Source organism: Nothoprocta perdicaria, unplaced genomic scaffold (genome assembly GCF_003342845.1).
Source record: "Nothoprocta perdicaria isolate Ctin4 unplaced genomic scaffold, notPer1 scaffold_20, whole genome shotgun sequence".
In the NCBI taxonomy this organism is placed as follows: domain Eukaryota; kingdom Metazoa; phylum Chordata; class Aves; order Tinamiformes; family Tinamidae; genus Nothoprocta; species Nothoprocta perdicaria.
In genome coordinates this window covers 2,335,704-2,401,760 of record NW_020455205.1, presented here as the reverse complement: position 1 = coordinate 2,401,760, position 66,057 = coordinate 2,335,704, and the positions used below count along the sequence as shown (strand labels likewise).

General features: G+C 39.9%; 3 protein-coding genes across 3 annotated transcripts in view; all 3 read left to right on the top strand.

The window, feature by feature from the left end:
• Positions 1-12,858: 12,858 nt before the first annotated feature.
• Positions 12,859-34,002, top strand: SSX2IP (SSX family member 2 interacting protein). Its single transcript, XM_026038052.1, has 15 exons — positions 12,859-12,896; positions 17,769-17,807; positions 19,303-19,436; positions 20,167-20,333; positions 20,581-20,781; positions 20,977-21,087; positions 22,031-22,166; positions 23,422-23,497; positions 23,579-23,750; positions 27,123-27,273; positions 28,859-28,995; positions 29,412-29,585; positions 31,609-31,720; positions 33,303-33,423; positions 33,679-34,002. Exons 3-15 carry the CDS (start codon positions 19,394-19,396, stop codon positions 33,761-33,763), a joined length of 1,686 nt encoding a protein of 561 aa, XP_025893837.1. The 5' UTR covers positions 12,859-12,896; positions 17,769-17,807; positions 19,303-19,393; the 3' UTR covers positions 33,764-34,002.
• A 4,694-nt stretch (positions 34,003-38,696) lies between these two features.
• Positions 38,697-60,904, top strand: LOC112946171 (vitellogenin-2-like). Its single transcript, XM_026037950.1, has 35 exons — positions 38,697-38,736; positions 38,848-38,868; positions 38,965-39,116; positions 40,644-40,895; positions 41,433-41,594; positions 41,682-41,830; positions 42,427-42,577; positions 42,697-42,854; positions 42,949-43,114; positions 43,977-44,102; positions 44,399-44,617; positions 45,368-45,585; positions 45,746-45,843; positions 46,420-46,544; positions 46,656-46,757; positions 47,215-47,334; positions 47,423-47,612; positions 49,158-49,251; positions 49,410-49,595; positions 50,019-50,163; positions 50,275-50,497; positions 50,582-50,757; positions 51,152-51,784; positions 52,264-52,314; positions 53,168-53,257; positions 53,841-54,053; positions 54,146-54,288; positions 54,852-54,990; positions 55,531-55,666; positions 56,098-56,284; positions 56,651-56,745; positions 57,545-57,642; positions 58,354-58,513; positions 59,733-59,894; positions 60,699-60,904. Exons 1-35 carry the CDS (start codon positions 38,697-38,699, stop codon positions 60,815-60,817), a joined length of 5,499 nt encoding a protein of 1,832 aa, XP_025893735.1. The 3' UTR covers positions 60,818-60,904.
• Positions 60,905-65,111: 4,207 nt separating this feature from the next.
• LOC112946218 (vitellogenin-2-like) overlaps positions 65,112-66,057 on the top strand; it is a 21,934-nt gene continuing 20,988 nt past the window's right edge. The window contains exons 1-3 of the mRNA XM_026038013.1: positions 65,112-65,151; positions 65,329-65,349; positions 65,489-65,640. Coding sequence (XP_025893798.1) covers positions 65,112-65,151; positions 65,329-65,349; positions 65,489-65,640 — 213 coding nt within the window. The remainder of the gene's footprint in view (positions 65,152-65,328; positions 65,350-65,488; positions 65,641-66,057) is intronic.

The following is a 66,057-nucleotide window of genomic DNA, read 5'->3' as shown; positions in this document are numbered from 1 at the left end:
AGAGAGAGAGAGAACCATGAAGGTAATGGAGGCTACATTAGGTAAATATAATAGTAATGATAATAATGTCAGTGCTGATGTGATTCAGTACCCAATCTTTGTTGGTTTTATTTTATAGCTGTGTTGTTTCATGTCCACATTTGTCTTCCAGTTTTCTAGCCAAATGCAACAATCCCATTTGTCCTGCACTTCCAACCATGGCGTTGCTGGGGAGGGCAGAGGGTTCCGCGGTGCCCTAACCCAGCTATAGAGAGAACATCACTAAAATAACAGGTTTTGACTAAGAGGATTGTTTGCTGTAACTAACCAAGCATGTGGATGCATCGGGCCATTGCTTTTAGCTCAGCTGTTCTGTTGCACAACCACTTTCCATTAGTCCAAAAGGTTTTTTTTCCTTAATCTGGTACCGTTACAATAGACAGTAAAATCAAATATAATTATGTTCCATGTTAATGTCCTATTTTTTTGCTGTGTTCAGCAATGTCCTGCTCTTCCCTAGGTTCACAGGATCTTCTTTAATCTAAGTATACTAAGGTATTTGTGGAAATACCTCCTAGACTTTCATGGAGATTTCTGGAAAGCAAAGTCTTTGTATGCCAGTGCTAACTTTGGGGTATTTTAATGGTTTGCTTTTTAAATTTGTCAATTTAGCAGAAGAGCTTTATCAATTTAGCAGAAGAGCATTTTCCAACTCAGAGATTTTGATTTTTACATTAAACTCAACTCTTATGCAACAGTATTATACATCAGAAATGCCTTATTTATTACTGCAACATATATTAAGATATAGTCTTGAAATGCTTTGAAATATAAACTGTGTGGATTGACATGGAGCAAAATGATGTATGTTCTTTAATTCTTGGAAAAAACCTATTCATCTTAAAGGATTTGCAAATGTCTTAACCTGAAATAACGCTGAACTTAACAACATGTCGATACTCCCCAGCTTCATTTTTGTACCCACTGAAAGTTCCCTTGCCTTTGTGGCTGAGCTGTTTTATGAGTAGATAAATGTTTTTTGAGGCTATTTACTTTCAGCGCATCTTTTATGGATCCTCTGTACAGTTAATGACCTAATTCTATAATCATTTATATCTTTTTTCCACAAATCTGACTTGTCTCCTTATGGTGCCTAGCAGCACTGTTCAGAATTATTCCCAGGTATACACAGATTTCCTTTAAATTTGCTTAAGAAGGTGCCCAAAATTTGCCTGCCAGACTGAGAAGTAGCTCTGCCATGGAGACTGGATTTTTGTATTCAGAGGAGATATTGGGAGTGAAGGAAATTATAGCTTTTGTGCTGAAAGCCAATAGGCATGTAGCCAAATCCAGATTTTGTAGTCTTTCTCTGGGCCATGCTTGCAAGACTCAAGGTTATTTTAATTATGTTATTTCTTTCACGTAGATTTTTACAGTAACAGAATTATACTGTTTTCATTCAGTGAATAATTCTTCCATTCTTATGTGCCCAGTTAAAAAAAAAAAAATCAGAGAGATTAATAACAGGTGGTTAATTAACTTCTGCATAGCCTTCTCATACTTCTTTCCTATGGCTTTTGTATGTACTCATTTTCAAGACAATTTCAGTATCAAGAGCTGAGCTGGTACAGATTGCCAAATAGGGTTCAAATTCTCAAACTAATAAAATCATTTTAGGTATTATTTACAGATATTACCAAAATAATGCATTTTGTTTCTGATCAAGAAACACTGAGAGTGAGAATATTTTCAGGGGCGAAAGTCAGTCTTAAAGCTCTGGGAAGAGCCTTTCACTGCATTTGTTTGTGAAAGTCTGTATGAAAACTCTAGGAAGAGTCTTTCACAACATTTGCCTGTATTTGGAAGGATCTGAAACCTGTCTTACCTGCTACTTACTTTCAGAAGTCCCAAGTTAGCTCCTAATTGATCAGAGTCAAATAAAGTCAATGATAAATCTCCCATCGACTTCAAAGGAGCAAAGGTTTGGCATTTAGAGGAAAAATACTGTTAAGAATCATGATGCAATATAAACATTTGTGTTACAAATGTGGAATGTAAGTAAAACTCTTTAATAGCACTTATTTAAATCCTCAGGCACTGGGGGAAAATAGATCTCCAAATAACCTAAATAGTTTGGCACATTAAACTCTCAGCCTTTACAAATATTGGTAGCGTTTAAAAGAATGCATTTTTTAAGTGAGCAGTAAAAAGCAATTAGGCATGTAATTGTTGTTTTAGAGACTCAATCCATTTCCCACAGCAGTCAGTGGGAGTCTTTACATTTGCTTCAATAGGGACTCACTGGGGACCTTTCACATTTACAGCTCTATCCTTTGAAGAGACAGAGGGGAAAAAAAAAGGGGGGGGGGGAAGATGTGCAAAATCAGAATTCAGACTTTCCTCAGTCCACAGAAATATAGTGAAATCCTAGATCTTTATAAAATATACATACAACATTTGAGATAGCAGATATTGTTTATTAGGCAGAAAGCACCTACTAATCACAGTAGAAGAAGATTTTTTTCCCCTGTTATGTCTGTTTTATCACTTGACAGCCATATAATTAAATTCAGGGGCAGTAAAGTTTTCTGAACTTCTAAAAGAAGTTCACACAGTTTCTCTAAATGTCATGACATATAATTTTAATCCATTTGTATATTTGCTGCTGACAAGCAGCTGACACGGGCTTTTTCTTAAAAGCAATGTATAAACCTTTAACTAGTTAAACTCTACAGAAACTTGCATTAGATTCAGTCCAGACACAAACTTAATCAYACGAGGCAGATGGAAAGCTTTGATATGTATTTTTTTCTGATCTTTCTTTGACTAAAAAGAATGTCTGGATTTAGTTTTTAAGGTGAGAATTGGAAAACTAAAACCTTTCAGGACATTCACAATTACTTGTGAGACTCATAGATGGTGAGTTATCTACACTGCAGAGATTTGGGTYGAATACTAAATTTTAAGTATTTAGTTTTTCCCTTGGATTGACCTGCAAAAATAATGTAATGAATGTGAAGATGTACAGTGTAAAACTAAGTGTCCCCCATGAATATTTAAACTTTGAAGTGGATTTGAGAAGTGTACCTGAGTGCAAAATAATTTATGCTTCATACTAGGTCTGCTTAGTGCAATTTTATTGCATTTTTCCTAAGGTACAGCAGTGTCTAGTTTATGGCATGGTTTTCTGCAGAGATAAGACTGTAATAGAGGCCTCTGTCATTACCAAGTTGAGGATAGGTTTGTCATTTTAGGTAGAAATCTAAAATAGAGTGTCAGAAGATAAATTAAAGCGAGCCATTCGGACGCCATTCAGAGGCCTGGAGATTTAAGTATACCTCTTCTTTCCCCTTGCTTTTTACTGTGTTCTTCAGTTCAGTAGGGGCTGATGAGCTAGGAAAAGGAGGCAGCCCATTCTTCCATGGGGAATGCATGCTGCCCTGGCAGTGGGGAAGAGGAGAGGATGGATGTTCAGCTCATCAGCCTGTGGCGAATAGAAGCTCTCTGTGTGCAAGGCAGAGGTAAGAATCTAAATCCAGATGTGAAACACCATATTCTCCCCTTAAAAGTTACATTTAGACTAAAAGGAAATAGTGTAACACATGATATGTCCATATCACAAGTGGTGGATATTAAGGAGCCAGGATACAACTAGGTGACTCAGCAAAAATAAGTTTCCACGTGTTTATAGGAGCCTAAATAGTAATTCTGCTGGCCAACAAAACAGCCCGTGGATCCTTTGCTAGACAGGCAGAGAAACAAATGCTGCCTAGCTGTAAAGTTGCAGCACAGTTTGTCTAACCTCATCACAAGAACAGGGCCCTTTGCACCGGGGCTGACTCTGCCCTTCCTGCGATTACTTTTGGCCAGCTSAAATAAGGCCTCAGAGAATGAGCCTTTTCATTATTGGACCTTAGAAAATGTAGTTTATTCTTTTCACTGAGCTACACACAAACACCATTTTCAAGGAGAGGTATTATTTCCCATCCCACCAACGCGATAAAGCACAGAGTCAGTGCCAAGAACAGGAGGTGCAGAGCTGACCACAGCATTTATGTGAAACTCTGGGGAATGGGTGCTTCGGATTTTGCTAACTGACCACTGGATGCCACTATTGTTCCACTAGAATAAAGCTCTGTGTTATCTTTGGGCTGCTTAGTCCTAAAGAGAGAAGTTTAAATAGAACCAGTATGTGCAATTTTCTGCAGAAAGAGCTTAGATTGAAAATTACTAAAGTCGTTCACAGTGCTTGGACATTTGACAGCCTGATCACAGCCTCTGTCCCCAAGTACCACAGCGCCAGTCCCTCCCTTAGAGGGCCCTGGGAGGCTGCTCCCTTCTTTTGACTGCAGAGAAGCAGTTTCAAACGCACTTTATGGTCCTGCAGGGTGTCTCGGTGATGTTTGGGACTGGAGGAAGCGCCCTATTTGAAGAGATCAAAAACTAACATGAGACCCCAAGAAACCCAGGGTGCAAAGTGGGAACCCTGGCTGAGAGCTGAGGCCAAGCAGATATCGGCACCTCTTTTGGTGGTTAGCTTTGAGTTGCCTGTAAGAGAGACCTTGATCCTGACAGAAAACAATATTGGAAAAATGCAGAATGTTCTTTAAGTGCATAGGTTTTATTTTTTCAGCTATATTGCTTTTTAAAGCCTTGCTGTTTTTAACATTCAAAAGAGACATATGTGTTTGAAATCAGGTTAATTCTCCCTGTCACTGCAGGATCTTTCCGTTACGGGACACGGATGGTTGTACTTCTCCCCAGCCACAGGGCTGTATGACTTCTCCAGAGCCATGACGTCTCCAAGCCYGCAGGAAAACGCTGCAGCTCCCTGGACATGGTTGAGTGCGGGGATATTTCTAGGGCCGCACTTTGCCTCTGCAGTCCCCTGCCTGGAAGGGAAGGGCTTTGCTTCCATCTTCACGATAAATCACCGGGCGCAGCGCAGCCCTGCAAGCCTCTGCTCGCTCGCACTCACACTGGGTCTGTGTACATACAGCTGCATACTGGTGCTTTCTGCAGTCCAATTCCCACTTGCAGCTGGTGCAGAGTCCTGCTCCCTGTGTAAAAAGCACTAGCAAAGAAGCTGCTTCCAGATCAACCTCAGGAATTCTCCCAAGTGAGCTCTCCCCGCAGCAACAGCCTTTTCACTCTGAGCTGCCTGTGCTGTGCTGCCATGCYGTTTTCCTCCCTTTCCTAGAGACACTTGTGCTGCCAGAAAGGGATAAATGTTCCCTTCGTAGCTTCTCTAGCTGATATTCCAAGGGCAGTTACCTCTGGCAAGGGATGAAAATGACAACTGTGAGTGGTAATATCTTAAATCCCTACTCTAAAACTTTGTGCAAAATCAGATTATTATGCACTAACATCAAACTGTAGCACTCTAAAAATAAGTTTTTCCCTCTTTATTGAGAGCATAAAAGGGACATACAAGGTTTTATTCATTTCTGCATTTCAATCTAATWATTTTTTCTTGCTTCTTCTACTGGCAATTTCACATACACACAAAAAGCTCTAGCTGTTTGAAATTAAAATCATGATTGCTTTAACCAAGCTTGAGGGGTCTTTAACCTCATTTTAAATCTGCTTTTGAAAATCCAGGAAGGGCACCTTAGTCATRGAGGAAARGTGGCTCTGTCATTTGTGAGAACACAGAGACAAAAATGACAGTACAATTTTTTGATAGCAGCTAAGAGACTCTTCTCCAGTGGCTCAGATTTTCAGTAGTATCAGTGACTTCACTTTGACAACAAACCTTTCACAGCATGTTTGCTGATAGAATTTCTTTGAAAAAAAATCTTTTCTTTTTTTTACCATAGGTTCCTTTTGTACTCAACCAAAGACCTTTGGTAAGAATCACTTGGCTTCTTTTTTAAAATAAATCTCTTAGTCATCTTCTCCAGCTTCTTATATACCAAAGCTTACAGTGTAGAATATCAGTTTTCATTTAAAAAATACCTGATATAATAATCAAAGTGTCCTAGTGGCATGTTGCAGCAGTTGTGGACAGTGTCTGATAGGTGTGTGTAACACATTTATTACTACACCATGGCAAATGTTAGATATGGCTTATACAGACATTCAAAGACATACCCATATTTAAAAGGAGGTCATCCAGGTATTTGTTAGAATGCATAACAATTTAAAAAATAATAATTTTGCTTAAGGCTGACTTTATGGGTGTTTTTAAAGGTCTATTTGTTTGTCTCACTATCTTTAAAGCACTTCAATTTCAATCTTCAGAAACAGAAAACCTTTCTTAAGTGGTTACCCAAGAGGCCTATGATAATATTACTCACATATGTCTTTTTAAGTACAGACAGAGCACTATTATCCTAGAAATATCTGTGGTGCTGAAAATGTGGGGGTATGAGTGACTAAGGAATTCCTCTGAGCAGGCTTCACAATTGTTCTGTAGAGAGCATACGAGTTGGCAGGGCTGAGAAGTTGCTCGTTTCCATATTGTTTCACTTAAGGGATATTTAAAATAGTAAATTATTTTAAGATATTAATTTGAATATGACTTTTTCCAGAATGTCTTCTTTTCACCTGGTGATTTGTTTTGGCATTTATTTTTCTTTTAACAGCAAAACAGTATGTGTGCATGTGAAGTTTAAGTTGTAGGTTGGCATTTATGTCCACCACCACTTGCCAGACTGAGGGATAATGCAGAATCATAGATACAAGTGTGTGCTCATGGTCTTGCTGAACTAACCCTAAAATGAAAAAAAGGATTCTTATTTAAGTGACTTTAAGCCATAATCTCACATCAGCTCAGGCTRTTGTTGAGTGCTCTGACATAAAGCACCTCTCTTGGGAGAGGCACCATTTGAAACCARTTGCAGCTGAGAACGCTTTAAGAAGAAGAGTATCAGCTGTGTTCATAGTGGATCAYTGCAGTTTAATTGCTTTGTGAGCTAGTCACAGATCAGCTAAGCAGRCACTGCATTGAAATCACTATGTTATGGTGTTTTTCTGACACTGTGTTGCTTTGTGAATCTCACACTGTGTTGTAGTGGAATATGTTTCTAGAAATTTTGTTTTCTTAAAGCTTTTTCCTTTGTGGTTAAGAGTGGCGCTAGATAAAACCTTTTCCTTTTCTCTTCTGACACTGGTATAATTCTCTTAATATTCAAGAAATGATGCCGCAGTACATTTTTTTCATAGAAACAGAGTGTTCATGCTCATGTGCTGGTAGCTGGTAGCCTGGTGGTAGCTTTTTTCCTGATAATTACTAGCTCTATATATACTAGTTCACCAGAGAAGTGAAAACGCGTGGTAAACTCATGTGAAAGAGTCTGGGTATATTTCTATTGACATTTATCTTTTTAAAATACGTAGGCTTCATAATCTGAAATTGAAGCCAAGGAAATGAATTTCAGCTGTTGGCTGTAGAATGAACTCCATGGAAAACACCATTAATACTCTGGTGCCCAAATTCCAATATGCTTAAAATTATCTCAACACTCTTGCTCCTTCTTTATCAGAGATTGGGGTTATTTGAGAGCTGGACAAGGAGGAGAAAGTAAATATCTAGCAGAGTGTTAGAACAGAATATCTATTTCTTTGACACAATTAATTTACTTGCTGACAATTCATGAAGTTTTGGTTTTGTGACTACAGGAAAATCCTCATTCCAAAATACAATATTTCTGAGCTGTCCTACAGTTAGCTAATGATATTTGCTTAATTATCTTAACAGCAATCCTCATGAAGAAGAACCATAAAACCTGGCAGATTCAGTGATACTTAGCCCAGCCTAGAGCAATATTTCATGAGTGTCGAGAGATTTAAAAAAATGTTTGTAAAGCTTTTTCAGATGTGAATTGAAGCAGCAGTGCAAAATGTGCATACATCCTCTGAGGATGTTGTATGTGTAGGACAGGAAAGGGTGGGAAGAACAACTRCACAAGTTGCTATAGCTACTAGGATCAAGATTTTTGATGAAGTATCTCTGCATCATTGAAAGCCTTCAGTACAGTTGAATTCGGTGGCATTGTGCTGCTCTCCACCCCATGGGAGAAGTCCCTTGAACTAGAAATAGCCTGAAAGATTTCTGAAGCGAGCCTGAGTGGCTGCCTGCACGGCAGGCAGGCAGCTGATGCTTTGTCCTCCTCTGGAGGACCCTGGGACAAATCCAATCAAGGATTTGTTTGGCCCCAAGGCAACCTTGGGGGCTGCCACCAAGGTGGCACCTCAGCTAATCTGGTGCTTCCTTCCCACAACGGAAAACAGAAGCCAGCTGCCCATGGTGCCAACACACAGGTATGCAGATAGCTAGATGAAGTGGGTATCTACTACATTTGTTTGTGTATTTACCTGAAGTGTCACTGAACAGAACCAGCAGTACTGTTGCAGAGACTGAAATTTRAGGATGTTGTTATATGGGAGGGCACAGCACCCACCTCATTCCACCAAAACTGCAAGGCCCTATTCCTCTCTCTTTCTTTCTCTCTCCTCCCCCTGGATTGTCTTGTACTGACTCTGTCATGTGTTGGACCCTCTGTCAGGCAAGTCCCTTGCTAAGCTGTTGGAAAACTCGACCCACTTCCCCCCAAACAGTATTTTTCTGCAGAATTAGTGAGCTGAACTGATTTAGTCTGGGATTTAATGAAACCCAGGGCTAGTGCAAAAGCAGAGCCGTGTAGGCAAGCCTGGGGAGTGGGTGTCTTGCCACGCACCCTGCTGTGCTCTTGTTCTGCACTGCAGGTTGTCATTTCCTTGCTGCAGAGTGAGTTTTGTGCATGTTGATATGTGGTAGGTCAGTCAAACCCCTGGGGAGGGAGGGCAGGCACCTCTTTGTCTATTTTTTATCATCTAACAGAGATTAGCCTGAAAYCTTGCAGTCCACGTGGAGGAGCTGAGGGAACTTTGAGACAAAATTTGACTTTCAGGTGCTGGGCCAAGCAGCCGTCACGCAGTGGGGCAGGAGGAGAGAGGATCACAGAGGTGGATATAAGTGTGTAAAACCCACCTACACCCTGCCATGGGTGTCTGCACCCTCGGAGAAGCCTGTGAGCGCTCAGCCTGCGCAGGCAGATGCATCTGCTACAGCCTATTGCAGGGCTGGTGCTTTTAATATGGAAGATGGCATCAAGGGCAGACTTGTCAGTGCATAGCATGACCCATAGGCTGCTTATGAGGTTATTTCTATCCATGTCCACAGAAAAAAAAGACATAAAAGCCCAATAGTTTGGCTTTGTTGAGATGTACAGCTCTTATATTAAGAGAGAGCGAGGGAGTTGCAGGCTGCTGCCCTCCTGCTGCCCAACAGGATCAGGCATTTTAATGAGCTTCTGCCAGGCAATGCCTCGTCAGTTCTGCTGATTCATAATGAAGCAGGACACTGCTATAGAAACCACCCTGCAAACAGCATTTTTGAATGTACTTAAGAAGATGAGTTTGAATTGAAATGCAAACCAACTGTGGATCAATCCATCTCTTTGTGTTTTGTAGGAGCCTCTTGGCCCCCTTGTCCGTGTTACAGTTTAATCCAGCTCGGATTTAGGTTTGTAAAGGTACGTTTTGTGTTCCACTTCCCAAAGCAACCCATTTCTCCTTGTTGAATTTTTCCCATTGTAATTCTTAATCCCACTTTTCAGCAAAGGATAGCAAGGAATAAAAGATAAACACRTTTTCTGAACTCCTCTAATAATTTACTGTATAAGCTATGGTTATAAAAGGATGGGACTAAAACGAATTTTAAGGAAAATGGTTTATATTTCCCCACACAGTGGGGAAAAGCTGTGCAATAAACAGGCCTTTTTAAACAACTAAATTACAAGGCAAAATAAATTGAGCCTGCAAATAATTCCACTTWTTTATTGTGTTTGTTCAGTCATAGGTAAATAAATTGCACTTATGAAAAAATCAGTTTAAGGAGTTGTACTCTCAAAATTTGTGTTGCTGTCAAAAGCCTGGCATTCACTATGGGACATGCATACTAAAGTTACTCAAGAGAGCACAATAAATATTTGATGTTGCCCTCTACTGTCTCCTGTGAAATCTAAAATTTCCAACAGGACCATTCTTCCTCCTCAGCAAACCCTTACATATATCCCATCTTGGTAAGAACCAGGTTTAAAAAACATGTTTTAATTGTTCTCTCTGTGGACAGAATTAGTGCATCCTGTATAAATGTGTTGAGCTACAATTTCTGATGAGGTAGAATTTGCTCTGACTCTTTTGTTTGAAAGCATCCTTCAAAGACTTCTTTTCTGGAGAGCCCTTAAAAAATAATTATAAAAAATTCAAGCCGTGATGCAGAGCACAGTGCTTGGGGAGTTCTCTTTTGAATAACATCAACTTCAGGAACAGCTGCTCGGATCAAATGGACAAAGGGAATTCAGCACCACCCATCCCATGAATTATCTTTTAAAGCTACAGAAGCTTAATCCTTCCCATGAACAAGGTCAGTTGTCCCACTTGCCATTACCATAAAATACATATAGTCTGTGTAAATCTGCTTCATCTTAAAAAACGCACCTGTAGCAAAGCTACTCTGCATTATAAAAGTTCAAAGTCCAGCCAACCCAGGTCATAAAGTCTCTGCAATTAACCCAGGTCATAAAATATTCCTTTTACATTGTTAAGAGTTATTTCCTTATTTCAAAAAGAATGTGTTATTAAAAACTGCAAAGGTAATAACAGTCAAAAACCAGGATTTCTGCATGTTTTGGGAGTGTGCTACCTGCACAGCAGACCCAGCTGGTTTACTAGCCCCATATGAATCTTTTTCATCTCCCTGGAGGAAGTAGCCTTGCCTCTAGTCCTGATGACAAATATATTTCATGCAGAGCAGTTAAATTTTGGTAAAAATTTTGTAATTTCACCATTATATATGGTGAAAATTTGTTTTTTATTTCTCAGTGTTTTTYCATTCTCAAGATCACCTTTGACAACAACAAAATGTGGAATGAGAAAAGCTCCAAAGGAAGAGCAGAGTGCGCAAGGGATGCGATGAGGTTTAATGCAGCGCTGTCTGTGGTGGGAGACGCGTTTCCCACTGGGATTCCAGCCCCCAGGCCGTGTCACAGAGCCCATTCCGGCACTTTGGGCACCCTCTCTGTGGAAAGTACAGCCAGCATGCTCCATTACCACCGCCTTCCACCGAGAGCAGCAAAAATAGTATTTGCCAGYGTGGGTGAGTAAATAGAACTTATAAAAATGTAGAGAGCCATATGATCCATTACAAAGCGTCATCTGTGCTCCAGTTTATGCTGTTTCTCTATGATGCCTTTCAGTCCTATCAGCCATATCTGACTACTATCAGTGTATTAAACTGCCTTTTTCTGTCAATAATCCATTTGTTTTTCTTGATCTGGGCTATAATGCCATTGCTTTCCATGCATTGATAAAAATAATTCTCAATCTCTTCATTTTGCCTTTTTATTTTTTTTTAACAGATATTCGCAATTACTTGCACTGACTTCACCAGTATAACAGCWAAGTGTAAAGAGAATACTGAACTAATAAAGGTGAGTTTATAGAAAATGGCATTATTCTTCAGACTCAGGAGTCAATAGAAATTAAAATATTTGCTGTCTTAAAAATATTAAAATAAGGTGATCTGTTCTGATCAAAACCAGGTCATAAAAATATGAATTAAGATCATAATTTYGCAAATTATTATTATTATAATTTGGAAAGAAATTAGGGTGAAAATTTCATGTTGCCCAGGGCAGAAGAGAAACCGAGTATTTCTCTCTGTACAAAGGTATGAGAACAAGGAGATGTGAGGATAAATGAGACATCAGCAAAGTTCTGCCAAGGCACAAGACTGAGACTTGAACCCTCTTCTCAAGAAGGTGTTCACAGGCTCGACTCGCTGAGCGTCTCGTATAGGGTTGGGAAGGTGGCAGGAACCTGTGGATGCAGCGGGGCTGTCACCGAGCCAGGGCAGGCCGCGGCCTTGCGTGCGTGGGTATCGGGGGTGATCCCACCTCCGCCGGTGTGAGCGCTCCCTTGGATCCAGGGAGATCTCGGGGTGACTATTACGGTTCCCCAGCGCTCAATGCCAGGTGGGATAYGTGTGTGGCACCTCCCAGGGAAAGGTTTCACAAGGAGGGACATRCATATGGCATCCGCCTGGGATTGGTCTTGGCATGCCTGGACAAACCTTGCTGCTGGCGAGTGCCAGGAATTCCTGGTGGAAGCAAATGGCAGGGGCGGGAATGCGGCTGCCCTAGCCAGCCTTAACAACAGGCGCGAGGGGCTAGGAAGTTTCCTGACTCGTCTAGCGGTGTGTTAGGGCARTCCCGCTACGTGGGGCTATACTGCACCGGGATACGCAGTGTGTTACAGGGATTATTCCAGACACCCGCGTTGGGAGCCGCGCAGCGCGGTGCGGGGCAGCGCCTCTGCGCAGCCGCTCCAGCGGCTCCGAGCGTCACCCGGCGGGCGAGACGAGCAGCTCCATGCTGCTGCCGCCGCAGGTCGCGCTTCGTTTCCACCACAGGTTCCTCCCAGGCGGGGCCCCGCGGCTACGCGAGGTGAGCGGCGGCAGGGCCCGCGCGGCCCCGGCCAACAGGTGCCTGCGTGGGGCGCGGGCGGGCCCCGCGGCCGCTCCCGCCGCCCCTCCGCCATGTCGCGGGTTGGGGGGGGACGGCGGGACCCTCTCCCGGCCCGCCAGGGCGGCGCGCTGCGGGGCAGGGTCTCCTAGCAACGGCGCGGCCAATGGGCGCGCGCTGCGCGGGGCGGGGGGAACCCCGCGGGGCCCGGCAGGGGTCGGCGGCGGCAGCTGCGGGGCGCGGAGAGGAGCGGCCGCCGCTCCCTGCCCGTCCCTCGGGCTGTCCCGCCCGCCCGTCCTCCCTCCCGCCGCGGCGGCAGCCGCAGCAGGTGCCGCTGGGCCGGGCTGAGCTGGGCTGGGCTGAGCTGGGCTGAGCGCGCGCGCGGTAACGGGCGCTCTGCGGACGTTGGTGAGCGGGGCGCGCGGGGCAGGGCGGGGGTGCCCGGCGCCGCGCTGGGGCCCGTCCGCAGCGCCGGTTTAGCCCGTGCCCCGGCCGGGCCGGGCCCTGCGGCTCCCCGCGGGGCTGCGGGCGCGGCATGGGGGCGCCCGGGGCTCGCGCCTGCCCGCGCCCGGGTTGACGTCAGGAGAGCGGCTCTGGCCGCGCTACCTTGGCCTTATTTTGGGTGAGAAACAAGATCCGCCCCGCACCCCTCCTCGCYGGCAGCCACGCACAAACCCCAGCGCCGTTTGGCGGTGTAACGTGGTGGTAGTAACGCGGTAACGTAACGTAAGCGCGGTGCGTAGCGTTGGTGCGCGGCCTGCACCGCGCTGGCCCCGCGTGGCTGGGAGAGCGGGGCCGCCCCCAGGCCGCCCCAGGCCCGCAGAGCTGCCAGGCGGCAGGCTGGGTTCCAGCAGCAAGCCTAGACACGGACAAGTGAGCTTGTCACACGCGGGTGCTGGGGATAAGCAGCTGGGCAGAAAAGCTTGTTTTTCTGTGTTTTTGGAGGGGGCAACGCAAGGTATTTGGGTGTCATTTGGACTCCGGGGTGTGTAGGAGAGGCCCGTCCCAGGGCAGCTGGATCCAGGCTCCCGCCCGGCGGTGGATGCTCGGGGAGAGCACACGCTGGCTGTGCCCGCGCGCCCTGTCCTCCCGCGCGGCCGTCTGCGCCCCTTCGCAGCACCGTTCACCCTCTCTTTCCTTTTTTCCCTTTTAACTTAGTAGCTGTTGATGAATGTTTTTTTCCCATGAATTTATCTCTGTTGGTTTTGGAGCCAGGTTATATTTTTAGCCACATCTCTTGGCAATTCGAGTCCATGATTTATGCTATCTGTAGGGGGGGAATCATGTTCGTATTTTCCAAATTTTTACCTTAATTGTTTAATTTGATTGAGCCTGGTTGTGTTAAGGGAAGCAGTGGATACCTGTTCCCTGTGCATATTTTTCATACATTTGTTTTGTTTCTTCTCCTGGTTGAAAAGTCACAGAGCTTATTAACTGCTTGGATGGAAGGACTGGCTGGCCACCCGTTTTCAGTTCTGTTCTCACTTGTTATAAGGAGAAACGTATAACTGCGTATGGTGTTTGTACTGGAGAGGCTTTATGTGGCRTGATGGTTTTCTTTTCTGTCCTCTGCTCTATTGACTGCCTAGGAGAATAAACACAGTGATCCTRAGATGTCTTGATTTTCCTTTCTTTGCACTTCTCTTATTTTCACTTATTGCCTCCTTTTTAACGTATTCCTACTGTTTCCCCTTRCCCCTCTATGATTGCTGATTAATAAATCCTCAGACATCTTAGTTTAAGAGCTGTTGGTCGGAAACATTGTGGAAAGCAGTTTGGAAATGCAGTTTCGCTCTCTTGCCTAGGTCAGGTTGGCGGGTTCCTTCTTGCGGTGCGCAGGGGTGAGCTTGTTCGCTCCTCCTGCTGCCGGAGTCCTGACCCTGGCACAGCCCCTGCCACTGCCATTTACTGGCATTTACCACGTTGGGCCTGTGGCACTCATCTTCTGTTTGCTGCTGTCTTGCTCAGTATAAACCTTACATTTGCAGGACATACATGCCTTGAATCTCCTGGCACTCTTTAAAAAATAACTTTTTTTTTTGTAATTCTTTTCCTCCCTTTTTATTTATTTTTTTCTTCTCATGATCAATTTAACTTACAGCTTACACTCTGCTGTTAACAACTTGTGAGTTTCTTCATCTCTGAGAGCTGGAATGCTTTCTAGTTCTGGCTTTGCCCTGTGAATATTGGATCCCTTTTAGACGTTATCTACATGTGGAGACAGAAGAGTTTGGCCAAAGTTGAGTTCAGGAAAAAGAAGGAGAAACTATGGAAGATTTTGAAGAGTTTACTTGGGGTTTGCTTCTTCAGTATCAGTGTGAGATCTGCTTTGATTATGAGGYCTGCCATTAAAACTATAGTATTAACTAACTAATAAATAGTATTATAATAATATATATTACTATTAGCATATAGTATATAACTAATAAGTAGCATAATAATATTAACTAATAAGCTAAATATAAATGTCACTAACACTGTAACGGATTATAAAAGAAGTTATTTTAAATACATGGTTCCTCTAAATAYAAGCTAGGTTTTAATGCAAGGTGTAGACAGTATTATTAAAATAGCTCTATATAGAGAATAAATACCAAAATTCCAGAGAGGAAATGCATGGACGTTCCTGGTGATTGCATGAAAAGGCAGCTATGTTTTATTATGTTATAATCGAGGATATGTTTTTAAACCTACAACATGCTGACTAGAACTTACCCTGAATTTCCATAGACTGATATGTCTTTGTTTCATCCGGATCAAAGCCATCTGTGTGGTGTCTGTGGATTTACTGAAGAAAAAAAAAAAAAAAGGCAGTAAAAGCCTAAAAGCTTTGAGCAGAATCGCAGCTTCCAGAATACTTCCAGAATAGAATCTTAACAGAAGAAAAATGCTGACCCTTAAGGAAATGTCTTTTAGGGGATTTTCTTTCTCAATTTTACAAGTTGGAACTTAACCAAATATTGCAACTTGTTATACCTAAAAGCGTATGAAGAAGGGCTRTTTCTCTTTGTGACTGCCAGTGTCAGACTGATGTTGACTTTTTTTTCCCTTCACATTTTCTTTCCAAACCATTGTGGCATTAGGAGAGGAAAAAAAAAAAACAACCCTTTCCAAATTGGAAATATTTGGAAAATACCATTTTTCCTCACCTTGGAAAAAAAAAATTACTGTATACTTCATTTCTCACTGTGCAGGGTAGAAATGGCCAGATGACACTATGCAATCCTGGTACAGTGCTATGGAGAGGTATTCTCTTCACTTACAAATTTGTCTGAACTAGTTTTTAAACTTCTCTTACAGCTCCTGCTTCTCCTCCTCAAGTTTACATTTAATATTTAGAATCTCTAATATGCTGTTGTTTGTAAAACTGGTGATCCTACTGCTGCTGCTCATGGTTTTTGAATTGCCTGAACTCTAGACTTACTTAATCAAATTTCCACTGTAAATTCTGGCATTCTCATTATCAATTCCACCCTCAAAACACAGAAACAAGGGTATAAATATGTTCTTGAAAAGGAAGATATATTTATCACTGAAGCATGTAGGAGTTGGTGGTCCTTCATGAGTTTCCATAAGAAAAGCAATTTCTCAGATCCCATTCTAAGAATCAAATTCTGATATTTCATTTCCACAATTGTTTTTTAAGCTCTTGAGTTTTTGTGCTTCGCTAGCTTGGACACTTAAAATCTTTGGTTTGATCGTCAGTCAAGCCCTCTGTGATATTAGSATAAAAACAGTTTATTGGGATGATTCCTTTTTTAGATTTTTAGCTGCAGTGAGGTTCATGCCATTGTGCCTCTGCCATCAGGTTCATGCATATGAAATTGGTCCCTACAGAGTGTTTTTTAATTTTACTTATTTTTTTGACAATCCACCTAGGTCTCRTTGACCCTGGGGCTCTCCTGATTGAAACGGGAGGTGGCCCTGCCAGTTGGCACGGCCGTGTCTGGCACGCTCGGTGTCACTACCGCCTTCTGGACAAGTCGTCAAACTTGTTGGTAAAATAACTGCAGCAAATCTCCGTGCACGGAACTGAGCCCGGAAAGAAAAGCGCTGTGTAGCTATAGCAGCTTTGGCTGCTCAGCGGCCTGTTCTCTCTCCTCACACCCCTGGTCAGCCAGATTTTTATTGTTAGGTGCTGAGAAAGAACAAACGTTGTTTTTTTTTTTTCCCCCTCTTCTTTTTTTTTTTCCTTTTCTTTTTTATTAGCACATATTTTCCCATCCAAAGTTTAAAAAAAAAAAAAAAATCATTTGGCACTCATGCATGCACAAACACACACATACTTCCTAGTACTTTTCCCTAGTTAAAACYTGTCTGTGTTAAGTAGGAAAGTCTCGAGGCAGGTCTCTAAAGCAATTTTAAACATTTTATAGTATTCTATTCTTATGGAATAGTAATAAATACTACTTTAGCAGTGCATGTTTTCCATTTCTTCTTTAGTGTGTTCCTTCATACATTACAGTTGGTTTAAAAAGAAAAAAATATATATTTTTTTGTARCGTGGTAACGGAGAAGAGTTCCTTCCAAATACAGTGCTTCTAAATTAATTTTGCATCCCTGCAGTCCTGATCAGTAATGCTTGTCTTTAACTCTCACATACTTCAGCTAGGCTATTTTGAGCTGTGTTGTTCCAGAGGAGCTGCCTAGATTGTGAGGAAGATTTATCTGATGGATCTTAATCAGCAGACAGCTTTAAAGGTCATGGCTGAAGCCCTGCACTGGCAGGGGCAGCCACATGGAGCTGATAGGATGATTTTAGCGTGGGATTAACAGATTTTTTGGCATTTCGTTTTGCAGCTGATGTGGACATTGTCTTCTTCCATGTATCTGAGCTAAATTCTAAAGACAGTAAGGGTGACTCGGGTATAAAACATTGACCAGTCTATTGACACTTAAAAGGTAGTGTGTTCTCCTCATGCCACAGAACAATTTAAGGTGCTTTTAGCCGTGGATTAARTTTGAGGTTTAGCACTCACAAAGACTGTGTTGGAAGTGTATTCTCAGTGCAGAAATCCTGTGGTTGGCAAACTCTTGCGTGATAACATCTCACAATGGGTATGTGGCCTCTTAAAGAATAAAAACCAGTTTATTTGGAAGTAACTGGATATCTGAAACATGAATACTCTTTTTGTGGAATTTCTTGCAGACCTTAATGGAGTTTGTGTGTCTTGAGTTTCTGGGGAACCTTTTGAAATTCCTTGTTAGAATGCAGATCGCAGTGGCAGTAATGGGAATATGCCTGTGGTTTAATTTGCATTTTTTCCGTTTTGTTTGCAGGACAATATCTGATGGATCCAGCAGAAGCCAAGCTAACATGTAAGTAGTGTGTCATCTTCATCCTTACTTTCAGTAACCATTTAAAAGTTATTTAGATGGGTGAATGAAAGGAGCAGTCACCGTATGGATTCTCACCCTGAAATGAGTAATTGTCTTCAGAAGCTCGGTCTTCACTGAATGCATTTCTGGCCATGTGATTTTACAGGAGAAAAAAGGAGAGAATAAAAAAAAAAAAAAAAAGGGTGAACAATTCAACATACGGAAAGAAGAACCCCCAAAATTCTTAAACAAAAAACACCACACACATTTAGTGTGTGTCCTGTTGTTCACATGTACTTCCTGGCATATAATCTAGTAGTTACCTCAAGCTTTCAAATCATCTGAGCAATAATTATTTACCTTTCTCCCAATTAAATGTGTGAACCTGGAGAAATATTCTTCCAGGATATTTTATCCTCCAGTGCTCAAACTTCTGTAATATGCCTGCGATCTCTTAACTTGGTTTGAGTGTTGTGTGGTTGTGCTCTGGCATTTCACTAAGGATTCTTTCTGCCTCCATTTGTATTCTCAGGAGACTTTTTGAATAACAGACCATCCACAATAGCCTAGTCTCTTAAATAGGCAGCAGATTGCTTTTCTAAGTGATATAGTTTTGTCATTGTGGGGGAAAAAAAGATTTTAGTATCAGTACTCCTTATTGAGGATGCATCTATCAGGGCATGAAGGGAAATGGGAAGGAATATCTCTGTGCTCTAGAAACCTACAGAGCGTATCTAAAACTGCTTCTAGAATTTGATCCAAGCTGTTAATTGAAAAAAGGGAGTCAGCTTTCCTGTCAGGTGAGAAGTTTATCTGTTTGCTCAAAGCCGCCCTGTTCATGTGACAGGGGAAGGATTATGCTGCCCAGATTTTACAAGTCTAGGCTGGCTTTCCCAGTGTGAATACTGTAATACTGTTATGTGCCATTTTACGGGAGGTGGAGACAGGTTGAAGGAATCAGTTTATTCTCTTACGAGCAAATCCTCTTCGGTTTTCAGAGGGCCAGTGCTGTACTGAGTGGCTGTACTAGTGGGGTAAGGCTTCTCCTCTTTGCTGCTTTGCCAAATCTCTAAAACTGCTGATGAAAACAAACAGCTTGCCAAGGGAAGGCAGTCTAGCTGAATGTACAGATTGAGTTAAATGTAAACAGTTACATGTTTGTTAGAGGGTGCTTTGCACTTTCTCTGCTAGTAAATTGTTTTTAGAGCCTAAATTGTCACTTTACTTAGATAATAAGCCCACTGAGATGGATTTATAATTTTTAAGACTAGTTTAATATATGATTTCACCTGCTTCCACAGGTGGAAAAATTCCACATAATTTTTTACAACATAGTAGTAACTGTACTTTGTTCTAAATGCTGTGTAAAAATTTCTATAGAGGAGGTAGGAAAAGTTCACATGGTTTAAATCCAGCAGTGTCTCTGTTATGCCTGCTTTAATCTTCTAGCTGTATTGGATGCTGCTGTTAATCTAAAATGCTGCTACTATTTCAGGATATGCCTACGTAACAGCTATAGCCAGCAATTGTATTAAATACTTCAGTGCTGAACGAGTTGCTCAGGTACCCTGCCTGTCTGTGTTGCTATGGGAGATTGGAAGACTATTACTGTGCCAGCGTTGTCATCAGGTAAAACACCAATATTTTGAATTAAAAGATTTAATAATTCTACCTGTGGAATTACAGCTGTTAGAGGGAGATTGGCTTTTTGTGCAGGACATTGTTGAGTATTTGAATGGAATGTTAAATAGTGAATAGTATGTACATTGCTTTGTTTTGGTTTGAGTCCTTACAAAATTTCAACTGTAAAATACTGCTCTTTCATATATATGAAGGTTCTAAGAATGCACACTTCTCAGGATATCTCTCCTTTACAGAGATGTGATTTAGCTCTGTATTATCTTGCCTAGTAAATTGATTATAAATGTATGAAATGAGCAAAAAATATTTTTAGCTGCTTCTACCGAATAGCGGTAGATTTTAGCACACTCGGTATGAATAAGAATATGCATACATTCTGTAAAAATTCTTACTAAATTCACAGATTTTTCACCTGTATAGGAAGTTGTGTCTCTTAGTAAACCAGTTGGGAAGGAAGGCTAGAGCTTTTTCTTGGAGGAGGAGTAAAATTTAAAAGATACAGTGTCTTAAAATTATGATGGATCTTCACTTTTCAGTGAAAGTTTACCTATCTAGTTTAATTGCTTAATATCTGAAATTCTGAATTCTAGATGAAGTTATTTCTAGATGAAGCAATCTTTTACCTTCTAAATTTCTGTAACTAATAATTCTAGTAGTTAGCAATTTGTGTATCTTAAACGTTTAGCCCTGACATATTTTTAACATTTTTAACTTGCAGATAGCAAAAATATTTTTCAGTATACCTCAGAAAAGAAGATGTCTCCCCCAAGCTTAACCACACAAGTGCTACGCTTGCCACTGCCTTCATCCAAGAGCATGCACACCTTTTTCAGTGCCTTCTGCACAGAGGAGAATATTGAACAGAGTATATCCTATCTCAATAGGGTAAGTCAGATCTTGTTTATCAGAGGTGATTTGTAGATAACATTATATCAGTTGTGGCATGAATATTCATTGGTTTAGGAAGAGTTGTTTCTTAATGCTCAGAAGCCAAAGTTGGTGGGGGATAATGGGTTGATGTGCACTCTGCCCCATGTCTAAGATTCCATCTGGTGTCTGGTTTCTCTCTCCTAGAAAACCATGAAGGATTGATCCACTTATTTACTCTCTTTCTCCCTTTGTCTTTTACCAGGAGTTGACAACACTGGGCTTTCCTTCTATTTATGCAGAGTCCAAAGGCAAAGAATTAAACTTAGTATCGGTCATAAATTGCATGAATGAATTACTCGTACTGCAGCACAAGAACCTTCGAGCTCAGGAAGAAGTAGAAATGCAACATCTGAAACTGGGTAGTGATATGGATCATTTACAGAACTGCTATGCTAAATTAAAGGTAGAGGGGAAACAATTTCTGCCAATATTTTGCAGAACTTTCTTTTAGCTATTATTGTACATTCTTAATGTGCCTATTTTCTTGTATTTCTCCTCAGGGCTGATTTTAATTTGTATATTTTATGTCCACTTTTTGTCTTTTTTTAATCTTTTAATATTTGTGTTATTGATACTGAATTATCAACACTTTTTCTAGGAGCAGTTGGAATTATCTAAAAGGGAAATAGTTGGACTTCAGGAAAGAGACAGACAACTGCAAAGCAAGAACAGAAATCTCCACCAATTACTTAAAAATGAAAAGGATGAAGTGAGTTACCTTGTACATTAATGCAGATCATTAAATAGATTTTCATCTATAGGATGCTTCTTCCAAGGCGTCTTGTAAATTTTCACTTTGATTGCTTTTTTTGTCTTTTTCTTTTAACACAGTTAGCAAATGTCTTTGATCAAACTGAAATTGGCATTTTACACACTTGAATTAAATAGGCTTTATAAGGAATGAGTTCAAGCTGCAGATATAGTAAGGAGTATTGAAGGAAAGCAAGGCTTCTGCAGAAGGTTTCTGCAATCATACCCATGTTCATACAGTTAGCAATCACTAGTATTAAATTTAATTAGTATTAAATCTATATAATAACCATCTTAATGTTTCTGCTGAAAATACTGAATGTGCTGTATGTTGGTAAGATTTAAACTGGTGCTTTAAGTAGCTTGGAATAGGTTTTGATAGCTGCATAGTATGCTTCTTTAAGACTAAATAATTAGTCTTAAAATATTCTCTTATTTTCTCCTGTTCTGCCCTCCAAAAGGAGCAAAGAGCCTATTACTGTTTTTAGTGCAAACCTTACCAGTGTACTTTGGAGTGAGAATGAAATTAGATCCTGAATATTAATTACTGACTTGAGCAGAAAAAATGTCTTTCTCAGCTCTGCTCAATAAAGGTGTCAAAGAAGCTTGTTGTGTGAGTCAGCAGATAATGAGTTTAGAACTACTTTAGAGGGACTATAGCATTGTAATATATTGCTAATGAGGTTGGTTTCTGCAGAAAAGCAACCAAAATCCCTGAATTAAATACACCTGAGGCTGGAATCTGTGGGTTGGAAAATTCTCTTGTTTCCTTTTGTCACTGGTTGACTAGAAATATAACTTATTAATATAGGCATTATTTCRCTTTTTTAAAAGAAATGTATATATTTATACTTTAGTTTAAGGTTGAAGGCAGATATTTTTCTTTTCATGTTTTTTTTTAGGTACAGAAGTTGCAGAACATAATTTCAAGCAGAGCTACACAGTACAATCATGATATGAAGAGAAAAGAGAGAGAATATAACAAACTAAAGGAGCGCTTACATCAGTTAGTCATGAACAAAAAGGACAAAAAGATAGGTAAGTAGACTGGTGAACTTGACTGCAGCAGAATAACAAACTCTGTGTGTTTACAAATGGTCAGTTTTGGTTTTACTATTTTCAAAGTGTATACCAACCCTTCTCTTGTAAATTGTTGTTTAGATCTTAAGAAAACGTAATCTAGGAGAAGTAAGATTTAATTTCAGCTGACTCTGTCAGGCTAGTGAACTTTTATGTTCTAACTAACATGGAAATCTTTAAAACAGACATTTTACTGGAGAGAATTACTTGAAATCAATTCCTAAACTACAGCTGTTTCTCTTCTGATTTCTTGCAATTGATACCATTAGAGAACTTTAGGTAGTGTCCTAAATGCTACAGAACACTCACCACTTAGGATCAACAGGCAGCACTGCATGAGATTTTGTTTTTTTCTTTGCAATTACGCAGTTCTAGTCAGGTTAATGATGGGAGAAATTTTAGAAAGRAAGTAAGATAATGCAGGAATAGCATGTGATATCAGGGGAAGAGGAATCTTGATCATGTTAGCACTGTGTAATTACGCTACACCACAAAAATTGTTCTCAAGACACCAGTGCTGTTTAGTGTGAGTGTAGCTTGGATTTGTTAGGTGGGCTGTTTTTTGTGGTTTGTTTTTGTTTGTTTGTTTGGTTGGTTGGTTGGTTTGGTTGTTTTTTTTTTTTTGTATTTTTTTGCTGAAAACTAGTATCACCAGTATGTAATTGTAAAAGTCTTCTTGGTCCTCTTGCACTTTGTGGTTCATGTAATGGCTTTGGAGTAGTCATACCATTATTCTGCAGTGTTTAATTATTGTGGGTCAGTCAATGTGACATGAAATCTCATTGTCAGATACAGTGTGGGGAGTTGCTGCTGTTGGAAGCSAAGTCCTGCTGCCTCCCTCCCCAGCCTGCTCCAGCAGCTCTCAGCTGTTTGCACATGTGACACTTCACTGAGCTGGCTTAGCTCTCTAAAGCAGAAGGCTGTTCATGTTGTTGCTGATACAGTTTTCTGCCAGTGTAGTTTCCTGAAGCTACGTCTGCACAAGCTGAGGTAGTTGAGGGCCCTGAAGCAGGAACACGTATTTTGGCAATAGCAAATCATTAGATCTAATGCTCATTAGATCATACTCATTAACTCTGTCTGAAGGCTGAGGGGATATTTAGATAATATGGTCACATGACAACAATTACATGCAAATGCATATAGGTAAATGAGGTGTAGTTTGAATATTTACATATTTTCATTAATACTTTGAAACAACTTTTGTTTGTAGCTATGGATGTTCTAAATTACGTTGGTAGAGCTGATGGGAAGAGAGGTGCATGGAGGACTGATAAGACAGAAGCCAGGTGAGCTTGTAGTTGTTTCAGTGATGTGAATTGAAACATGCTGTGGCTATCATGTTGCTAGTGTAGGATTTCTACTTCCAGAAATGAAGAGGAAATGTACAAARCTCTGTTAAATGATTATGAACAACGCCAAAAGCAGCTTTTAATGGAAAACGCTGAGCTGAAAAAAGTTCTTCAGCAAATGAAAAAAGAAATTATTTCACTTCTCCCACCGCAGAAGCAGAAACCTAAAGAAAGGTCTGAGGATGGACCGGTAAGTATTCTTTACTTAAAATGAAATCTGTGTGCTAGCTTGGTAAAGTGCTAGAGTCTTTTGATCATAGACGAGTGATTAAATACACTATTGCCTAGACTTGCAGTGGATTGCAGATCATGAGTAGTGCTTGACATTTATGCTTTATTAAGATGCCCTGCCTCTGCCTTTGGACAATTTCCGGTCTATTCTGCCCAGTCAGTCTATGGAAAGCTTGCAAGTACATTTTAAATAAATTTTAGATGTAATTGTTACCTATATTTAGTTCTATCATAAGAGTGCACTTTAAATATTGTCTGCTTTCTATATTAAGATATTGAAATCAGTTTAGAAAATAGGTGTCAGGAGGTATAATCAGGGTGGGTTTCTGCAGTCCACCGACTAGATGAGTTGTTAGCTCTTTTAATGGAAATGCTAATGTATTCTAGAAAAGTATTTGACTTCCAAGTAAAATGTCTTAGATTTCTTTTTTGTTTGGTTTTTTTTTTTGTTGTTGTTGTTTCCTGGCTGCAAGTATTACTTTGTTTACATAGGATGCTTCATTTATATGAAAACAGCGTGTTCATTGTTTAGCAGAGAGTTTATTTACTCTTTCTGCAAATTCTGTGTGAGAAGTCACAGTTCTGTTCTGGTGCCAGAGTTGAGGGGAACAATCTGGAAGCTGAGGTGAACTACCTCTCAGAAATGTGAGGGAGAGGGTCCTCGGACATCAGCAAGAGTTGAAACACAAAATAAACCGACAGGCTAGATTCTAGGAATCACTCAAGACTGATGGTGTGGAAGTAAGAAACTATTATGCAAGAGAATATGAATGCTCTACAATAAACAGGATCTGAAGCTATTACAGAAAATAGTGCATATCATTGTTTGAGAACATGTATGTGTGCACCTCAACATCATGCTGTTTGCAGAGAGTGCAGCACTTGCTCTTTCAAAAGGGCTGCTGTCCAGATGGAATTGCACCACTGCTTCCTATATTTCTGAGCTATCACAGATAAATCTGTCCAGCTGCAGAGTACTGTGTAGAAATAACCAGTCCAGTGCTTTTTCTGTTTGCTTGTTGTGTTTTTTGTAAGCACAAAAACTCTTCTTCACTAAACAACTTGCATCTTAAACCACACAATGATTCCCATGTGTATTCCCTGAAGTAGCTAGTGACATACAGCGTACTTGCTCTTAATTTAAAAATTTGTGCTGCAAATCAGCAGATTTAATCGGTTATTACAACTCGGCAAAATGGAGTGATCATGTGGAGCCCGGTCTCGGGTGTAGCATACAGTGGAAAACGCACTTAGGACCACTTACAGCACTGAAATCTTTCCCTAGGTGGGACTAGAGGGAAGCCAGTAGATCTTGACATAACCTTGAGTGCACTTGCAGAAATGTAGTGATGGGAATGGGGCTTGTATGAACTTGCATGCAGAGGTGATCTAGGGGAAAAACATGCATTTAGCCCTGTGAAATACACCGTTCTTGGGTGATTAAGACAAGTGATTGGAAAATTTAACTGTTGCAACATTATTAGTCTGTTAATAAAAGCCTGCATTGAAACTCACTTCGAGTGAGTCATAGTAGTACTATTTAAGCCGACTTAAAAGAATGACTGGCTAGACAACACTAATTTCTAATAGAATAATAATAATAAAAAGTAATTATTAGATGCAAGCATGAAGTGTAGTTATTTAAGCAGGGTTGTAAGGGTATATACTGTTTAGTCATGCYTTCCATGCCTTTTCTAATTTAATATTGTGAATGTCTGAACTTTTCTTTTTTTTTATGGCATCTTTTTTTGGCATCTTGGTATGCAGTCTAAACTTGTGTTCATTTTCTTGCAAGCAAAAAAATCCGGAGTATTTTTATCGGAAATGCTAATTTCTTCTTAAAATAAAGCACGTACCTTGGAGTGTGGCAGCTGCTGGTACAGTCATACCACTCATTATTTTGCTTCCCATCRCAAAATGCCAGGCACGAAACCAACTAGACAAGTCTTTGCTTTGCGTCTCAGAACCAAGTAGCCTTGGAAACTGTCTTGTTTGGATTAGTCAGTCCTTGGTTCCCAATGGTGAAGCTTTAAGAGGCAGAGTCTAGCTGGGCTACTGCCCCTAGGCCAGGGACCCTGGGTGCTGTGGGGGGAAAATCCTGGAGCCCCACAGAGCCCCAGAAATGGTGGCTGAAGGGAGTTTGTGAGGCAGGATTTCCTTAGGGTCTGTTTTCCTCCGAACCACCTGCGTAGTGGGTTTGGTGAAGAGGCTGGCGTTCAAGAATATCCTTTCTGCCAYGAGTTCTGCCAGCAGCAGCAGCATGTGCTCTTACAAGATTTGGTTTTGGTGAGCGGTGATTTTTTTTGACGATGGAAGCTATAGTCTTGTTTTGACTGATTTACAATAACACAGGAATCACAGAAGCCTGCTTACATTAAATGAAAGTATTTCAAGTTATGCGTAGGAGAACTGCAGCCTCTGTTGTTTTGCTATTTTTAAGCAATAATGGAAAAGGCAAGACTTTGCCTGAGTAACTTAGTAGTGATTTTAAAAAATAATTACCTGGGTCATACTTTGCAATCCTTGCTTATATCTGTGGTTGGATCTTTATTACTTACATGGAAAAAAGTGAGATTATTGGAATGCCGAGTTTGTGACTAACATATTTTTAAGCTCACGGTAAAAATGGTAATACTACCACGGTGATATCCAGAGGTATAGTGCATTGTAATGACATATTTATGTGCAAGTGAAGCAAGAAAATCTTCCTTTATATAATGACAGAAAATACTAAGAATATTATATTCTCTTTTAGGTATCTAAAGAGATCTCCTAAACTGCAGCTTTAAGAGATTAAGAGTTATTGTATCTGTAGATGAAGTATTATGGCCCATTTTGAATTTGCCATTTTTGTTATTTCCCATCCCATTTTTCTTTCTTACATATGGCTAGAAGGAATTAGGGGGGAGTGGAGCTCTGCCAGGTACTTAAGCAGCTTTTCAACTTGGATCTAAACTGCTTTGGGGTGGCCCTAAATCTTGTCCGTGCTGCACAGCGAGCCCAGGCTTTTGCAGTGGACTTGGACGGGCGTTAGTTTCCCAGCAGGACTTCTCAGTAACCGGAACTTTGTGGCTTGAAGATGTGTTTCAGTGCAGTGTATTTGCATCCGATGCCCTGCCTCTGCTGGAGGCTTGAGCTGCTTCCGTCTCTTAGGCTTTGTGCAGTCAGGGAACCAGGCTCCCTGGCACCCACGTTTTCCTGGAGGAAAAATCTTTCCTATCTCTAAAGGTTCTCATTTTCTTCACTTAATTAAATACGTATACATAGATAGATAAGTAAATATTTAAAATTTTAGGGTGGTTTGCAGCAGACTCTCTTTCTGCTCTTACAGGTACTGTCAGACTTGGAAGAGGATATTGGAGAATTAAATAAAGAGAATATGTGGGAACTGTCTTGTGAAACTGTGCGAGAGCAGCTTACTAACAGCATTAGAAAGCAATGGAGGATGCTGAAAAATCACGTTGAAAAGCTGGATAACCAAGGTGATGCTCAACTGCATTACATGTGCATAGAAATTGTTACTGATACTCCCATTTTGATACCATCTTCTTAGGCTTTGCTCAACTGAATATCAGTCTAAGCTAAAAGGAAACTAAAATGGAAGGATTATGATCTAGCAGACCTTCTGAAAGGACTTCTGAGTGGAATTTTCTGTGTGAGTTTAAACTGAGGGATGTTAGGGAAGTAATTGCATAGCCTGCCTTTTGTCCCAGAAAACGACATACTTTGATGCAGAGAACAACTTTCTCAAGAAATAATTACTTTTCTCTTGAAGATTCCTTAWTAAATACTATTATTGTCTTAGTTCAGCTCTCTGAGCTGTACAAGTAATGCAGATATAACAACTAGAAATAATTATTAGCAAAATAAATCTAAATCTTGTAACAGCTCAGGTTTTTCATGGCCATACTGCAGAGGCTCACGCCTCTAGAGTGAACTCACTGATGGTATGGTGCTGAACTCTCCTTATTTCCAGCTGTTGAACAGCATTAAAAGACAGCTAAAAATATATAAAAATTCTTTCCTAGTATTATTTTTCCATGTAAGCGAATGCTGCTGCTACCACAGGGGTATTTGCAGTCAAGAACAAGACTGAGAAGGTCATGCAAGCAATTACAAATGAAAGAGCAGATGGTCTGCAAGAAAATATCTTTCTTAAAATGTTTACATTGTGGAAAAGTTTTTTTAAGAATCTGAGAATTACTCAGAAGTTCTGAGTAATACTTGATTTAGTGTAACTAACTGAAACAGCTTTAAGTAGCAGGAGAGAAGTGCTTCAAGTTCTTGCAGTTGTGTTATTTTGATCTTTTATTTCATGCAGATGCCCAATTTTTAGGAGTCAGTTAAGATTCAAACGTTGACATCAGAGGATCAAAATTTGACTTATATTGATAACCTTGATAGCAATGTGTTGCCACGTCCACGTTAAATTAGAATAATGGGGCATATAATTAGAAAAATTTATTTCTCTAATTCACTTGTTYGGAGGGATAAAAAATGTGTGTGATGTTCTGTTAGCCCTTCTTATCTTTCACAGAACATGGAGAATGCAAAGACTCCATGTGCAAAAATACATGCATATATCTTTGTGTGTGTGTGAATGTGTGTGTGTGTATATATATGTCTTTATGTAGTTTGTATCATGTTTTTATGAACACACATGCCCTTCAAAAATGGCATCAGAAGAATAAAGAAGAATAGCATGTGAGTGAAAAGTCTGTTACCCCAACTTATTTAAAATAATTAGTAGAATGAGAAATTTTAAATACATATGACTCTTCATTGCAATGCAGACTCATGGCTACTCGTGATACCTCAGGGAACGCAAAACAGCTGCGAGATATTTTATTGCCACTTTTCTAAACTGGATTTTGTGCCTGATTTACATACGTAGCACCAAGCCTGATTTCTCTCTTTTAGAAATAATTTTGAATCCACTGTGTGTATGTAATGTCTTCTATCTTTCCACAAAAATAAATGGAGTCTTATTTTTTTAACAGTTGTTCCCAGTGATGAGGGATTTTTTTCTTGTTTGTAAATGGCTTTTTCTTTCTTCTTCCCCATTAGTGTCACGTGTACATTCAGGGGCTTTGAATGACAAAGATGTAATTTCAAGAGAAGACCATGAACTGGAAACTGAAAAGCTGGAGTTAGAAATTCAGCAATGTAAGGAAATGATCAAAACTCAGCAACAGCTCTTACAGGTAACAGGCTTTAATTTGTTATCTTTGTTATATGAACCTGAGCCTTTCTTTAATGGACTTCTTTCTTCTCTGAGCACTTCTCTCTTCACTGAGAATACCTTTTAAATAAAAAGTTTCGGTGTTTGAGATGAGTTATAAGGGTTTTAGTGGATTAGTTTGTAGGTTTATAACTTCGAGCTTGTGAACTTGATAGGAAGAATTTGGGAAATAAACAGAGGTTAGGAAGGCTGATGCCTGAACAGGATCATATTRTTTGTTCTCTGCAAACTCTGTGCTCCCTTCCCCTCTCCGTTTATGGCAGAGTTTCTATGTTAAACATAGTAATTTTTTGGATAAAACTATGACTAAAACTGTCTCTATGARTATACTGCACAACCTAATAGTAATTCCTTTTTTTTGATGCTTTATGTCTGCAGCAGCAGCTTATGTCACCATGTGATGATGATACCACGCTGTTATTACAAGACTGTTATTTGTTGGAAGAAAGAGAGCGTCTTCAGGAAGAATGGAGACTGTTTCGAGAACAAAAAAAGAATTTTGAGAAAGAGCGAAGAAGTTTTACAGAAGCTGCTATTAGATTAGGACTTGAGGTATTAGAAAAGTGGAAAGGTATTAGAAGAGAGAACTTGTATGGAAGATGAGTTAATGTTGTAGCAGTGAAACTACATAATGCACAGTAAAGTTCTGCCATCCAACGATACCYGTTTGCTAACGTCTCTGTGCAGCAAGCTCACTCTTGTTTCACTGTGCAAAATTTATCTTTAGACAATGTAGCAGATAATTTTCTTGGTGTTTTAAGAACGAGTTTTTCAAATGCGAAATTGAAAATATAGTAACTGGAATAACTTGTTCTGTTATCAGTCTTGGCTTTTGAAATATTCAGATACTAAAAAAATCCATTTATTTTTACTTGAAATTGGATCCTTTTGTGAAAACTGATGGCTGTGCAGAAATCCAAATTAACTGCTGCCTTTTTCCTCAGTAGAGGCATTATCTGCTGTGTGTGCCTTTAATGTTCTTGGCCCTAACTCCTGGCTAGACAGAAGGTTCAGTAGGGAAGGCAGGTTATGGTGATGTGGTGGTCATGAAGCTATGATGGGATAGATATGACAGGACAAAAGTATATTGATGAGAAGAAGGAACTTCTTAGAGATTGACTTCTTACAGAATTACTTGCTTTAACATGCAGATGAAAAGGTTGAGGGGGAAGGTGACTGAAATTTATAACACTGGGTTTGTTTGGTCAGGTGAAAGCACTACTGTTATTCACCAAATCCCTCGATATTATAACTAGAGGGCACTCATTGAAGCTGGTTGGAAATTGGTCCAAAACATATAAAAGAGGATAGTTTTATACTCATTGGTTAGTGGGCTTCTGGATTTTGCTGCCGCAAGAGATTGTGGAGATAGTCAATAYGCTTCAGAAAGCATTTGACTAAACTCCTGAACAGGCCATCCACAAATGGATGCTGAAAGGAGGAACCAGGGAGGTACCTCTGACAGCTCTAATCAAGTGACTATGGAGGAATTTTGAGTGGAATGGGCAGAAACTGGCCCAGTTCATGTGATCTCCCCAAGAGACATCTCATGCAATTRCTGTGGGGTTGATGCTGAGCAGGGTGAACAACTTGTCTGACCAAGGACATTTCTTTTTCCCTCTACGTTCCTGTACAGTAAAATCTATTGCAGAAAACATGAAATACTTTGGATTTTACTCGAGGCACTGGTACAGTGCTGGTCCACATAATGAAAAATATTGACTCTACATGTATAAATACATATTCTCCAACTTTTCCATTTCATTTTCATTTGAATGAGTTTGAATGTCATGGTGGACTTTGAATTTAGCTTTAGAAGTCATTGGTATTAGTATGGTAGTGACTTATCTAGAAAAGTTTAAGGTTGTATTGCAGCACAAATATATTGCTTATGCTTCTACTTGTTAAAATGCTGAAGTCTAAAAGCAGAAGCACTATTGTAAATTCTGAAGGTGTTTGTTGGAGTTGAACTTGCTCTATTTTCTACTGGTAGGGAAGGGAGAATTTTGTGTAATGGAGATGTTCTGTTTCACTGATGGTTTTGGAGGAAGAATAGTTTCCTCTTGTTTCTGCAGCCATTGCATCTTCTGAAAGTTGTCTGTAGATATTATTTTCCCCTTTCCTACTCACAGAGTTATTTGAAAAGGAAACAACCCCTTCTGCACTGTTTTACATGGAATTAATTGGTGCTGTTCTCAATGTTTGGGATTTTTTTTTGTCTACGAGAGCAACCTGTCGACGTTGAGACAGTTCCTTATTGGCAGAGGTAGAGCTGCACTGCAGAAAAAGTACAGAAGGTGGTGATAGATCCGGTGGTAGAGGCTGCAGGAGCAGTGAAATGAAAGCAATTGTCAGGTCTCTGTGAAGCAAACTGTGGCGCTTGGCCTGTAAATACCCCTCAAGCTAACCCTTGTGAGGTTCAAAAGATTCTCACTTAGCTTTAATTCTTAGTTAAACTTCTGGCTCTCACATACATGCATATGTTGTGCTTTAATATTTAGATAAAACAGCATCAACTTAATATGGATTGAGCTTGTTCCATTGTCATAAATTTAAGTGGCGTTTCTTTTCCTAGAGAAAGGCTTTTGAAGAAGATAGAGGAGCGTGGTTGAAACAACAGTTCCTAAGTATGACTACTGATTACAAGCACTCCGAAAATGTGACAACTCCAWGTGCCTTCTTAGGAAGCAAGTATTCAGTTTACTTTACGTTGCAGTAATTTTTTTTTTCCTCCCCCTTCTCCCCTTCCTCTCTGTAACCTGAAGGGACTCCCCCATATCTGTAATCTGTAGATGCAAATATGAATAAAAATGAAAATGTTCTTGGGAGGAGGGGCAGCCTGCCAAAACYACATTGCACCATATGCCTGTATCTGTCAGGACAAGACGTCAGATGCAYGACAACAGAGCTGTTAAGAGCAGAGAATATTTGGCATTACTGAATTAAATTAAATGTTGGCATATATGAGAGTTGAATTTCAAGATTCTGATCTTAATATGGGAATAATTTCTGCTCGAAAAGATTATAAAAATATGGCTGTGTAAGTTTTTATAGCATAGTTATAGTTTTGGCTGTGACTTTTATTGTAAATATTTATAATTCTTTCACAATTTTTTTCTTTTGAACTGGTAAGTTGATTTCCTCCTGCACTCAAATGCTGGAATAGTCATGTGTGATGATTGTTTTTCACCACTGAGTTTTGGCTACTTTTAAGGAAAAAAGTAGTCATAAGAAAGAAAAAGTAACAATAGTCTTATTAAATGGATCCCTCTTGTAGSGGCATTTAAAGATAAATGTGTGAAACAGCTGGCAAGTAAACACAGATGTTTGAGTTTGTATTCTTGGCAGATTAAGTAGCCTGCCTCTTGTGCTCTGGATCCCCCTTATTTCTTTTGCAATTCCTGTAGGCCCTCTGTATGCTTCTGTAAGTGTGAAGTGGTCTTCTGTATTTGGAAAGTGTTTATATAGAAACAGAATTGAGATTGTTGGCATATGACTTATGAAGAATGGCTTGATTTAATGCTCTGTGAATAACTTGGGAAGGTTGTATGCCTTGATGATGTATGATTTGAAATTTATTTTCCATTTGTAGTGTTTCTAGACACATTTAGTGCAGTATTTTCTAAATTGTGTTTTTCAATCTTAGGAATCCCATCTTTTAAGCAACTAGAGAATACTAGTAGAAAAAAGAAAACTGCTGACTAACACAACTATTTGGATATTATTCCCCAAATTATCATTAGAACTGTTTTTAAAATGAAGTTTTCGTTTCTGTGATATCAGTCTAAAGACTCTTAGTTCTTTAACTACAGTAAATACTTTAGAATACAGAATAAATCTTTTCTTTTTCCCTCCTAATATATATGAAGACTTTTAAATTTAAATATGAAGAAAAATTGACAGGAATTGATCTGGCCTTGCCACATTTGACCAAGTCTTTGTGTTGTCTTTACTGGTTGCCAAATTAGGTCATATAAATGCTAAGAAATCTAATTTATTRCTTTTTTCTGTATTCAGGCAATTTTATAAATACTTGTGTTGATGTTAATTTCTTGAGCTTTTTTGCATGCATACTGAAGTTTTTGTTTTTTTAACCAAGCAGATCCACTGCCAATCTTTGTGAGATTTACCATTATAAATACAGTAGGAGTTGGCTTGTTTTTACTTAATCTGGTCCTTCAGATATTTTCAACTGCACTGTAGTTTTTTATATGTATATAGTATATATTCCTTCTAGGATCCTTGACTGATGATACTCGTTCCTTTTAGGTTCTGACCAAGGCAATCGGTTAGTGAACTCCACATCTCTACAAAGAAAACCTCACTGTGTGTTGAGCATACCTGTTCCAGCAGAGCCTTGCCAGACAGCTCAGTGTATTCCACAAAGCAGGTAACTGAAATGTCGTTGCAGATCATTATTTTGATAAAATATTCATGTAAATTGTACATGAATGACTTGGTGGTCATAAAACCTAAGCATTTTTGTAAGTTATGACTGATACAGTAAAGCATGCTAATCTTACTAAGATTAAAAGCATCATACTAACTGTAAAATCTTAGTGTTGTGATTCTGTTCATACCTTAATTTGTAAAGGACTGTATTGTTATTTATGTTGCAACTTAAATTATTTATTTTTTTTTTTAGCAGTTCCAATGCTGCATCAAAGAAACCTGCTGGAGACAACAACCTAAATCAGTGGGCGGAAAGTGACCAAGAAGAAACTGAATAATGCACAAAGTCACAGGAAGGCTTCTGAAGCTTGGCACTCGTTGTTATGTAGAAACTTGCACATAGAACAACTGCCTTAGACTTCCTAGGGTTGCCTGTTGTTTTTTGTTCGAATAAGTATATGAACACATCTCTCAAATGAAACGGAATGCTGTGAGTTTGAGTGTCCTTCTAGAGGATTATGTGGTGATCTGAAGTGTGTGTGTATGTGTGTGCTCACGGCTTTTATTTTTTAGACCATTTCTTGCCTCTCTTTTTCTTGCAATTCTTGAAAGATGTTTATTTAAAAATATATAAAAGCTTTGATATTTTTCTAGTAACAGAAGCTCAGATTCTGTGAATGAAGCAATGGTTTAAAACTTTAGCTGTAATGAAAAACACAATCCTAATATTTCATTACAGGCAGAGATAGCACTTTTAGAACTTGTTTAATTATTGGAAACATTCATTTATGTCAAAAGTGTAACTGATATTARAAGTTCTTTTGCCTCAACTTGAATGTACAGTATACTGTAGATTTTTAACAAAACAGGTTCTATATTTATTAAGTTGCGTGATTTGAAAATACCTCTTTGATATTTCAGATGACTTTAAGTGCAAGATCTTTATATATTTGTAAATAGACAAAGTAAGTGATTATGCTAAGATGCCATGAATGAAACACATGTATCCATAATATTATTTTACATAATAATTTAAATTGTTTTATAGTGATGCTCAGTTTACAGATGCATTTGGACTTTCACTGTTTCAGTCAAGAAACAATTTATTTCAAGCATATCTGAATAATAAATGTGTCTGTTCTAAGAAACCCTGATTCTGTGTTTTATGTGCATTAAATGTTTAAGCTATCTTGATTTTAGAGCTAAGGTTCACTACCTCAACAAATGTTTGGTGCTGTTTTTAGCTTTTGTTTGTTTTTCCTTTTAGTGGATGCCAGAATTATTTTGGTGGAGTCTTAGGGAAATCTGCTTTGTTTATATCTTAGTGAAAGTGTTGAGTAAAGATGAGATGCTTCAAACTTTCCTTCGGCTGTGCACTTCTGCAAGAAACTTTTGTCCTTATCAAGGTAGTAGAAAGCTTAGAGTCCTCTGTTGCAAATGAATTGCTGCAGTTGCCCTTATGTTCAGAATTGGTAGTGATTGGGCTCCCTGAAAAATTAGCTGTAAAATAACRTAAGAAAAAAAAAATGAAACTCCAAGGAGGTAATGCTGAAAACTCTGATGATTTYGCTGATTATCTCAATTCTTTGTATTGCAGCTGGAGAAAAATTAATAGCCAGTAAATTTATGAATGTGCTTAGAGTAAGGTTCTGGACTGAGCATCTTCAAGGAAGCAGAGTGCTCTGGGCATTAATGTTTTTTTCTGCGGCATAGGCTGGGCTTATAGGCTTTACTATAATCATCATCAGCAGCATGGGTTTTCAGAAATAATCTTGATTTTTCCATTTCAACTCCTCCAGTTCACTCCCAATGAACAGGAGATCATTAGCGATACCTGCTGATATAAATTAACATATCTTCACTATAATGCACTAGACAGATATTACCTGTTTTTTAGTTAGGGAAGAATAAAACTACATTTTCTGAAACATTAAGATAGGCAAAATGAGAAGTGGAAGGTATTGGCAATTTAGTGAGAGGACAGTGAMTTGCATCTGGGGCTCCTCTTTTCAAATAGATTAACCAGTTCTTTTGAATACGTAGTTGTGATGGTAGCAACATGCCAGCAGGGGTTGCTGTTGTTTTAAGGTAATTAAGTCATGGTTTTTGATGGTTTACAGGGGCACTTARAGGTATTATTGATGGATAACTTAGTTGGACTTTCTTATTTGACAACTTTTCTTCATGGCCGTAACTCTGAGGCAGTAATACCTTTCAAAGAGCAAAATAATTGCTTACTCTTTTAGTGCATTAGTAGTTGTCCAGTCATTAGTAAGTTGTGTTTATTGAATAAATAACAGCTAATAACCTTTTTTTTTTYYTTTTTTTTTTCTTTTTTTCTTTTTTTGCTTTGCTTTAAGATGCTATATTCCATGTTACAAGAGTGGTGACTTGTTTAAATGCCTCCATTGGAGAACTAGCTCTGCTAGAAATAGCGGACAAGTCCACAGTTGGCTTCATAGACCTTGAGGAGTGTGTGAGCATAGATTCAGCCCTGTAACTGTGCAGAAAGAAAGCAGGTGTAGAGTTTTTGGATTAYTGCATGCATTGCTTGGGCAACTTCTCAGTCTGTAGCTGCTGCTACAAGTGAGTGTTGGAGTATTGCAGATGGCCTGGTTGGTAGCACAGTGACACTCCTTGAGCATGGGGAGGTGTTAGGGCTGTATGGATCTACTGAGACTGCTGAAGAGCAAAGGGGAGGCCACTCAGAGGAGGTGAGAACCACTAAATATGGGTGCATAGTTGAGCTAGTGAAGTAGCCAGCTTTAGAGGGGACCAGCAGTACTGCTCCCAGCAGCTATGGTTGGTGTGCTGTTAATATTAGCTGTATAGGCATAATACTGAAAAGACTAGTGGATCTCTTGCACCCTGTGGTGCTTTATTTTGCAAAACTTTTAACCATAATTTACATTGCTTGTTGCTATCTAARTATCTCCTTCAGTTTAAATGAAGAGAGCACTATTACCAAAAACATTGAGTAGATACAAGGCATGAGAACTTGCTTTCAGCAGTCCGTTYGCAGTTCTTAAATGTTTCAGTTGCCGTAGTTGAAGATAATACAGTATTTTTTTTCTCAAAACAGTATAATAATAAAAAATTTTACTTAAGAAAAAAACTTATTCCGGTTAAAAATTACTATGGAATTTGGAAGGAAGCAAACTCGGGCACATGCTTTTTTATTTTGCATCCCCTCTAAGCCCCTTCCTAACCTGAAGGTTTGGTTCCAACAGCTTCTGCTGACTGTTGCACTACTCCATTAGGGCAGGTCARAAATATTTCCATGTGTATGAAAAAAATCACTGCTCTTCTTGGGATATTGGATGTACACTTCAGCTGGACCAAGGTAATTTTATGTTAAATGCACAGGTAATACTTAAATGGGTTGTCATTGAAAGGAAAATAAAAAAATACTTAACAGAGTATAATCAGAAATGCTGAATAGGGTAAGGTTCAGATATTTTAAGGGTGTCAGTCAGTGTATGTAGAATTAAATACAGGTGTCTTGTTTTCACCTGTTTCCCCTCATCCATCTAATTTGGAGAGAAATAATATATGAATGATGATGGAAGGATGATATAATTGGATCCAAGAAGTTATGTCCCCTCAWATTATATACTGATGATTCATTATTTACTTTCAGACAGTACAACTGATCTCTGAAGTTCACCATCCCCTACAAAGCTGCACTGTAATAATAAWWWAAAAAATCCTGTGGTGTGCACTGTGTTTTAGTTTTCAGGTTGACACTGAATTCATGGTGTTAAAGTCCTTAATTTTTGAGGTATACAAGACATTTTATGCAGCTGCAGTTTTAAGTTTGTATTAAGGAAATGTTCAMCTGTACAAAAACTAATTGCAGTTGCATGGCGGAGTTTGCCTGCATCATTGTGAAAAGTTCATCACCTGAGGCACAAAATGTGCTSACCTCTTTTTAGCATAACAATAGACTGATAATTATGGAGGGGAAAAAAAAAATCAGTCCTCTGAAGTGAGCTGGATGGCAGCTCCCAAAATAGARTTTGCACAACCCCAGGTCAATTCAGATTTAATTGGGTATATTTGGAAAAGTCAAGATTTATTGAACAGACAAACTAGGAAGAGTGGTTATTAGTGGGAAACTGTAGAAATTGCTGAAATAGATTAGTTTTTTGTCATTAGAACAGTCTTTACTACAATTCATACAGTTCTGACTAATCTTCCTATATAACAGGCATTGTGGGAACAGAAATAAAATGATTAAATAACCCGTATGTCATAGACTTTAAGTTAGCGGTCACAATGTTCATGGCTTGAAATCTGCAATTCACCGCAGTCCTTGAAGTTATTCTTCCAGAAACAGTCATTAACTCAGAACCCCTCCATTGTTTTTTATGTATTTTCCTTTAGTTGTTTCACCCGCCATCCAGCTCACTTCAAAAGATAGTAACTTTTATTTTCAGAGCTGACAAGGTCTCATTTCTCTATGCTGCTTAAAATCTCTATGTTTTAATTATTCACATTTGAACAGTCATTTACCTTGGAAGATGCAATATTTACAGATTGCTTTGGAAATCTTTGTTCATTTAAAAAATATTTCTGGTCAGTGTGACCTGAGCTGAGAGGACATGCTGGTCTTCTGATGAAAATAAATACATTATATCTACCTACATATCAATATGTCTATATAGATAGAGCTTCTCAGTATGGTGTTTAATGTGTTTTGGTGCACATATGGGAACAAAGAATAGTAAGTAATAGTTTGTACCTTGATCTCCTCTCTGCAGGGGTGACCATAGTTAAAGGAGGAGGCAGGAGAAAGAAAACTGGAAGCGCTGGATGCTGCTGACCCTATTTTGTTAATTGGGCCACTGTCAGTTGGGTAACAGTGAGGGTCAGGTGCCAGGTCAACATAACCTGGGCAAAATCAGCCTAATCTGTGGCAGAACCAAGTACCTGCAGCCAGCCATGACTTCATCTAGGAAATTAAGTAACATGTTTTTTATAAATTTATGGTAAACTGCCTAGTAAAAATGTTTTACTAGGAAAATTAGAAAATCTTTCTTAGATTAGAAAATCTTAAATCAGCAAAGATTTAAAATAATAAAGTCATTGGATGCCAAGGTTGGTCTTGATTTCCTTCATTCTATGCGAAGAGAATTTATGATTGCAAAAAGGGAAGTGTTTACATAAACTGATAAAAACTTGAGAATTCAGCAGAATAGGGCCACGTGTTCCTGAGTGTGCTTCCATAAAAGTGTCACCATACCTGGCAGGTCCTCATTCGCCTTCACTATGAGGGGAATCACATTAGCCCTCGTGTTCACGCTTGTGGGTAAGCTTGCTCTCTTCCCTTCTTCATTTGTATTTCCCGAAATTTCTTGAATATTGGTGAACAAATCTGGACCGAATGTTACTCATGCGTTTTTCCCATCTCTTTTTGCAGCTAGCCAGAAGTTTGACATCGGTAAGTAAAGATAGTTTTAAAATTTCTTCAGTGGCTTTCTTTTGGTGACTATTAGAATATACTGACAATTATGAAAATGGCTTTTTATTCTCACAGATCCTGGATTTAGTAGCAAAAGGACTTATGTTTACAGCTATGAAGGCTTGATATTGAATGGGCTTCAAGAAAGAAGCTTAGCCAGAGCTGGCTTGCGCTTGAGCTGCAAACTCGAGATCAGTGGGCTATCAGATAACACCTATCTCCTCAAGGTACAGTGTCTGCTTTCAAAGAAAACTCACCAAATAATCCTGAGTTATAATCTACGGTTAAACAGCGAATCTGTATTTTGAGAAAGCTCTGGAAAACAATTCCAAAGACTTAGAGCTCTGCAGATTTTAGAAAATCATTTGCAAGTGGAAGTTTAATTTGCCATTCAGCCTTTTATGGGTGTTTAGTGTGACAAACTGCTGGTAGTGTGTGAGTGTCAAATTACTCATCAGAAATGGAGAGGCCACAATCAGGAGTTGCTTTAGCAAATTCTGGTTTTCAATGCAGGAGACTCAAGCCTGCTCTGTTCTTAAGATTGGCTTTTATTCTCATCTTACATTTCCAATTCCTGTGTAAAGCTAAGACGTAGTTACATAAAAATGCAGACAATTAATAAGCATAGGTTATATTTACACATTTSAAACAAGCTATAATCATCAAAAATGAACATGTAACAAAGTTTCATATTTGAATAATACAGTAGAAGGCCTGTAAATAAGAAATTGTTGGTATGGGTAGCAATAGGACCTGACCCATCCTAAATAAATACATTTCAGACAAGTATTTTTATCTATATAATTTATTTACAAAGTAGACCTTTTTTTACTCTGAGTTCAATGACAGATCTCTCAGTAGKTTTAGTAAGACTGTAGATATTCCTTCATTAATGAAGGTAAGAATTCACTGTAGATCTTTCACTWATGAAGGCAAGAATTCTACGTTCGGAGATTTCACCCTGAAGATGTTGTAATGTGTGTAAGCCACTAGACTGCTCTCAGACACCAGTGGAAACTAGCAGTTAATTCACCAGAGTACAATTGTTTCTGATACCTATTGTCCCTCTGTGTGTTGTTTTTGTTGTTTTTTATATATATACATATATAAATATGTACGTATATGTATATATATAATTATATAATATATGCATATATATAAAAATTCATTATTTTTAGTAGATCGGTAGATCATTAAAGTAGATCAGTGGATCATTAAAGTAGATCAGTAGATCATTAAAAATAAGGTTAATTTAAGCAATTCACGACTGTGGGTGAAATTTGACAGCATTTTTAGGTTAAACAATTTGCCAGAATACGTTCTGGGAGGAGGAGGTTGAAAATGCAACATTTTAAGATATACTTTTTATAATTTAGAAAGATGTACCCTTTCTGAATGGTGACTTTCACCTAGGTCAGAGTAATGTCTATCTAAAGGCTGAAAGAAAAAATATTTTGATTTGAATCTGTTGAGATTTTAAAAACCTCACCACAAAATAATGTGTCAACTGTTTTGTAACATAACACTGCTGAGTCTAGAGGGTTTATCCCGATTTCAAAATAACATAAACAAGAGAGGAGAGAATGGACTGCTGTATGCATATCCAGGCCTACATTGCAAAGGAAGAGTATATAACYAACAATGACATTAATTTCTTTCAATCTGTTTGCATATTTAGTACTAAAGCACTACTACTAATATATACAATGTTATTCACATATAGAAATAAATGTATTTCTCACATTCCCTCTCAGGTCCGATCTCCACAAGTGGAAGAATACAATGGAATCTGGCCCAAGGATCCATTCTTTCGCTCTTCCAAAATCACCCAGCTGGTGTCTACATGTTTCACCCGGCCCTTCAAGTTTGAGTACACTAGCGGGCGAGTTGGAAATATTTATGCCCCCACAGACTGCCCTGTTACATGTATTAACATGGTGAAGGGAATGGTGAACCTGATGCAGATAACAATTAAGAAATCACAGAATGCGTACGAGTTGCAAGAGGTTTGTTTTTACTTTTCTAAAACTACTTCACTGAAAAAAAAGTATTATTTTGGGGTACTCTTTATTCAAGTTCATATTTATTTGCATCTACTTTCAAAACTCCATCATCCAACAGAAAGTCCATTTTCATTCACAGAAGAGGGAAGGTATATATAGATGTTGAAGTAACTGCTTCTGTTGGAATTTTTTTTAAGATGTCTCTATAATTGATTTACTTAAAATGCAATACTTCCAAGGAAAAAAAGGAAAACGAATCATTCAGTATTAGTTATTTGTTATATAACTTCCCAAGTACAATTGCTTCATCCATTTTAATCTGTTCACTGCTCGTATTAAATAATTGATTACCTTTTCATTYGAAATTCAGTTAGCTTTTGTCGTCATGTGTATTTTTCACTCAATTTGCATTAAGAATGAGTAATTGTAGCAGATCTCAGCATATAGCTATCAGAGCTCAGAATCCTTGCCATCACACTGTGCTGCCAGGATGTTCATTCAGTGAACCTGCACTGAAATTATCTCTGTGCTTCTGTGCAGGGTGGAATCGGAGGTGTTTGCCATACCAGGTATGTTATCCAGGAAGACAGGAAGAATGGCAGAATGTCTGTTACCAAAACCATCGACCATAGCAATTGCCAAGAGAGTGTGATGAAGAGCGTTGGAATGGCTTATCTCCGCCCTTGTCCTGAGGACATGTTGGTATGTAAGATCCCAGCGGATCTTCCTCGTGTCCAGCGGAGCCGTGGCATTCCCACTCATTCTGTGGATTTCTTTGTCCTTGTTTAGAAGGGAAGGCCTGTAAAAGGGACTTCAGCTTTCTCCTACAAACTGAAGCAGTCGGACAGCGGTACCCTCATAACAGAAGTGGCATCGCAGCAGGTCTATCAGATCTCGCCCTTCAGCGAACCCACTGGCGTTGCTGTCATGGAAGCAAGGTAGGCCGGGGATGAGACTATCAAAAATGAGAATAATTATAAATTCTGGATGTCTTTTTTTTTCATCTCCAACTGAAATGAAGTGAGAAATAAACTTGGTAGTGGCTGGGTAGAGCAACATGTGCTCATTACAGTGTTTCCCCAAGCTTAAGAACTGAGTGAACCATTTTTACTTGTAGCCCACTGAACTTTGCACTTTAATTGTGTGGAAGAAGGAAAAGTCTTTTGCTCCCTAACATTATCAGAATGCAATATTTCTAGCATTGCTGACCCCAAAAGCTTAATTTATGCTGTCAGGAGGAATATTGTGCACATAGAAATAAAATAATTGATTATACAGAATCAGTAGCTTTTCTTCAAAGGACAGCAGTTTAGCTCATCTTCAGAATAGATTTGACTGTAACTCAAATACTGTTTTATTCTYGTAATAAGATTCTACCTATTCCCAAAGTGTACAATTTTATTGTGGTAAGAAAAAGGAGTAAAGGCCAGAACCATTATCTTCACAGTGTTACTGAATCGATAAATAGCCAGGGCAGATGGAGAAAGATAAGTATTTTATTCCTCAATAACCCTTTCTCTCTGACTGCTGACAGACAACAGCTCATCTTGCTGGAAGTGAGAAGCGAACGAGCAAGTTCCCCAGATATTTCCATGCAGAGCCACGGGAGCCTTCGTTACCAGTTCCCAACAGTGCTGTCACAGATGCCACTTCAGCTGATCAAGACAAAAAACCCCGAGCAACGGGTACAGAATTCCTAAGTCTTCAAATTGCTTTGCTACTCAAAAATTTAATAAATAGTGTATAATCACAAGCACTGAATGATCTAATTATGGATTATCTCTCCTCTGATGTTTTGTGACAGATACTAGAAACACTGCAACACATAGTCCCAAATAACCAGCAAGATTTCCATGATGATGTCCCATACAAATTCTTAGAGCTCGTCCAGCTCTGCCGGCTTGTGAGCACTGATACTCTTGAGTCTTTCTGGAAACAGTTTTCAGATAAACCTCGTTACAGGTATTTGGTTGCATAGCCCTCAAAGAAACTTCTCATGTTTGAAGAAATGAGAACTAAAATTAAGATTTTTTTTTCTTTTTTAACCTGATTGCAGGCGATGGCTGCTGAGTGCCATTTCTGCAGCGGGCACAACAGAAGCACTCAAATTTGTCAAGAACAGAATTCGCAATGATGAGCTGAACAATATTCAGGCTTTTATGGCTGTTTCTTTTACTCTTCATTTAATGAATGTGGATGAAGACAGTCTTCCAGTAGCAGCAGTGAGTAATTCCATGTGAAACTTTCTTAACAGATAACAACAGAAGTGATAACAGATGATTTTTGATTCTAAATTATTTAGAATGTGGCTTCTCCTCTTGTATATACTAATTTTTATTTTAATGCTGYTCAGTCAATCTCTTTTGACATTTCTTGTGTGAGAGGAGAGCTCAGCCTTGTATCTTCATTTTGCTATATTGATATAAAAACTCCTATAGCATCTTCTGATAGTTACTCCCATTGTAGTTTGCTGGAACTTTGTCATAGCTTCTACACTCAAATCTTGATGCACTTCTGTATCTAACTTCTGAAACAAAGGGTGATGTCAGTCATGCCATCAAAGGGCTTTGTCACTTGAATAGCTCTTTCAATTGAAAAATATTTCTGTAAACTGGAATAAAGGATTGTAAGTAAAAGTGCTAAACATCAACTTTTTCACACTTATTGTGAACAGGATTTTTCCCGTTTCTAGCAAATCCTTCTCTTTTTAAATAGGAAAAAAAAAAAGTGTGAATGTATCACTAATATAAATGAATTACACATTGTCATAGGGRTATTCTGTTTGTAGATGGGCACTTGCCCATAATCTTTGTATTTTCAGCTTGAAGCTTAATTGAGGAAAAAGGCAACTGTGCTCTATAAATTAATTTAAATACGTTTTTTAGAATATTGTGACTAATAGGAAGTGAAGCTCCTAAATTAAGCTTGCACATAAAATGATCTATAATGCGATCTATTTTGCTTGGCTGTGAATGATGCTCAGTCTGAAATTGCTCTCCCTGCAGAAACCCTGATAATTTTCTAGAAACTATGCTAAGAATTGTATTAAATACCAATTTAAATGTTTTTCTCTTCTTTTGACAGGATTTACTGACCAGTTCTCGAATTCAGAGAAGTCCCATGCTTCAGCAGGTTGCCTGCTTGGGATACAGTTCTGTTGTAAATAGATACTGTTCTCAGAGCTCAACTTGTCCTAAAGAAGCTCTTCAGGTCAGTGGTCTCTTCTCAAATTGTTCTTGATAAGCAGGTGTAATAAATGTTAATAAGATGTAGTGTATAAATAGTAATTGGAGTTACAAATACATAATTTATAGGCCTCTTTCAGAGCAAAGGGAATGAATAATTTTGCTAGTGTAGATATTTGCTTTATCATTGAAGATACGTAAGTTAAAAATCTTGAGAGAAGCAGCTACTAAATAATTTTATCAAAACCTATGTGGGCAAAGAAAACACGTAGGACAATTTCTACACCAGGTAGAAGAGCCTGACCTGTGCTTTGTCTACAGCCCCTCCATGACCTCGCAGATGACGCCATCAGCAGGGGCCGTGAAGACAAGATGAAGTTGGCTCTGAAGTGCCTTGGTAACGTGGGAGAGCCTGCAAGCATAAAGCGCATCCTGAAGTTTCTTCCAATGTTTTCATCGTCTGCTTCTGATATCCCAATCCATATTCAGATTGATGCCATAATGGCCATGAGAAAAATAGCTTGGAAGGACCCCAAAACAGTAAGTAGCAAATGTCAGGGACTTCTTAATGCACTCGAGATGGAGAATATATATTACTATATAAGGCTAGTTAACTTAAAGATTCGATGTTTGTGGATTCAATATRTTTATTTGTAAGAACAGCACAATACAATCTTAGATTCCAACTAAAGCTTTCTGCTAAGCTGTAGTAATCGCTACTAGAAAGCTTTCAGAAGCATATCAGCACAGTTTTTTTAGTCACCTGACTAGCTATACAGGAGGGAAATCTAGCTATGTGAAAGTCAGATAAATAATTTAAACTGCTTATATAGTAAGAGGGGAGTCCCATTGTTTTCCCAGATAATATCTCAACATTGTTCTGCATCTATCTCTGTTAGACCCTTTCCTTAAGGTCTCAGAAGTCACCRCTGATCTCTTATTGATCACAGAGGGTGCCAGTGTGGGAAGGGCAGGCACAGCTTCTGCCTTTCAGATGATTTAGATACCGAAAGGTGTTCTGTGCAATAGCACCCACACAGATTGTCTTTAGTGAGGTGAAGGCCCATTTGCAAAAGTGACTAGATGTCTAAAACAACTGAGTTAGTGAAGCTACTTCAAGAATGAATCTCTTTTTAACCACAGATATTTTCTTGAAATTTATTCACTGATCTTTGAATGTCAGCTCCTATAATGCAAAAAGCTACTCTGATGCCTTTTTTTTTTTTTTTTTTCCCTGCAAACTGGAGGTCTAAATCATTGCTAATCCCAGGTACTCTTTCCTCTCCATAGGTGCAGGGCTATCTCATCCAGATACTTGCAGACCCGTCTCTTCCCCCTGAAGTACGAATGATGGCTTGTGCTGTTATCTTTGAGACAAGACCTGCCCTTCCTTTAATAACAACCATAGCTAATGTGGCAATGAAGGAGAGCAACTTGCAAGTGGCCAGTTTTGTATATTCCCATATGAAGGCTTTGTCCAAGAGCAGATTACCATATATGTACAACATGTAAGTAGAGACATGAGTGAACGGGTTATTTTCTGCAAATAATAATTCTGTTATATTCTTGTTAATAAGAACTCCATATGCTGACAAACTGAATTTAACTTGTATTCTGGTAGGGTGCATCTTATACCTGAATATTATTAACTATTCTTACTTTGTTTAGATCCTCAGCTTGCAATATTGCTCTTAAGCTGCTGGCCCCCAAATTGGACAGACTAAGCTATCGATACAGCAAGGTCATTCGTGTTGGTGGTTACTTTGGTGAGTAAAAGCACTTCAGTGACTGGGAAGTTTCATTTCAGAAATAGATTCTAGCGAAATAGCARGTCCTCTGGAAAAATACTGTAAGAGATGGTGAATCACAAACAACATTATATCTAGAAAGGTCATTTAGAACAACTGTCTAGTTGCAAAACAAGACTCTTTTTAATAAGATATTTACTAAGATTAATTTCTAGATTGTTAGAATGTTCAGTTTATTCAGGCTAGAATGTTCAGTTTGTTTATTTCTGAAAAAAATGATTTCCTTTTACAAATTACTTTAGAAGCTTACGCACATCTGCTACTCACAAAAAKCCCTTTGCAACAGTAATTTGTACTTAGCATACTTCAGGTTAGCTGAATGGTGCCCCGACTTTCTGCAAAGCTGTAGAAATTCTGCATTGAAGTAACAAGTTGAGTTAAGTGTGTATGTTCAAAAGMCCATGAATAGCCATTTATTACTTTGGGTCTGGACAGTTAAAGCATCAATAATGATGTAATGGCAAAGCTGCAGAAATAAACCTTGGATGATATGAGTGGCTTGAAGAAAACATCWTCTATATATTTCTACCCTAGATAACTATAAAGTTGGCGTTGCTGGAGATGTCTTTGTTATGAACAGCCCAGGAACAATGTTCCCATCAACAATAATTTCCAAGTTGATGGCAAACTACGCAGGTTCATTGGCAGATTTGTTGGAGGTAAATATTTTACTTAAAGCAGTAATAGTGCAAATTAAAATTGAATTTGACTACCAAGTGTCTTCTCCGTGAGTATGTTTCAGACTATTCTTTGTTATGATGTTTTTGTAGTTTGGCGTGCGAGTGGAAGGTCTCACAGATGCCATAATGAAACGAAATATCCCATTCGCTGAATATCCCACATACAAGAAGATAAAGGAGCTTGGAAAAACAGTAGGTGTTCTTAGTCATGTAATGTTTGGGTTATATGAAGGAGGCCTGTGGTATCAATTAAGTTGTGTCGGTAGACAAATTACCCACTGGGTAGTCAGCTTGAGTATCCCCATATGAAAGAAGGATAAATGTGGGGTTGTAGGAGACACTATTTGTGTAATATCTTCAGTAGCTTCTGCAATTTTAACTCTGAACCTGTTTCCTCATCACCTTATAAGTGACTGCAGAAGAAGCACGAGAGGAGACAGGGAAGGCACACGTTGCAGTGCAGGATGTTTTCAGGTCCGTCAGGGTTCCTCCTTCCTCCTATCCTTTTACCTAACTTAATCTGAAATAGTGACACTGTGTTATTAAAAAAACAGCAAAGAATCCCAAGTGGCAAAGCAAAATCACAGCTTGGTCAGTGCCAGTCTTCGTTGCCTCATTGAGGAACTTTGCTTCTTTATCTATTTCCTAGCTGCTGGGATGGAAAGAGCTGCCAACAGAAACCCCCTTGATGTCAGGCTACTTGAAAATACTTGGTCAAGAGCTGGCCTATGTCAACATCAACAAGGAAGTCCTGCAACAAGCTATGAAGGTACCAAGGAGAGTTCTTTTTCTTTGCAAGATTTGACACCATTATCTAACTTAAATTCCTAAACTCTTGGGTCTCTCTTTTACTGTAGATTATGGTAGAGCCTGCTGATAGGAACACAGTGCTGAAGAGAATCGCCAGCCAAATACGCAACGGCATTGCAGGACAGTGGACACAACCAGTATGGCTTGGAGAGCTTCGGTATAGTGTCCCTAGCTGCATTGGTCTGCCCTTGGAATATGGATCCTACACTGCTGCTCTGGCACGAGCTGCAGTGAATGGTGAGTTGGAAAGTACAAGATCTCTTGTACTAGCTCTCAGCAGCAGATCAGTAGGGCAAATTAAGAGGTTAGAGAAAGAAATGGCCAAAGAAAAGATTAGAAGAAGAGCTAATTTCTGTAGTTGCTTAAAATATAGAAAGGGAGGTAGTAAAGGTGTTTGAAGAAAAAATGAACAGAGCTGGAGTAGCAGATGTGCCATTCTGTATCATATTTGAATGTACTGAAGACAGATGACATGAGATGAACAGGAGGGAGGAGGTGGCTGTGAAGTGGATGAAGAGCTGGCTGGACAGCTGAACTTGAAGTAGCCACCATTTAAGACTAATTGGCTGATTTTTATGAGTGACATTACCCTGTTGTCAGCACAGTGACAGTGCAATGTCTTTGTTAATAATCTGAAATTTGGAAGAGAAGGCATGTCTAGCAAATCTGTGGATGACACCAATTTTGTGGAAGTAGTCACTGCGTTGTCAGGCGAAGTCAGGCTGCTGTTTCTTGAGACTCTGACAAGAGGGAGAATTGGCCTGACGAAAGCATGATACAATTCAGCAAAGGCACAGGCAAAGTCCTTAGGCTGGAATGGAGTAACTCACGCAGATGCATAGGCCAGGCATTGCCTGGACAGAAAGCAACATTGCAGAAAAGGTCTTTGGATTCTCCAGGTGGACAAGCGGCTTGTGAAGCAGCAGTGTACCCTTGTGGTGATCAACACTGACTGCATCCTGGGCTGCAACAGCGGGAGAATCCACTCAGTTGCCTTTCCCAGTTGTCATCCTTTTTAGTATTGCCACATGTTCTTTTTGTTGTCTGGTTTTCTGACTGTTTCACCGATCTTCTCATTTGCTGTATTTGTTCCTGCTTTCGCTCTGACAGTTTTGAATGTTCAGAGCCCATTAATATATKTAAGACCTTCTGACTCCAGCTTTTATTCTGCATATGCTTCCTTTGCTGACAAGTGCACTGGATGCAGCAGTTTTTAGGTTCATACCAGAATGCTTTTTACCAATATGCTCCAACTTTGCTTTTTGAGTCTATTGCATATCATTTGCTGGCACATTGTTTCTACAGAAGATCTCCATGCTTTTTTTTTTTTTTTTTTTTTTTTCTTTTTTTATAAACTATCTCTTATTACTTCTACAAAATAAGCTATTTAACCAGTGCCAGCAGCTTTTTCATAATTTTTCTTCCAAATCAAAATAAAATTATTGCCCATATTTCTATAATATAATAGTGAGGTTGTCCACCATTCACTTCTGTCTTCTACAGCCAAGTGTTTCTAAACTTCTTATGCTTATTACAAAAAAATTTCAATTTGGACACACTTTTCTTATCATACTTTTATTTTCTTTTTCAGTATATTACACAGAATATGTTTTCCATCCTCATATTCAGCACTTTTCATATTTGAAGAAGAACTTGTGTACCCAAAAGTATATTTCACTTTGCAGCCAGTAATATAGACTCTTTCTGGAAAGAGTGCTTTCCTTATGCTCAAGGCTTTGTTTTCACTTTTACTATTTGAAAATATTGTTTTGTCTTTTGCAGTTGTTGGGAAGATGACTCCCCCTTTAACTGGAGATTTTAGACCTTCCCAGTTGCTTGAATCCACCATACAGGTCCAGTCTGACATAACCCCAAGGTATGGCAGGTTTCTAAGACTTTAGATACTGATGGAGAGTCTTCAATGGAAAGAGTACTCCATGTTAAGAAATATTTGTTCTTATATATGCAGTATACACAAATACATATACATACAAAAGGCATTTTTTAAGATGTGACTGCTTTGGTCTTTTTCAGCTTATATGTGCATACAGTGGCAACAATGGGTGTCAATACAGAATACTTTCAACATGCTATTGAAATTCAAGGCAAGGTCCAGGCAAGAGCTCCAATGAAGTTTGATGCCAAGATAGACATGAAATCAAAAAATATTAAGATTGAAACAACTCCATGCCGTGAGGAAACTGAGCTAGTGACTGGAAGGTACAATAATGTTACTTCAGAATACTTCCTGGTTTTCTGCTTCTGAAGTCTTGTGAAATTCACTCTTCATTGATRTCTTCCAGAGGTTTCTAGATGTGCATTATAATTTTTCATGTATATAGCATAATTTTTAGTTTAATTTAGCTTAATTTTTGTTTTATGATTGTTTTAAGCAAACGCCTCTCATGTACTGGGATTTTCTTTAAATTTACCTAGACCTTGAGAACTTTCTGTGGTATAATGAACTAATGTCCCTTATGACCTCTTCTTTGTCTTTTGTGAAGATTTACAAATATAGTTACCTATACAGTTCCAGTATTCAGGCAGCATCACTTTATGATGTGACAGTCCGCTGACATGACTCCTTTAATGCAAAGATGTAGGGTTGATAACATCCAGCATTTTTTGTGCCTATCTCCACAGCCATAAGGCTTTTGCTGTATCAAGAAATATAGGAGAACTAGGTGTAGAAAAGAGGACTTCAATTCTCCCAGCAGACGCTTCATCAAATATTGTGGAAGAACCTTTCAAGCCATCAGAGAAGACTTCCAGGGAAGCCGTCCCAATGGTAACTTTTGTTTGCTTGTAGAATAATATTCACCTGCTCCATGCTGCAGACATCTGCAGCTTCACCTATGTTATGCTCCCAATGTTATTCACATGCTTATCTCCAATGCAGCAAGGGACTGACAGCRTGCCAAGGAAACACTCCTATAGCTCTCAAGAGGATCTTTACCATGGCACAGGAAGAAAAACACATAAGCGAGACAGCTGCATCAAAGTTCATCATCTTGGTTGTCAGCTCTGCTTTTATGGAAGGTCACGAGATGCTAGCTTTATAAAAAATACCTATTTGCACAAATTAATTGGAGAAAACGAAGCTAAAATAGTTCTGATGCCAGGTACAATATTGCTATATTTCTGCTTATGTTTGTCAATGTGGTTTGAAACAGCATAACCTTCTAATGTGTGTAACTGGTGTGTAGTTCAAACAGATGCTGATCTTGACAAAATAGAGCTGGAGATTCAGGCAGGATCCAGAGCAGCTTCCAAAATAATTGATGTGGTAAACTCGGGGTCTGAGGAAGAAGATGCATCATCTCCATATGAGGACATTCAAGCTAGACTAAAGAAGATTCTAGGCATTGAAAAAGTGTTCAAGGTAAGAGACTGGACTGGGGGATATATTCCAACAAATGAAGTAAAGCTCTAAAAGAGGAGACCTGACAGCAAAGCTGGGCTGCCAGTGAAAGGCCTCTGCAGAACAGTGCCTCTCCCTGCCGGTGAAAGGCACGTCCACCAGTGCCATCCCTGCAGGGGACCTATGGGATGTGTCTAGTGGARGCTGCTCCTCCATCTGGGATGGCTTTTGGCTGACAGGAGTGGCACTTGACGAGGTCTGGTGCAGCCTCTGCAGCGAGTGGGCCAAGGAAGTTGAGTTTCCTTGCTGGGCTGCACTGAGTAGCTCGTCTGATACCCAGAGGTAATGACATGCTTTGTAAATGTAGAACCAGATGTATCCTCTCTTTTGCTCTTTTCTTTTAACTGTTTTGCAGGTTGCAAATAAAACACGACACCAGAAGAGGTCTTCTAAGAAAGAAAACGCTATGTTAACAGATCTCAGGATAGACCCTAGTGCAAAAACTCCCTCTGACTCATCCTCTGCCTCCTCTGCTGTCTCCTCTTCTTCCTCATCATCATCTTCCTCTCCTGATCATAAAAAGCGTATGGATGGAAATGCAAATGATGAAATAAAGCAAACTAGAAGCAAAGATACAAGCAGCGAGAGCAGCAGTGGCAGCAAGAGCAGCAGTGGCAGCAAGAGCAGCAGTGGCAGTCGCAGCAGTGGCAGCAGCGGCACCAGCAGCAGCAGCAGCAGCAGTAGTAGGAGCAGTAGCAGCAGTAGCAGCAGCAGCAGCAGCAGCAGCAAAAGCAGCAGTCGTAGCAGCAGCAGCAGAAGCAGCAGCAGCCAAAGTAGTAGCAGTGGTAGCAGTAGCAGGAGCAGTGGCCATGGCCACCATAGCCACGGGCATCACTCAGGACATCTGAATAGCAGCAGTAGCAGCAGCAGCAGCAGCAGCAGGTCAGCGAGTCACCACAGCCACGGGCATCACTCAGGACATGTGAAAGACGACAGCAGCAGCAGCAGCAGCAGCAGCAGCAGCAGCAGCATGAATTCCAAAACATGGGTAACTCATGTTTGTCAGTGAATGGATTGCTATTGCTAATGTTTGTGAATTTCATTCCTGATGGCAGCTGGCTTTGCACAGTAAATAAGGAAATTATAAATTGACACAGTAAATTGTAGCAATATCAAATTGCAAAATTATTCTGCAAATGCACCTGCAATCACTTGGCTTGGATGTCTGCTTTAAAACGTTTCAAAAGTTTCCCCAACTTTGATGGAACTTTTGTTATGTACATGCAACCATTTTCTGCTCATTTAATAGATTCTCTCAATAGATGTTGCATGTTTCTTAGTTTGGGGATAAGAACATTAATCTTTCTATAGAAAATATTTCAAGGCTTGCACTGTGTGTGACTGACCATACAAAGCTGTATATGAATTATAATTATGAAATCTCTACTTAATTCTCAGTTCTCAGATTTCAGTTCAATTGTGGCATTTCCTCTGAGGTGTTTATTCTTGTTTTGATTATTTCCAAAGGATGATCATGAGATTTATCGGCATCGTTTTAGATCAGCACACAGGCAAGAGGTGAGTTTTCTTTCATTAGTCAATGAAGTTTGAAATCTACCATAAATTAAATGAAAAACCTTAAAAACTCATTACTGTCTTTGAAGAAAATTACAATTATGATGATATTTAGAACACCAAATTGCTATGGAAGTTCTTCTGAGATGCCTAAAGACAGAGACCACTGTGCTCCTCTGTGTTGTGCTCATGATGCCATTTGTGACTCTGCAAAGTAGATACAAAGCTCTACCAAAGCAGCACAAGGAATTTGGGTTGAACACTTTGAAGGAAAAAAGGTTCTACCACTTGAGCTTGAGTTCTTTGGCATCTTCACACTGGAAACACTGTTGATAAACGCTGGAATAGCTGTATCGTCAAATATGGGAGGACACCTTATTTTATGTTACTTCCTTTGAGCAGAGGATTCGTACTTGGTCTCACCCAGTCAAGAGCAGTGATCAGTAGTTGTGATCAGTGCTTTGTAAGACACTCAGCCCTTCAGGTGATCAGACCCTTGCAGAAATAAAATAAATGGGATCTGGTCTTTTATAYTGAACCAGGAGACTGGTTCTATTTGTCTTTCCCTGCTCCAGGGTTTTTGCAAAGAGAGAATTCTTATCTAAGCTTGTTCCTTAACTGTCTGTTCAGAGGAGTCAGATAGGTATGAGTAAATTAGGTTTTATAGATCTGCACTGCATGTAATAAGCAGGACAAAGAATATTGTATTGCAAATCATAGAGCAGCTTAGTGCTGAAATGTGTATTTATCAACCATAAGTGCCATGATAGAAATATTCTGCAGTGCTGTCTAGGACAATTCTTTCAGGAAAGCTTTTATGTTACTGTCTGAAACATGATGTGTTTTCTTCTTGCAGTTCCCAAAAGAGAAAGGACCAGGTGACCGAGTTAGCAGCACCTACTCGTCCACGAGATCCAGTTATGGCACATCCCGAGCTGCTTCCCGGGTTAGTTGCATGATTGTTAGGAGTTTCCAAGAGTTTGGGAGAGTGGCAGGGTGGCTGTACATATGCCATATGCCACAAAACTAAAACTCGGAGCTAGAGTGCAAAATGTCAGGCAACAGGCTAAGATASAGACCAAACACCACAGTTTGGGCATGATATTGCTGAGAGAGTGAGTGATGTGTATAACTGACAGCTTAGGATGTAAGTTAAATATAACTCATTTCTTTCATATATATCAGGCAGATATATTAATAACAATGATATAACCTAAATCCTTTTACCCTTCCTATTGTTACAAATATTTCCATGGTATCAGCTGTAGCTGAGTAAATGCCACAAATTTTTGCTTGTATCAAACGTAGTGATAGACACACAAAAGCCATCTGGGGATGCACAAACACATGCACATGAGATGTGCCTGTGAGTTTGTGGGTGTGTATATTTGTGGTACATATACTGATATATATTTTTGCAGTTAAGTTGCTTATTTTTCACTTATCCATCCAGATTTTGAATGTAAAATGTTCCACAGTAATTCCTTTATAATGATATTCTTAACATACTTCCCTTTCCCTGCTCATAGCCCGAGTTTTTGGGAGACGTTAAAACACCAGTATTGGCAGTTTTTCTTCACGGCGTTCGGAGCAGTAAGAAGACAGGTGGCCTCCAGCTTGTGGTGTACGCTGATATYTACTCCATCAAGCCCAGGGTGCAGTTATTTGTGTCAAACATCACAGATTCAAGCAAGTGGAAACTCTGTGCTGATGCTTCAGTCCTCAATGCTCACAAGGCAGCGGTAAGGCTCAGGAATAGCTATATTTAGCTATATGCATTGCAGGAAGATCATGTTCCACATGTTTAAATTGGACCACTTGCTCTCCCTTTTAGGCTTATCTGAAATGGGGCCGGAATTGCCAGGACTACAAAGTTTCCACTGAGCTGGTAACTGGGCGGTTTGCTGCTCACCCTGCTGTGCAGGTGAAACTGGAGTGGCCAAAAGTTCCATCAAGTGTCAGATCAGTAGYGGAATGGTGAGACTTTACTGCTCAGTTTTACTCATTTTACATAATGGTCAACTGGGAAAATCTCCATCCACACATGATATTCTAGTGGTTAAAGCACCAGATTTTTTTTTTTTTTTTAATTCTTACTCTGTTTAAGGTACAATACTGTCTTTGGACATAAAAGCTGAGCAGGGGATCATAACCATCCTATAGTAATGTACAGAAATGCTTTAAAGTGGTCTTAACTACTGAAAACCAAGGAACAGATTTTTCCGGATTGGATGCAATCCTGTACCACATGCTCTAGGTGACCCTGTGAGTGCAGGAGGTTGGACTAGATGATCCCTAAAGGTACCTTCCAACCTTAAGGATTCTATGATTCCTTTCACTTATCAGGAACACCTGAACTTGATCAGAAACACCTGAACACTTGATCAGGAAAGGAGAGTGGACATGGTACCCTAACTTTTTACTTGGTAACAGTGGTCCTGAAGAAACTGTTCTATTTAAGCATAGGTGTGAGACAGCCTGTTTTGGATGTATGCTTGCTTCTCTGTCTCACCAGATTCTTCTGTTGTGAATGTTTAAAGGTTTTACAAGTTTGTCCCTGGGGCTGCATTTATGATGGGATTCTCAGAAAGACTGGACAAGAACCCTTCTCGGCAAGCCAGGATGATCGTGGCTCTCACTTCTTCAAGGACGTGTGATGTTGTTGTCAAGCTTCCTGATGTAAATATTTCATATTATTGTTGTTTCTCTATTTCCTCTTACCATAAAAATATATGTATTTGTTTTTTAATTACACTGGATCAATTCTAAGGAAAAAAAAATTAACTAAAAATCAGATACCATCTGATCATCATCTGAGCTGATCAAAAATCATACTTGTTTTCCACCTTTTGGTATTCCAGTCAAGAATATTCATATAGTGATCTCCTTCAAGGGAGAAGAGTTCCATGGATACTCATAATGACATGCCTTTTTCCTKTAGTTGCTTCATAAGTGTTCACTTAACCAACTTTTAAAGGAAATAATTCATTCTCTTCCAAATAATATCTCGATGATGATCCACATCATGAGAATATGCTGTGTGCACGAGCAAAAAGCTCATGACGGGCAGATGGATTTGGTTCTGAATGACATAAATTCTTTGTCAAGCAAACAATTGATTAAAATCAGTTTCCAAATAGGAGAAAAGATTGATCTGAACTGTTTACTCAGAATGCCTGGCAAATGTGTATTTTGAACATGCTTTGAATGCTTTTTCAGATGATCCTCTATGAAAAAGCCATGAGACTTCCTCTGTCACTCCCTGTTGGTCCCAGGATATCGGCTTCCGAGCTGCAGCCTCCCATCTGGAATGTCTTTGCTGAAGGCCCCTCTGCAGTACTCGAGAATTTGAAAGGTCAGGATTTAATCTGATTCAAAAGCTTGACATYCTTAGTCTCTTGAATTATTTGAGTATCTTCTGAATTTATGTGGGATTATTTGTGTCCAGTTAACAAATAATTGTTCTGTAGTAATGCTCAGATGGTTCAAATAAGAGAGAATATTGAGCAAGTAGTGCAGAAATCATTAGTATTTCAGAGAAAACAAATCTCGGTTGGAAACGCATCAACTTCCTGGCARTCATTTTGATTAGATAGAGTAGTATGTTCTTCATGCCTTTCTTAGAAATCAGGGATGCCTGGTAGCCRACACTCTCTGTAATCCTATACAAAAATATCACATAGTGATAAAAATATAGCACTAAAACTATGTAGCATTAAAAAAAAATGCCATTTATGAATTTATTTYATGGAGAGGCAAATATTAATTGACATTCTACTTAACCAGCTCGCTGCTCCGTTTCCCACAACAAGATCACAACCTTTAATGAGGTTCAGTTTAACTACACCATGCCTACAAGCTGCTACCACATCTTGGCCCAGGACTGCAGCTCAGACCTCAAGTTCTTGGTGATGATGAAGAATGTGGATGAAGCTATGAACCTCAAAGCAATCAACATCAAGCTTGGCAGGCAGTAAGTAGCTTCATAGTCAGATGCTGGGAGTAGGAGGGACTGCACCATCCCAATTTGACTTGAGAGATTCTTTGTAAAGTAAACGTTTGATTAAAATCAAATTTTGAGCAGAATTTAGATTTAAACTTTACTAACATGGTTCAACAACCCAAGGAATTTTAAAGATTTCACTTACTTGCTTTCCATATATACTGCAAATGGTGTGTACGATCGTATCCTACCTCTTAGCTGACAGGAATAGCCCCGACACATTTTAAGTACCTGAAACAAGCTTATGCTACAGCCAGTGATACTTAGTGAGTGGGACAGTCATTGGGTGAGCGTGATACAGCCCGGGTACAAACCAGACCTCTTCTCCTTCAACAGTGAAATCGATATGTATCCTGCCGACGGGCTTGTGAAACTAGCTGTAGATGGGGTCGAGAGCCCCACCACGAATGTTTCCTACGCATCTTCTCCTGGTAAGTGATGCAGCATCTACTTTGATTCCTCAAGGAGAGTTCAACAGTTTATATTCAACAAGTTTTTCTACATTTAGTTGTAAGGTTAATATGTAAGAAAATATATTTTTGTTATTTTCATGTGAGCATTTAAGATGAGTGATCAGAGAGTAAAGCTCTGGTAATGGCCAAACTAGGCAAGGTATAACTAGCATGGAGATCTCTCATTTTCATAGATTTCTGAAGTTCCCATTGGGCTTCCTAAGATAAGTTCCAAGTAGAATTTTTCAAAATTCATCCTATATATCACTATTTTTCCCGGTCAAAAGTTGATTTGTAGGTCAAAATTTGGTTAGCATTCTGAAATCTGATAGGAATAACTAGGGAGAACTGGATGTACACAGGCAAAATCAGCCTGCTTTGTTCTYTCAAAGCAGATGTTTTTTTCCTGTAAATGAGGACAGTCAGACTGTTTCATTCTTTGCTACCCAGTGAATACACAGTGCAAGTGTTTTCTGGTTTTATAGTAGTAGTCTACAAATCAGGCTAAATCTTACTCAAGTTGTTTGAGCATCTGTCAGTGCTGAGCTTTGTCCTATTTGTCATGTAGTTGGTTAGTCTTAACTGTGCTAGAAATGATTGCAGTGACAATCATGCTGTACTTTGTATTTTCTTATTACAATATAATGTAGTCAGGGCCTTGTAGTTCTGCAAAACTGTTACAGAGATGTTATAAAGATACCAGATGTTATAAAGATACCAAATTTTTTTTTTCTCTTTTTTTCTTATTCTTTTTTACCATCTTTTGTTTCCATTCTAGGTGCTTCTCTGGAGATCCACAGTGAAAAAGAAGGACTTGTACTTGTTGCCCCAGCCTATGGCATTGATAAATTGTACTTTGATGGACGCGCATTCCAGGTATAGTTCCTCCTGCACAAAAGCTTGCATCTTGAAAATTTCCAGAAGAGTCACTTGAATCTGCACAGATATGTGGCACAGTCAAGTCTGGCCTGGACCCAGAAAACAAAAAGGACAAAGAAACTACAGCYAGGATTGCAGTGTCCTTTCTGCTTCTGAACAGAAGATGTCAGAATCTGTCACAGTAATAATATCTCAGCCCTACAATACAGGTGTTTAGGAAATGGGCATGTGAGCTCAAAGAGACTGAATCAGGAGAACGTTTACAAGCAACCCCAGGCTGCTCAGGTCTTGTCCCCACTTCTTGCTGCATAATTCTTAACACCAGCAAAGATGCAGCCTCTCTTTTCAGATGAGCAAATGTTTTAAAAGCTGTACTAGAAATGATGTGCAATAGAAATACAAGAAATTAGGAAATGGCACTATATGATGAATCTCCAYCACCTAGTGTGAAAACATCAGCCAGACCAAAGCTTTAGCATCAATAAATTCACAGTAGCTTTTAAAGGCCCTAACAAGTTGAACACTGCAGTACCATGGGAGTTTGGCATCTGACTCTGAGACCTTTTTGAATTCTTAGTGAAGAAAGTAAGCAAAATTAAATGTCTGTGCATTGATTGGTATGTTATATTGGAAGACTACATAGGAAAAAAAGTGCTTCATAGGTCTTTTTGTTTTTAACTTGAATTGACTTTGATTTTTTACTCAAAGATACAAGTGGCTTTATGGATGGCAGGAAAAACATGCGGCATATGTGGAAAATATGATGCAGAATGTGAACAGGAATATCGGATGCCGAATGGATATCTAGCTAAAGATGCAGTGAGCTTTGCTCATTCTTGGATTTTGGAGGAAAAGCCTTGCGCAGGAGGTATATAAGCTCTAATAAATTTAATATGCTATTACTACATTTATTTAAAAGAAAGAATCTGTTTAGAAAATGTAAAAGCTATAAAAGTTTTGAAAAAATGTAATATTTGGTCTATCAAAACTCAGAGGATGATAAGCAATTAGTATTGTGACTGCTATTGTTACCATGCTTATTACTCAATTTTTGCATTGGTGCAACTTGCTGAGCAAAGCATTCAAGTACATGAGGAGTCCCAGGTTATTAGCGAAAATACATAGTCAGAGTAAAAATGATATATTTTAATTGTTTCAGTAAAATGGGATCTTGCAATGTACTCGGTTCTGTCTGCTGCGGTTATGATGCAACAGCGTATACCATACTGGAATATGCTCCCTCCTGGAGGAAGGAGAACTAGGACATTGCCTTTATAAAAACAAAACAACAACAAAAAGTCTTTTCCTGCCAAGAAGGACATATCATTACCTGGAGAGAACTTTCATGTGTTTAGCTGTCCATTGGCCTTAATTCATTTAGGTGCCATTGTAAAGAATACTTGGCATCAAACTTGCTTTAAATGGCTATGGAGTACATGTGCACAAGAGAGTTCACAGGACTGGCAGTGAACATACATTGTATTTCCATTAAACACACAGTGTTAGGGATTGAAGTTTATAGTCAGGGACGAACTGGGATTCATTTAGCTTCTCACAGACCTGTAGCTGCTAGTCCTGGCATCCAAAATGAGACCGATTACTGCTGGCTGCCAGCAATGACTTCTGGCTGTGCAGATCTCTGCAGCAATTTTGAGTGAGAATGATAGTGGCATTAGTGTAATTCCTCAGTGATTATTTTTATCTGTTCAGAACTTCCCACACATGCATACCACTACTAAATATTCAAAGCTACTAAATGTGATTTTGCAGCTATTGAGTGAGGCAGTTTACTTTGCAAAATGTTTATTAGAAAGCATAGCAAACTATTCCTACATATTCATCTATATATATCTACATCTAATCCAGTTGCATTTGTAATGAACTCCCTTTAACTTTGTATGTAATTAGCTTTTTTGAAAAGCTGCTGTCAGTCGGTGATATTATTTTACTTATGACCACAGTATAGGTTTTTAGTAGAGACAAATTGTTTCCAACAATGAAAACATAATTGGCAGAGAGAGTAGTCTGAGGAGAGGTAAAGATTTTGTACAAAAGAATCTAAAATATCTCCAATGGTTCCATTACAGACTGTAAACTGCAACGTTCATTTGTGAAGCTCGAGAAGACAGTTCAGCTTGCAGGTGTAGAGTCAAAATGCTTTTCTACGGAGCCCGTGCTACGCTGTGTAAAAGGATGTTCAGTCACCAAGACTACTCCAGTAACTGTTGGTTTCCACTGTCTCCCAGCTGGTAAGTCAGAAAGACAGAAATCTTCTTGTACAGGAGCTGACAAAAGACTAAACAGCTCATGCCTTGACTCAGTTATTGCACTTGAAATTTTTGAGTAAATTGACATAGCCACATGTAAACATGGACTTACTGTTGTATTGACTGAACAGCTTTCTATCTTCTATCTAATGCAGAAATCTTTCTCAAGTGGAAGACAGATGTTTTCTTCTGTTATAATTTTACTACACTTTCCGTGATAGTGGCATTTAAAAACTAAACTGCATCTTCATGGTGCTTTGAGTCAGCAGGGTAGGGGCAGAATAACAACTTTGTAATTACTTGTATTTAAATGTAATTAGTATGTGGTGGTTCACCCACATTCAGTCATGTGCAGGACCCAAAATGGGGAGTTCCATTGCATGTATTTTTCTATCTCAGTGCCTTTGGGCCTGAGCCTATTTCATTGAGCTGATTTAATTAATAGAAGGGCAGGTGTGGACAGGATTCCTGCCCACTAGTAGGCAGTCTTTTTTATAGATAGATGTAGATTACAGTCTAAGTAAATCTATAATCCAACTATAATTAAAGCTACAATATCATTTTCAAGGTGTGTTATTAATAAAATTCTACATGGAAGTAGTAGCTTTCAATGTAGAACTGACTCTTTAATTAACAGGGTTTCCTGGAGCATCCCTGCTTGATTTAGTCAGATATACATATGTATGGGGATGAGAAGCCAAACCTGGTGTAATTAATAAGTAGCGTGTGATAAATGCTGTGACTTGCAAAACTACTGTTCGCCTGTTGCTTTTTGTTCACCTTCAGATTCAACTACCACCATGACTGAAAAACAGATGAAGTTTGACCAGAAGTCAGAAGATATGCAGGACACTGTTGATGCACACATAGCTTGTTCTTGTGAGAAGGAAGACTGCAGAAGCTGAAGCTGTTCCTTGTAGCCCAGAAGAAAACACAGAAACATTTTACTCTTTTTATTGTGTGATACAAGAAGACTCATCTTCAGCAATGACAGAGATACTAAATTAGGTGCCTAAAGTCYTGTTAAATCTTCCTACGTAATTTAAAATATTAAACCTTATTATTGTAGAAACCATACTGCCCATAAGTATCTGATTTCATAATAAATCCATGCATGGAAAAAAATAATGAAGCTTCCTTATTTTGGTAGTTAGAGAAACAAGCAGGCCTTCTCCTCGCCTCATATTGTGTAGACTTCTCAAGACTGTGGCAGGCTGCCATGAAGACGTGTCCCAGGCTGATGAGTGCCTGTGTTGGGCTGCCCTGGGATGTGGGTTATGCAGTGTGGGAGAAGCTGCAGTGACAGGGGCTGCCACGTGTTTCCCCCAGTGCTTTTTTCACCCTTGTACTGGATTCCTGTGGAGTAGGAGTGCGGACTGGCYGCTCCAGTGTGATGCAGCATGTTCTGGAGCAGCAGAGCAGTCACTACATGCCAGGCCAGTGCTGTCATAGGGAGCATTCAGGTCAAGGGTGTAAATCYGAATCTCATACTTGCAACATGCCACTGGACAGGACTGCTGTAATGCAATCAAGATCATATCATATTTCTGATATGCCATATACCAAGCTCTCTCAGAAGCACAGAAGTGCAAATCAGATGTGCTCCAATCCAACCCAAGAGTGGGTTTACCTAACTGGAAGACCTGTCAGAACAAGAGTCCAAAGCAGAGCCAAAGACCATTGCTATTTCAGCAATATTCAAGCCTCCATGCCCACAATGGTCCTCTCCACAGCATCCATAGGCWGGTGGGCAATGCCTCCTGCCACCTGGCTGGGGTCTGCATGGGCATGATGGGGACATGATAACCTGCCTTGGCTGCTGGTTTCCTGGTGCGGGTTATTCCACCTGCTCTGGAGGACACTTTCTGCCTGCCCCTAARGCTGTGCTTGCAGGCTGTGTATGCACCACAAATGGGTTGCTTTTTGAGAGAACTGYCTTAGGAGACCACAGGCATAACTACTGGTGTCAGTGTGATTGTTTCCAATAGGGTAAAATAAGTTATAAGGAGTTTTGCACAAATCTTAATTGAATATCATGTTATTTATCTGCCTTGATTCATCGATGTTCTCCCAAGTAATATAGGTACATCCAACCATTTGTGTTATTAGTCTTAGATTTATTTTTATATCGAAATTTTCTACTACAAAGCAGAATGTTTTCTTACCAAGTTGTTAAAAACGTAGTCTCCAGTAAATTACTTAAGGTAAATCAATAGAAACCAGTGAAGCCAAAGTAACACTTAACTATGACCGTGTGAAGTGCAGGCATAACATCTAGTTAATTTCTGAGAACATTTGAGAAGTTTTTCTAAAAACTGTGCCCTGCTGCTTTCCCTATGGTCTTGGTACTTCAGTGATCCATGTATCTGCGYTTCATGGTTTAGCAAGGTAACACCCGTAGTGCTGTAAGTAATGCAAAAGAAAGACATAAAGGTTGGATATAGCTTGATCTATATCACGGTACCTTGCATCACCTTACAAAGTGATGTGGAAGAAACAGTAACCAGTACTTTAGCACTACCTGGTAGTAAGGGGTGAAGCTGGTGGACCTGCTGGTGGTTTGGATGTCCAATGGAGCAGCACCAGGAGCAGAGATCCCAGGCAGAACTTGAAGCCTCACATGGACCCCAGTTTTGGGTCCCATCTAAGAGCCCCCCCTATCAGAGTCACTACCTGAGTGTGGCCAGGCCTGCGGAGTTGCTTCCTGGACAGCGAGACACAGCTGGAGCATTGCTTTTGGGAGACTCTTCCAGCTTCTGTTCTCAGACACATGGGATTTAATAATCATCTAACTGATGTTCTGGAGAGGGTAGGGAGAGACAAGCTGAGCAAGAGATGTGTGGGTGAATGTCACCTAAGCACCATGGAAGCAGCACACAGGTTGGCCATGTTTTGGGCCTTCTTGCTCAAAGCAAGCACTGCCTTGCAGGAAGAGGCTGCTGGAGGCCGCCTTGTGACAGCACCGTGTGATTGTCTCAGGTCTCCAGTCCCTTCTCTGGCATTATGGAGAGAGGCTTCAATGTAGTCCAGGGCCAGACATCAGCAGAGACCTGGCAAAGTTAATAAAAGACTTCAATTCAACAGAAAAAATATGAAGGTGTGTATGGAGGTTGATGTAATGGACTCCAGAGCCTAGGAATAGCTATTGCAGAAAATCCATCAACAAGCTCTCACTGTTGGGTAAGGGCTGATGCCACTTTTGTTGTTTCTCTCTCTTTTTTTTTTTTTTTTCATGGCCTGAGATCACACAGGAAGGCCTGTAGGACAACCTGAGGTTATTCTCCAGCTCAATTTGGCTCTCTTCAACATCTGAGTTTTGTGTCAGTCTGTAGACACTGCAGCCGGTCTCAACCAGAGAGCCCCAAAGAAAGCAGCATGACTGCCCATGAACACCATGGAAAGGCTGCAGGAACTGGGTTAATGTAGAGTGCAAGAGATTGAAGGCAATGTGAAAATGTTCTTAAAGTGTTGCCAAGAAGGTTTAAAGAGGCCTGGGACAAACCTTTCCCCATATCCTTCGTGTGTGGAAATCACAGTACAATGGGCTTAAATTRCAATAAGGGACACTAAGATCTGGAATAGCCCAGCTGTAAGGTTAAGGTGAAAGTAAAGCAGAGCTGTTGTCAGAATGGATGAAGGAGCGCTGGACTATGTGGCTGCCTGGAGAAGAAGTGAAACAGGTGTGAAAACAAGTATGGGGTTTGGCACTCCCTGCAGCAGGAGTATCGATGATCCTGCCCTGTGGCAGGAGGATGGTTCAGGTGACAAGGGCACATACCCTTTCCTGCCCAAAGCTGTGGTAGTGGGGTGGGATGGGTGAGAGAGTTACAGATTCATTCTGCATAGCCATTTCAATTGCAGTAAAGTCCAAACGTGACTGTTCTGTAAATGTAGCTTTTTAAACAAATGTATGCAGTTGCACATAGATGTAGCATACTAGCTTTTGAACTTTAATTGTTGGTTACCAGTAGATATCTGCTCAAAAAGTCCCTAGCTATAMTTACCATTTGCCAAATCAAGAGACACAATGCAAAGCGGTCAGGCTCTATATAGTGAATAGCTTAGCTTTTCTATCACTTTTGGCAATTTTATTGGAGAAGACAAACAGGGACAGAATATAACACCGGTAAAAATACAGTAAAGTAACTGCTATACTTCAAAATATTTTAGAGCTAAAAAACCAAATCTTTCACCCTACAGATAAAAATCTGTGGTGTATGAACAAACTCCACAGTTAGTCAGACATGATAAAGTGCATCTGAAGTGCTTAAATATTGAAATATAATAAAAAAAATAACTAAAGAACATGAGTTAAGTCTTGAATAAGATTCACTGCCATTCAAGGGAACTGAAATGAATTTAGTCAACAAATTGCCATGCCCTTGCCATTAGTGGCCAGAGAGAAACTGTGGAAGGCCACGGGCACCAAAACTGGACCTTGCGACGAAGATGCTGCCCCATGTTGCTCAAGGGGAGGTGAATTTGGGCAAACAGGACTTTGTTCATCTTTGTAAGTAAACCTGATTGCGCCCACAAGACCCAGTAGCTTCAGCCATAGCCATCTCCTGGGAGCAACCTGCCCTAATGCCTTGGTGTGCTTCATCAGGCAATGGGGCTGGTGCTGGTCACCCCTGGCAGAAGCGGTGTGAGGCAGGTGAGGGTGCTGTGGTCTTCACAAGGGYGGTAGGAGACTGGGTTCCTTGCTGTGGTGGCACAGAGGTTGGCTGGGGCAGCACTGGGAGGGTCACCACTTAGTGTCACTGCTTGGTGTCACGCCAAGGCTGCGGAGGCTTTGCACAACCCTGMTGAGCCACTCGCTATCAGTTAGATAAGGTCGGTGCTTGTGGCCAGGTCAGGGTAACCAGGGCAAAGTGAGCGCAGGAGGACGGGAACCGCTGCTGCCTCTGACCAATGCAGGCAATAGCAATTCCCAKCACAGTTAATACTTATAATTTCATACTTTCATGCACCTCTGTTTCAGCAGCCCCCATCAGCACAGTCGGTGGTGGGAGGCAAGAAGAAAATGGGCATTTGAGGTGGGCTTGGGGCCTGTGGCCACAGGGGCAGCTGTGCCCCAGCCCCCAGCGGCGGAGCTCAGAGGCGTTGATAAAGAGTCGATAACGCAACAGAACCGGCCACCCCTGTCAGTAATTGCTCTATAAAAGGTGCTCCATCCCAGTGGTGTCCAGTCCCCGCAGCATGAAGGGGCTGGTGCTCGTGCTGCTGGTGGCCCTGGCGGGTGAGTCAGCATGTGGGCAAGGCGGAGGGCCGTGTGGCGCTGCGRGGGACACGGGGGTGTCTGGGTGGCTGCTGCGGGTGCCCATGAGCAGCCATGGCAGAAACACAGGTAGCAGGGGCCGGGCGGCGGGGGCAGCACCAAGAGCTTCTCACAGTCCCTCTCTTTCCTCCCACTCAGGCGGGCAGAAGCGGGACCTGGGTAAGTGCAGCCGCATGGCCGCGCGCCATGACRCCTTCCTCCCCGTTTGCGCGCCCCCTTGCCCTGTTTTCGCCCTGYTTCTCACACGTAAGGCAGGGCGGTGGTGGTGAGGGAGGTGTCTCCCCTGCTGTCTTGGCAGAGCCCGTGTTCCGCGCTGGCCGGAGCTACCGCTACAGCTACGAGGGGCTGGTGCTGCAGCGGCTGCGGGGCGGCGGGGCGGCCGCGGCCGGCGTGAGGCTGCGCTGCCAGCTCGAGCTYGGCCGCCTGGACGGCGCCCGCCACGTGCTGAGGGTAACGCGAATGCGCGGCGAGGAGGCCATGAAGGGGCCATCTCCGAGGGCCGTGGGGTCGTCTCCATGTGCACAAGAGGGTTTGAAATATGTCCCCACCGGGGTTTTAGTGGGGAAACGCTGCTGCACCCACCTAGGGGAATGAACCAGGGTTTGGGCATGAGCTGTCCACAGTTGCCAGCCTGCTGTGTGGGCTGAAAGGAGACCAGGTTTGGCCTGAAACCTCCCTTTTGAAGGCTCCTGGTGTCCCCATCCCTTGCTCKTGGGGTCATGTCAGGCCTCATGGCAGGTGTGGAGAGCTGCAGTGGTCATGTTTGCACCTGGGAGGGCTGTTTCTGACTTAAAAATATGATAGCGAACATCTTAAAAGACCATAAAAACAGGGGATTTAGAAGAAAACATCTAGGGAACAAGCTGT